This window comes from Melospiza georgiana, chromosome 13 (assembly GCF_028018845.1).
Source record: "Melospiza georgiana isolate bMelGeo1 chromosome 13, bMelGeo1.pri, whole genome shotgun sequence".
NCBI lineage: Eukaryota > Metazoa > Chordata > Aves > Passeriformes > Passerellidae > Melospiza > Melospiza georgiana.
Window position 1 is genome coordinate 12,514,487 of NC_080442.1, and position 57,446 is coordinate 12,571,932.

The 57,446-nt window shown below is 42.7% G+C and overlaps 1 protein-coding gene across 1 annotated transcript; it reads left to right on the forward strand.

Moving 5' to 3' along the window:
* The first annotated feature begins 19,602 nt into the window (after positions 1-19,602).
* On the forward strand, positions 19,603-56,538 carry CTXND1 (cortexin domain containing 1). The gene is made up of 3 exons (XM_058033366.1): positions 19,603-19,905; positions 47,799-47,979; positions 52,941-56,538. The coding sequence occupies exon 3, from the start codon at positions 52,995-52,997 to the stop codon at positions 53,172-53,174; it is 180 nt and encodes a 59-aa protein (XP_057889349.1). The 5' UTR covers positions 19,603-19,905; positions 47,799-47,979; positions 52,941-52,994; the 3' UTR covers positions 53,175-56,538.
* Positions 56,539-57,446: the final 908 nt, after the last annotated feature.

Below are 57,446 nucleotides of genomic sequence, written 5' to 3' on the forward strand. Positions count from 1 at the left end.
GCTTATGTTAAAACCAGTTGCCAAGATATAAAAACTAATCAGACCAAAGATACAGCTGGTTGAGCATTTTGTTTCTGGCAATGTCCACTAACTCTGCAACAATTGAGGAAAGAAGGCAGAGACAAGGCAAATACTGAGCTATACTTCCCTCTGCTGTACTCTTGCAGCTTCCAGCAAACTGCAACTACAAGAATTCATGCAGTAGGGGGTTTCATTTGCAAAATAAATGCACTCTGAGCATTAGCCCAGTGCTCTGAATTTATTGAGAAATGTCACATCGATTAATTTCTATCCATCCAGGCCAGATCGTGTATTGATTCCCCTCAAACAGGAGGCTGAGTGTCAGGATTTTAAACAGTGGAGTGATAGAGTTGGCACACAGATTCCTGTTTGGTAGCTGCATCTTTTGGGGTAGGAAGTAATACTACAGTGCAAATAGCACTGCAAGGCAACTGAGATGAATGTTTATAAAGAAAAGACTGTGGAACAGCAATGCCTGAGATGTATGCTTTGAATTGGACAAAAGAGTGAAAAAATTGTCAATAAATATCCTGGGTATCCAGAGGTTGAAATGCTTTTTTACTGTGTTCATCTCATCTGAATTCACAGTGTCAGTGTTCACAGGCACAATGCAATAAGCCTTATTTTGAGGATAAGGCTCCCAGACAATATTAGTCAAATGAATTTTAGGTGTTTGGAAGCTGGAAAATCAGCATCTTCTTTTCCTACTTATCCTGGTCTAAGAGAACAAGAATAAAAAGTAGAAAAAAAAGAATAAAAAGTGGTAAGCTCTTTCACAGTTGTCTCCATATTTCAAAATGGAATGTGATGAGGGTTGGGGTATTATGTTGGGCTTCTCCTGTTTGGCTCGTGGGACAATTCACACTTCTGGAAGAGCCACTCACTGCTGCTCCAGAGCAACATTTTTCCCTGAGTGCACATGGATTTCACTGCAGGGTTCACAGCTAAATTGGAAAGGACATAGCTTTAAAGGGGTAAGCAGGACACTGTTTCTTCATACTGCCTCTTTCATGGTGTGTTTTATTCTGCCCATTGGTGTGAAGCAGAAAAACAAAGCCAAAAAGACCAGAAGAATGGTGGGCTGGGGCCTGATTCCTCAGAGCCTGAGCTACCCTTTTGTAATGTGAGGTTTCCAGGTTTTGCCAGGGATTTCCCATTCTAAGCACGTTGTGCTTCATCTCAAAGTTCCCATCTATCAATTAGAGTATTGAACGGCGGCGGGAGGCAAAATCAGAGAACAGGATTTTCCAGAAATGCCCTTGGTGCATTGGAGCTGCAGAGGAGCACAGAGATTATGCAAATTCCCAGCCCCCAGGAGGGAGGATGTTGTCTGTCTGTCTGTCTGCCACAGGTTTCCCCCCTTGTTCCAATTACGTGGGCAGAGTCCATGGCAGTGACTGTGCATGATGGAGACAGAGCAGAGCACTGGGCAGGTGCAGGGGGAGCTGTGAAATGTGGTTATTCAGGGCATAAGCAATGATATGGGATCACAACCACATAATTCCCCAGTGCTTCCAGCTGGAATGGTGCTGGTCCTGGTCTAAATTCACCTTTAATCATGCTCAGCATCAGTCTAATGTTTCCTTCTGTTCCTCATGTTGCCTGAAACAGATTATTTCCACAGAGAACAGTGAGACTTCCCACTCATTATCTGACTGCCTGAAAGCTGCTGAATGTACAGAGACACGTGGCTACAGTCACCTCTGGAATGGTCAGGGTCTGGGAATGAGAAAGTTGGTTTAGGCATTTTGCAAGGCCAAAATGTGGATTGGGTAAATTCTTTCCCCCCATTGATCCTCAAACACCTTACTGAATTTATGATCTTCAAAAGGTCTGAGCAAATAAGATCTTTGAGAATCTCCTCTTAAGATGAAAGACAGCCATTAAAAATAGGACTGAATACTCTGTGTCTCATTCCCAATGAACACATTCTTCAGTATGTGTTTGAGATATTTCTTGTACCTCTCACTGCCTTACCCCTGAGCAGAAGTGACTGAATAGCAGGAATGTGTCCAGAAGACCAGAATCTGCAAAATGCATCTTTTCTTACAGTACTTCTCATGGAAAAAATATTGACACAATGTTTTCATACTACCATGACTAATATCAAGTGCTGTTCTCAGACATTTTTCAAATATTTAAAGAAAAAGGAATGAACTTCTATTACTACCATATGGAATCAGATTAGCCCTGCTGTTAAGGTATTCTCAAAGGCGGCAAATCCTTCTATTTTCTCCTGCCCAAAGCAATAGCAAAATATAAATAAGCTGTGTGATTTCCAGTCTGTGGGTGATGGAATTCAAGGTCAAGTTGTGTTACTAATCATGTAAGCATCACTTGTTGCAAATGCAAAGCCAACTCTGCTGAGTTGTGCTATAACACCACGGAGTAACACAGAAGAAAAATAATTTCTTAAAATAGCAATGATTGTTCTGGCACTCACACTATCTGTACCCCACATTTTTATCTATAGAATAAATTTTCTGGGTTTTTGTATTGTATCTTCAGAAACAAAACTCTACCACAGTCAAATGAAATTCTAGGTATCCACAATTTAAAGGCATGATTCAGTGTTTTTAAATTATTAAGTGTGATGCTGTGGGTCATGTCACAGGATTTAAATAGAGGAGAACTCATTAGTAACTGCTCATTTATTCCTGTCTTCACTGCCAGGCAGCAGCAATAATACTCAGAAAATTCCTGTCTTTCCCTCACCACGGGATCACATGGGGTTGGAGCTTTGCTCCCAAATCACCTGACATCCATTGCCAAGCTCATCAGCATCATCATTTTCATCCCCAGGAGCGCAGGAACATGTTCCCTACCCACCTGGGCTTTCTGCTAATGCTTGGGGCTGGTACAGCCTAAGATTAATGAACTCTGAGCTTCTGTTCTACCAGGATTTGGATGTTACACATGTGCCTCTTGCTAGCCAGGTGTGACCATTTATAGGAATGGATTTAAGGGACTCCTTTAGCATCCAGTCCTGCAAAGAGCTGCCCTGGGTCCATCACTTTTCAGGCTTGCATGCCCACATAAAGAATGAGAATTTGAGTGCCAATTAACAGCTAATATCAAGTACTTGGCGTGATGCCACAGGAGTCCTACAGTGATAGAGTTCTAGTGTTTTCCAAAATTAATTTCCCTTAAAAAAATGTATCACTAGTCCTTCTTGATTACAAGTGCTAGCTTTTGTATTCATTAAATTACCTGAATGAGCCCCAAGATAGAGGTTGATGACATTCCTTCAACGCAGCAGCTTTTTCCAGAATCTGCAGTTTCATCACAGTATTCCTTTGGAACACTCTGCCTTTTTTTTTTTTCTTTTTTCCTCCCCCCCAAAAAAAGGTTTTTGCAAAAAGATGGAAGCATTTTTGACTCACAAATTTTACTTCAGTCCTATCAAAATCATTAATTTCAAAAGTCAGCATCCATCCTGTTAAATGTCTATGAAGATTTCTGGACTTGAATGCATTATTGCCAAACCAGCTCCCCACCTAAAAGTTAGGGGTTTTAAATTGATACCAAGGAAAGTCCTGGAACTGGAGTCCTAAGGAACTGCAATTTTATTTTATGATCAGCTTTTTGAAAATAATAATTTGGCTATCTTTCCAAATGCCTGTATTTGGAATTGATAGCATTATTGAATTGTTGACAGTATTGACATTTTTAATTAGTGCCATTAGGTTTCAGAGTAAACAATTAAATTGCTGTTATTTTCAACAAGTTTACCTGGCTGCTCTGCTTGTCCAGTGGTCCCAAGTGCCTCCAAACTCTAATTGCAGAGAAACAGCAGACATTCCTGAGACAACAGACAAAGGATCCACAGAAATTAACAATATGAAGACCTGAACAGTAATGAGATGCTGAGACTGTGGCAATGGCAGTAAAAGATTAAAAAAGTAAAAAGAAAGTAAATACAAGTGCAGTATATGTATTACATCATTCATCTGCATTCAGTGAGATTCTCAGTTTTAAATATATATTAAGCTACTGCACAATTTCCTTTTTACCAGAGCAGATTGTGAAAGAACATCTAAATTCTTCCACAAAATTTATGTTTCATTCTGCTGCAGAGCACAAAGTGCTGTAATGCACAGCACACAAATTGTCATGTTCTTGTCTGGGAACAGCCTTGAACTCATTAGTCAGTTTGCCAGCATAAGGAACATAACACAGAGCCTGTGAGATGCATATGGTAACAACTTAGAGTCCTATGACCAATCTGGGTTTTGTAACAGTTTGTGAATACCTCTAAAGTAAATTAGATCTATTAATCTATCTGATTTTGGATTTTTTTTAAATCTCATGTCAAATGGGTTTTTTTTTTGCAGATTTGGACGTTTTCCATTTTAAACGTATGTGCTGTGATAAGAATACCAGAGTGATAGGGATCATTAAAAAAACATTTATCATCTTAAACTGTTATTGTTGGGTTTGGTGCATATCTGGCCATTTTTATGGGTTCTCCTTAAAGAGAAATGAATTCATTTTCCTGGGATAGTCCAGTCTGGCTTTGAAAAACCCTTGCTTCAAGGTTGCCTATGCTGCCTGCTTGGCTCTCATTGTGCTTGTTCTTGCTGTGTTTGCTGTGGCAGTGTCCATCTCCAGGAAGCAAGGTTTGCCTCTGGAAGAAGTCTGACACGTGGCACACTGCAGGGAAATGTGCACCTTGCCAGGAAGGTCGAGTCCCACAAGGAAAATTGTTTATGTAAAAGTGCGCAGCACAGCTTTCCTTTGCTCTAATTAAAGCATAAATGTCATTGTTCTCAGGTTCTTTAAATTAGGTTTATTGAGGTTTATGCCACATTTTGGAATGCAATTAATGTGTGCCTAAGCTTTCCATTTCCTTTAATGTCACAGGGGATGTATTTGATATAATAATGTTATTTAATATTTTAACAGAAGCTAAAGAAACTGAGATTAGGCTAGTTTGTTATAAATTAAAAGCTAAATAGAACTCAGTGAATCAATCTTTTCTCTGGCAAGAGTAATTTCTTCTGCATGTTATATTCCTTCTATATATAACTTACATTTCAGAATGCTATCCCTGCCATCAAGGATTTATGCACAGTTCACTCGCTTTATGGGCAAGATAATTTTTGTTGGTAATTACATAAACTCTAGCATTCCCACAAGGGTCATGGGAGGTTATTTACATTATACAAGTGCCATACAGATGTTAATGAATGGCCAGATACTGCTTTCATTGTGCAGGCTAGGCTGTGTGTTAGTCCATGAGCACTGGAATGGGGCTTACTCTGAACACAAGGTGTAAATGCTTAAGCAAAGAATCAGGTCTCAGAAAATTGCATAAATTTGTTATTTTAAAGGGCTAACTAAGAAGATTTCATAGACCAGTTGTAAAACAGGTTAGCACGAGTGCCTGCAGGATCCCATGCCATGAAATGCTTTCATTAAAATAAACTGTAAGGATGAAATGCTAAGCTGGACTGTGCTAGGCTGGACTGGGGCTCTCCCAAAGTTCACACTGACCTGTGGGCAGCAGCAGGATGGAATTGGAGTTCATGGGAGCACTGGACAGACCCCAAGCCCCTCACTGGTGTGAACAAGTGAGGCAGGATCAGCTCCTTTGGACCTCCAGGAGTTCTGAGAAAACCAAATTACACAAAGATAACATTACATCAATTTTTGTACCCTCGGTACCAAGGATGGACACAAGGCAAATAAAAGACCTAAGATGCAAAGGTAAATACAGTCCCAGTGCCAAGATTTGTCACTGATCACTAATTCATATTTGCAATGAAAGAGTTTTGGATCCACAAAAGTAAATTCTGGCATGGGTTATGTCACCTCTCATATGCTTCTTGGAGACAAATATCAGCCTGTGAGTAAGAGCTTGCTGAACTAGTGATCCCTAAATATGAGGAATGCACGGACAGTGGTATTGTTTTATCACTGTCTTATCTGGAAGAAGAAAGAAATAATGTCTACTCAGATGTGAATTTGGCTTTGACCCACAACTGCAAAAAGACAAAAAATATTTTTTTCAGTCCAGTGGAATTACATCTGAGCAGCATTTCCAGAAATTCCTCCTAAAAATCCCCTAATAAACTCAGTGGGTTATGAAGTAATGTTGGCTAGTGGACACAGAACAGCAAGAACTAATAATATACATTGTTGGATTTATTTACTTCTCACACGAGATTACTGAAATATGTGCTGGGAGAGGAAAAGGCAGGGACAGATACAGAGACACTGTGTTTCCATCCTGTGGATCATGTTAGAACAATTTGGGGATAAAACAAGGAGCCAGATTGTCAAAATAACGTAAGTGGATGAAAGCAATTGCTTTCTGTGAGTACCTTCTTTGAGAATGACTGTCAGGAGACAGAGCAAATAGAGTTTTACCTTGATATTCAGTGACTGTATTATTAGATAACTGTGTGAAAAGATATTTCAGAATTTCATGGGAGATCCTTCCGTAGGACAGCCTTCCTTCTGTCCTGCAGTAAAATTAGAGATCAAATGAAATTTTTGTTTCATACCTATCAAGGTACTGTGTTTAGTGAGGGAAGAAAACATAAAGGTGGACTGTCCTGGCTATCTCCTGGACAAAATATTGTTCCTTCTGCCAAAATCTAAAATTAATTTTTTGAGTGGAATGAGAGTCTTAAATATCTTCAGCAAGCTGTTTTGAAGTTTCTGATAACTCATCCTACCTATTTAGGCAAATTACCATTATTTTATCTATACAGATAATTATTTAACCTTTATTTATGTCTCACATATTCTATGTCACTTTTCAACAAAGCACAGATGAAAAAAAATATATATTTAACCATAATGCATAATTTTCTGTCCTTTATCCAGCTATAAAGGATACCAGTGTCAATGGGAAGATTCCTAATGTCATCAGTCAGAGATGCTGAGCATTTTTTGTTGATTAAGAATGTTTCATTATTTATTTGTAATTCCTTTTTTACGAAGAAAGAAGGTGGTGAGTTTGAGCAATTCATTGCATTTGAAAATGAAACACAATGCTTGGTCCTGTTATGGAGAATCAGAATCGGAAAAAAAGCAAGAGAATTCATAGGGAAGGGTCAAGAGCTGGAGCCAAAGCAAAATTGCAGCAGAAATCCTGAAAATCACTGTGGATAGAACCCAATGAGCTGCCCTGAAAGCAGATGTGCTGCTCCCAGCTCCCACACCCTTGGGCTGGCACCCACAGGTGCTGCAGAGGACATTGCCCTGTTTGCATTCCCTGCACAAAGGTCTGTCCTCGTGGGTCCCCGAGCCTCAAGGCTGCTTCAGGACATTTGAGAATTTGAGAATTAAGGTACCAAAGCCACAGGTGCGTTCACAGCCCAAACCACTCCCTGCACACACTGGGCACTGTCAGAGAAGGCTCTCTCTGGGTCCATTGCAGAACCACAACCATTAGTACCATCTCCTTTTTTCAGTCACACCTCAAGGATCATTTTTTCCAAGTCCACGTTTCTTCCAGCCAGGATCCTGTTGAGTAAGGAGTCAAAGCAGTAAATCTGTGATGATTTAAGCCTGGCCTTCCCATGGGTTTCAGGAGGCTGTCAGTGCCTCCACTGTGATGGCAGTTTATTGAGAGCAGCCTCTGAGCCTTCCTTTCCCTGCCTTGGGCTGAGAACACGCTTGGCCCTTAGCCAGGGTGCAGAGACTTGCTCAGGTGGATGTTAATTCTGAGGAGGCAGATGAGCAAGGATAGTGCATTGAAAGCCCAGTGGCACAGGATTTCTGATAGACTTCCTAATCCCCTGCTGCACCACTGCATCGTTTTACCTCCAGTGGAAAAACTAAGCTAGCTCTCAACAGAGATGGAAAACTCCAAGCTCCTGCCCTGCTCAATATTCCATGCTGACATAAATCCATGGACATGGAGCCCATAGTGGCACAAACTGGGGCAGGTGTTGGCTCTAACACAACATGAACTCCATGGAAGAGAGGGGAATGGGCTCAGCTACACCATAAGGGCCTGTGGGCAGCTGCACAGCAAACTGGGCTGTTGGCAAGAATAGCCACTGGCACAGTGGAGAATTTGAATCCACTGGCAGAATTTGAAGCACCCATAAAACTACAAATTTTATTCCAATATTCATCAACTATTCAATAGAAAATGCTGATCATTTGAGACAGTTTAGCAGCATAACATGGAAGTCACTATCTGGTAGCTCCCATTCTGCTGTGGGCTATGGGTATTTACTGCAGAGGAATTTCCTCTCAGAAAATTCCTGAAGATCTGAACGAGAAATTCCAAATTCAAAAGCAATAACTCAACACTTAAGTGAATACCACTTGGATGAGCTGTTATTATTGTTTTATAGCAAATATTTTTGTAGCATGTGGTGGGCAGTTTATTGAAACATGAAGATAATGACAATCCATGGAGCCTGGAGCTTGGCTGACAAGCCAGAGCAGACAGACAACACAAATCTGTGGGATTGGGTGGGAGGCAGGCACGATGGGATTTCAAAAAAAATCCCAAACAAACCCCAGTCAGGGAAACAGCTTCCAAAATATTTATTAAGGTTTTCAAGGCTTCAAAGATAAAAGAGTCATTCCAAACATAAACTCTCATCCCACACAGACAGTGCATGTACTCACATGCTGTTGTCTTGACAAGCTTTTGTTTTCAGTAGAAAACCTTATTGCTTCTAAATATAATTGCCAGGAGATGAATTTGGGGATGTGACACTGACTTCAGAGAGGCGCAGCACGTGGATGATCACAATTTACCAAAGGTCTGAGTGTGCCCTGTCTTGCCCTGTATGGCACAGGAGCAGTGTTAGAGGAAGGAAAGAAGGGAAAAGAGGAAAAGGAAGGAGAAAACAAAGTGTGTCACAATCATGTTCAAACAAAATGTGTTATGCAGAGAAGTTCAGCTTAAAGGCATTCACTTCCTAGACAGTTTCAATGAAATGTATTATTTTACTTACTTAATTTAAACATATAATGAAGACTTTAGGTTTTCCAATAATGGACAGAAACACCAGTTATTACTGCACCTCGGCCAACACATGGTGGTTGATGAACATTCCTTGATGAACAGAGATATGAGACTCTACGGATCCTTTTCAGTAGACAAGAAATTTCCCCACCATGTGGAAAGAACAGTCTTGCTTGCTCAGTGAAATATTAGCACAAAAGGGTGAATTCCAAACTACAATGGAATTTCAGCTCCAGTTTTAGTCTGGACTAAACTTCCACTGAAAACCAAACTCCATCAAACCCCAGGTTATCAGTGCAAATCCTCATGGAAATCAGGTATTTCTGGTCACTGTGTGCCCAGGTCTGCTAGGGCTTACTTCCACCTGCAGCTGAGATAATTTCTCTGCAGGAGTGAGGTTTCAGCCCACATTTTCCCTGTCTATTCAGTTATCTGCATCTTTGGGTTCAGCTGCATTCCCTTCCTTTTCCAGACTCTTCCTCTCATCCCCAGGCAGATGCTCACTCCTCCCTTCCTTGTTCCAACACAATCCTTTTGAGATTCATATTCTTTTTGATCTCCAGGCTCTCAGACTTGGCAAGCCAGCTGTGTAACTGCCTGGGGCCTGGAAAACAGCATTTTCCCAACTGATTGCTGGATTATTGTTATTTTAACTCCCTTGAAGTTGTTTACCCCAGGTATCATGTCTTGATCACTGTTTTGTTGCCCATTGGTTTCCATCTTCTCCCAGACTAAACAGCTTTCTTGGCCTTAACTCCATAAATAATCTTCACATGCACAGACTGAAGCACATAAACTCCTCATGAAAGCAGTACACTTAATTCCCCTGGTTCTCCAAACCTCAGGAGTTAGGATTAGCTATCTAGAACTTTATACTAACAATTCCCAGGTTAGGTCAGCAGTGGAAAAGGTTTCTGTGCTGCAGTCTCTGACTGCTGAATTTGCTCTCCTTTGTAGGTTTTCTCATCTATTCACATGAATAGTGAGGTGAGGGAGTAGGTGAGTTGCCACCTGAGGTATTGTATGAACAAGTATCTCCCTTCCAAAAATTCCTAGCAACCACATCTTTCATGCTTTGTACATTCACTTGCTAAAATTGTCCCTTTGTTTAATATTTTCTAGTTTTTCAACACATCTGTTTCCTTATCTTTTTTTTCTCCTCCCCTCTAACTCATATTTTCATACCACTTCTTTTTATAAACCATTTTATACAAAGACTGTTTTTTGCAATATAGCCTGAGGTTTCTTAATCTGTTTGTATTCCTTTTAAAAACTGGTGGGAACTCCTGAGAGAAAATGGAAACTATTTTTCAAGACTTCCTAAAATAACTGTTTGTGGATAGAGCAATGCACTGAAAACAGAAAACACTGCATCTTATTTGTTTGCCTAATTCCCCATTGCTGCTAGTTACAATTAAGACCTAAAACCTAAGGAAATGAGCATAAATTGCTGGAAGAAGAAAAATAACTTACAAATCTATTTCCAATTTTCTGGAAAAAGTTTAGCTTCTATCAGTGTGCATGTTGTATTTATCAGCCAGCCTGTATGGTGAACACATCTGACATGATGCTACAGAAAGCTGCAGAGTGAATGAAAGAGGAGATAAGGCTGCACCAACTGTCTTTGATTCCACCTGTCCAGGTCCACACAACACTGAATTAAAATTTTTTTGGTTTTTGGAACCCCTGGCTCTGTCTGTGCCCCCAGCCACTGCTAACAGGGTGACACTGGGAGAAAACCTTCCTTGAGCAGCCTGGATCCATCTGGAGTCTGCTTCTACTAATGCCTGGGGCTCTCTTCATTCTTGGTGCAAGGGTAACACTTTTCTCCAAATTTAGCACTGAGGTGGAATTGCAACAGCAGGAGTTTTTGGCACTTTGTAAGAAACTTTTGGAGCCACTACAAAATCCACCCAGACAAAGCATCCCACTGCAAGACAAAATGCAGTATCCCATTGCAGGGCTAGGAAATGTTCCTTTACAATGCAGCAAAAGCACTCAGCGTGCTGGCATTTGTAACCAGCCACACATCCCAGTCATGAACTCCTGGAGAACACGTTGTTTCCAAGAGGAATGGCAGTGTTAATCCACTGGGGAGCGAGAGGGTGAGTGTGAGGTGTGGATGTGTGAGCACAGCAGCCTTTGGAGGGATGGAGCCTGACTCTCCTGTTGGAGAAGGGATGGAGCTGCCAGGGCTTGCTCATCCTCTGGCCCCCAGGAGGTGCAGCAGTGACCCCTGGCTCTGATACAGCTGAAGCCTCAAGTGTTTGATGAACTGGGCTGTCATGGTACAAAAGAGATGGATGAGAACTGCAGCACTTACAGAGCTTCAGGACCATTTCTGTGCACGGATGCTCTGGCAGGGGAAAGTCCTCTTGCAGCCTTTGAAGGCTTTCTCTTGGAAAACATTTGGGATAGGATGTGGAAACAGGTTTTGGGATGCCTTTAAATCAGTGCTATGTCTTCAGATTATCCTAGACAATAGGACTCATTGACAGAAATTAATTCTCATTTCCCTGGCAGATGATGAAAAAAATCCATCAGTGTGGATGCTACTCATTGTAGCAAAAAGAAAAGTTGTCATTATCAATGGGAAAGACTCCTCCAGAAAGGTCAGAACAAGCTCTGATTCCCTTTTTAGCTGAGTAGTGAATGGGAAAGTCTGTGGAGGGATTCCCATGAAGATTTCCATCAATCACATTGGAATGTCTACTATGGTCAGACAGACTCACACTAACTGAGATAGGACTCAGATTTTCTGGACTTTGTCTTTTCATTATACTGAAATATTTAGCAACCTTAAATAGGTAACAAACATCACTTATATTTCCAAATGTGGAAAAAAGTAGCAGATCACTAAAAAACTAAAAGTTCAAAAGCCTAAAAAAAATTGTGTTACAATAACAAGGCTGAGATCTAGGTTTGCTTTCTGGTCTTTCAACTTGAGGCAGAGATCTAAAAGCTATTTTAGTAAAGGACAGATAATTCCAATGTAAGCAAAAATTAAAAGAAATTTGTTCAGTACTGAGCCATTCACAGACACTTGGTCATAAAACAGCAAACAACTCGTCATCCTTAATGTTATTTTTCTCTGGGGAACTGAGTTTTTTGTTTGCTGTAATGAACTGTTATAATTTGGCTCAGTTTTACTGGAGTAGAGCTTTTTGCTAAAGCAAAAAAGAGAGATGGAGATTTATTTTGATTTAAAAAGATGGTTGCAACAAAATAAATATACAGGCAATATAACCAGGACTTTCTAAGTATGTAAAAAATCCTACATTCAGTAATTTTATTTTCTGTTTCATTTTTCAAGGGAAGGCATTTAATTTTCATTGCTGATATATGCTGGCATAGAAGATCAGCTGGCAGATATTATAAGGAAGTGTTCTTTGTTTACAGAAAAAAATTGTGTTCATGATTTTTTAATAATGTTTGACAGTCTCGTCAGAAAGAAATGGAGGTCTCAACTGGAATTGTTGTTTGTCATATGCCTGAGGCCTGAGGTTGATTTATTTTGTTCCCAAGCTGAGCTGAGTTTATTTGAACTAATAACTGAAACTTTTCCTGCAACTTTTGCTATGACAGTGCAATGAACGAAGTCGTAATGAGTGAGCTGCATTTCTCAGAAAACTCCTCATTACCTTCATGCAGCTTTCCCCTGCACTGCCTGGTAATTTTTAGGGCTGTGATGTTTTATAAGGAGATACAGGGAGTAGGTAAATCAAGATACAGATGTAACTTTGCTCTTCCTTCTGCAGCTCTAATCAGAGCTGATCATTTGTGCCAAATCAAGCACTGACTAACACATAATGGGTACAGGAGTGAAATATAAATCCTATTCATGCAGCTTCATCTCAGGCCCACAGTGGGGTTTGTGGTGTGGCTGGATAATAAGCCCACAGGTGCAATTTAAGTATCTTACCAAGCACATCAGCTAGAAAACCTCAGAGATAATAGTTCTTATCTAAATTGGGCTTGTTTTACTGCATCCCTTGGAAATCGCAGAGGATGAGCCTGGAAAACTATTTTGCTTAATGAAAAAAAGCTGGGAGCATTAAGTGCAGCCTTTTAGAGGACAAAAAAATGCTTTGCAGAAGAAACAGGACTGTGACAGCAAAGCAGAGACATGTCCCACCCAAAGCCCACTAACTCAAGGCCAGTTCCTGGACTCATTCCCCTTCCAGCATCCCATCCACTGAAGGGCATTCCAGAACAACCAGTCAGTTTTAAGTTTTCTTCATTTGGATCCTAGGTTTTTAGGTATTCCCTTTGACAAAGGACATACTGGAAGGTTTCTGTTTGAAGATATTTTCCCTGCAGTTCTCTGAACTGCATCGAGATGCCTGCTTCCTGCACAGAAACCCCAAAGCATCCATGGCAGGAATTTGCTGTCCAGAAAAAAATCCAAAAAACAAACAGCTTGCATTTGGCATGATGAACTGTTTTGTGTTCCAAGTCCATATTTTCATTTTGATTCTCCTGGTCATAAATGTCTTGTGATGCTGAGTAACAACAACATAATCTGAAAATTATGCCCAGCTGAATGAGGTTGTTCATAGCTGTTATTCCTCATCTATGACTTACACATTCCAGATATGATGCATTTTTTACCTGCATGCTGTTCCAAGGGATATGTGCCATGGACAATGGCAAACTCTTGAAGGGAGACACATAATGTATGAGCCCATTGCCCTCAGTCCTGTGATCCAGCCTTTAATAACCTAGGTTTGCTTTGAGATTCTTCCCATCTCCTAAGAAGGTCTAACTTGCTGTAATTATTTTTTGATTTAGTTTTGCTCCCTAGACATCTTAATTCACAAGTTTTAAGTTGTTGCTTAATACAAAGCATTAAAAACAGATTCACACCCAATCATTAACTACTTTATGCATTCAGACATTAGCTAATAAGCTAAAATTCTTGTGTTGAAACAAACTCTAATAGCCAGTGTCTGCCCACAGACACCATCTGAGATGACAGATGAGTCCTTCCCATCACTGTAACATCAAGTCCAGGTCACCAACCTCCCAGAGCAGGAACCACACTCATTTGGGCTGTTCCACTGAGAGACTGAGCACATTTTTTTGCAAAGCAGCAGGAGCTCTCTGCTTTCAGGAGGGCTCATTAACTCTCTGCTCAGAGCTCCCAGCCCCATCACACAGACTGTAAAAACAGGAGCAGTCCTGCCCTGGATCAACGCTGGCCATTTATGTAACTCACATATCATATATATAAAAATTATAATATTGTAATTACATAATATTGTAATTATAGGTGTGTTTATATAATATACACATATAGAAATATTTCTTAGTAGATTCTCCAAAGCATTACTGGCACAAGACAACCATCAGCCATCAACCATCAGCTTCAGAGAGCATTATGGACCCTCAGACCTGAACTCCTCTCTCATCCCAGATCCTGACTAAATGAAGTCAGCTGAACATTAATGGGGCAGCACAGGCACTGCACTTGCCTTTCTCTTTTTAGAGGCTGGCTGCATAAAAACCCCATTTTACTAAGTCCTTCATTTTCAGCCAGATTGCTTTCTCTGCTATTGCAATTCTTTTGACCCAGGCTTTTGAATGTTTGACTTCAGCTCTAAGGAGAATAAGAATAAAGATGCACAGATAAGGAGCTCATCAGATCATACATTTCCCTAATGACACAGGAGAAAGAGAAAAAAAATATTTTCCCCATGATCCCATTCAATTTTTATTCTCTTGGAGGCTCTTGGGAACTGGCTACATAAAATAATTTTATTCCTCAGAATATTCAACACCAAAGGAAGCTTGATAGGTAGAATTAATACTGTTGAAATGGGAAAGAATCTTCATTTTCTCTCCCTGCTGTGCAGTGAATAACTATCACAGAAGAGCAGGAAGAGGCCAGTGGTCTGTCCTGGCTCCATCCCATGACCTGAATCAGAGTTTCCAGCCTCTGTCCTGCCATAGTCTGGGCTAGCTGGGGTTTGTTCACACACTCCAGGTCTGACTTTGCTTTTCATTTCAGCATATCCAAGGGCTGAACTGCCCTCCTCCACACCCCCTGCCCTCTCCTCAGCTGCTCTTCAGGGCTCTCAGTAGCTCCAATCTCTTGCCTCAAGTGCCTCAAGTTCTCCTCCCCATGGTGGCAAAATCCAACCTGCACCACGTGGCCCCTTCAGCCGGTCACTGTGTCTTTTCCAGTCAAAACAACCTCCAGAATGAGCACATGAGCCTGCAGAGGCGGCTCCCCAAGAATTGCAAATGCAGAATGTGTTTGGAGAAAGGACATTCTCTGATCTCATGGGCAGCCTGCATAACTCTCTGCTCACATCATCTGCTGTGCTCAGTAACATTCTGCTCTTTTCCCTCTCGTCCTGAAATACAAAACCACAGCTTCCCATGGCTCCAGAGCACATCCTCTCAGAGCACATATCTTCACCAAACTGAAGGGTTTTTTCCCCTCTCATCAACTGTGAGGGATCTATTGCAATTTTGGGCCCAGAGACTACAATTTATGTAAATAGACCTTAAATATTCCATTAGATCAGGTTCAGATTCCATGATCCCACTTTCAGTTTTATTGGAGACATATCTGGATTTGTCTGCCAGGAAGATTTCTCCTAATTCTTGGCTTCAGAGAGAACAATTGTATAGAAAGTGTAAGGAGAGTAAAGTTGAATTCATGGGTTTAACTGAAAAATATTAGGAATGAAAAGTTCTGAATTAAATAATACCTTTTATTTGTACAGTAGGAGTACAAGCACCCAGAGAAACTAAAGAAGAAAAGCTGAAACAGATTATAGAAGAGTATGGAATCTGCTAATTTAAGAGAAAGATATAAGCTAATTAAGATATTGATGCCCACAGTTAAGTGTCCCATTAAATTAGAAAGCATGTCTCTAATTCAAATGAGATGCTTTGCTGGCTAAACACTCAGTTCCTTTTTCTCCTCATCTTTAAGAACTGTAATATCTCAAATGGAATACAATGAAATCATTTTAAGAAAGACTTGGGAATGTCCTGCTAGAGGAGGCAAACATAAATCACCTGCATTCACTTTTTCAGGGTCTGACTATGTAGACATATTCAGGACAATTCATCTGAAATAAGTAGATTCCTAAATTATTTGTTTGTAGCTCTATGCCTATGTTGAAAATTAAGTTGTTTGTCATTCATCTTAGGTTAAATTATTCTGCAATAATAAAATACAGATCATCAGCACTAAAGGTAGGAAATGGTGTCCTTCTCACACATTAAACACAGTTTAACTGTGACAAGTTAATTCAGTGTGGATGCAAATCTGGTTTCACACATAAAAGAAATTAGTATTTTCCTAACCCTTAATGTGCAAATGTCTATTTTTTGTGACTATTTTTCTTCTAGGACACAATATCAGGCAGACTTCCCTCTGATTACTGTCATGAGATGTGCAGTAAGAAATCCTTAGTCTAGTCCTTTATTTCTATAGGTTGCAGTGAGCAGCTGACCATGGAGCCAGCTGAAAGATGATGAAACAAGAGAATAACTCAAATTTGAATTACAGTTCATTTAAATATCTGAGAAAAAAGGATGATGTTTTGCCTAACTTTGGAAGGAGGCACAGAACACCCTTGGCTTTTTGTAACCTGAAGTTTTGCTCTCTGAGTCCTCTGAAGGCTCAAGTGACTTGACCAGCCTTTGCTCAGTGTCTTTTCCCTATTTTTCTCTTGCCCAGCAGCAAGAAGAGTGGCAGGGTGATATTCCTGCAGGCTTTGGTCTACAGCTCATCTTCCCTGTCTGCAGGCCATGCTCTTCACCCTGCTGTACAGCAACTACCACAAGTTATCCCAGGATATTCCTTGGGCTATTCCATGCACCCACGATTATCCTGTAACACTAATCCAGACTGCTCCCAAATTTTTTAAGTGCGCAGAGCCTGTTCTTGACACAGCTATACTGGTACTATACAAATATTTCTATGTTTATGACAAATAAATAAATAAATAAATTTACAACCAACATAAATTTGTACCCGAACTTATTTTTCTCACGGACAAGCACTCTGCACTATATGGCTCTCTTCAATATTACATGTCCAGAATCAATTATAAACCTTTATATTTCTCTAGCAGCAAGGTTAAAATTCAATTCTCCTTTATTGCAGCTTGCAAATACAATATACTCTCCAGCTGGCTTGCAGAAGCTCCTCAGTTAAATCATCTTGTGCAACACTGCTTCTTAGTCACTGGTACCTCCCTACACAACAACCACCTGACAGCCCCACACTTCCCGGCTATTTATTGGTCTGTCCTTAAATGGGAGAGTTATTTTACAGCATATTTGCTTTTTTATTGAAAAAAGTGGACTGCAAAGATGGTTTTGTGTTTCTTTTTTGTTTTGAGGGGTTTCTGTGTGAGGGCACAATGGTGTTTTTAGGTTTTCAATTTCTCCTGGAGGCTTTGAGTCCATGCTGTCATGCTTTGTGCCTCTACCCAGTAAATCAGCTGCCTGGTTCTTTGTTATCAGGGTTTAAAATACTGTTACCAACAGAAAGTGAAGTGATGTGTTAGCCTAGCAGAGTTCCTGCATTACTGAACTGAGGCAGAAAACCAAAGGGAAATGATCCACTGGAATCTATATTCCTTCCCCCAACAGCTCCAGAACATGAGATTATTATGCTTATTAGAATAACTGCTTATCTGCCCATGGCCAGGGCTGGTGTTTCCTGGAATGTTGAGAAGGTCCACACCTAATTACAGGGCTGACTTGATTATTTTTGTCCAACTCATACTTTAAAGAAATCCATCTCAGCTTATCCCCAACCAAGGAAAGTAAATGAACTTACTGGAAGGATCAATATACTCCAAAAGGGCGAGGCAGGAATAAAAAGGGAAATTGGAGCACCTTTCTACAGGGTCCTATAAATGCTGAGAACTTTCAGTGTGGGTTAATTGTTTCTGCTACCAATACTGCAGCTCCCAGATCCATCCAGGTTTTCCTGCTTTGTTTACAAGGCTGTCACCTGGCAATCCTGGCTGTTACATCTGCATCATTTTGTCTGACTTGACTGGATATTCCCAGGGACGGGGACTGTGCCTTGTCTGCATTTTAAAAGTAAAGATGCTCACATAATGCATAATTACTATACAAAACAAACTTAACATTCAAGGCAGCTTTGCTGGGTTTTCCTTTCTATGACTCAACAAATTTGTTACCTTGAGGTGCTGAACACAGTTGCGAGAACAAGAGTGAGAAAAAAAAGTCAGTTTTGCTACTATAGAATTATGTTCTCATTTCATAGGAATCCACTGGTGCTGACACTGTTATATGCTGGTTTCCCCTCTCCTCCTAGGTGTTATTTTTGTGAAAGTGCAAAGCAGCACCTTCCCAGCAACATCTGTCAGCCAGGAAGACTGAGTATTTTTGGCATTTTCACAGACAGAAATTATAGCACAGAAAACAATAGGTACAGGACCAATGATGCTGACAGGTACCATAGAAAGCTGCATTTATATAGGAATTCCTAAAGAAGAAACTCAAGAAAAAGAAGTAGTAAAACATTTTTCAAAGGGGAAATAGGCTCATTCTAGATGCCTGTCCTTGACTGCCCTTTTTCTAAAGAATCCAATTAATAATCCTGAAAAATTTATTAGCCACACTGTTTTGGTTGCTGGGATTTCCCTGTGCTATCTGAAAGGATAATCAGCCCCTGGGGATGCTCAAAGCCTTTGCTAAGGGGGTCAAAACCTTCCCTCACCAACAAAGAGCTGCTGCTCTTCTCCTGATATCTTAATGCCCCCATCAGTGGCAGAGAAAATCTGTGAATCAACACCTTACAGAGCACCTGGTCTTGGGAAATGTTTATTAATGATTGCTGTGTTATCTGTTGGGGGTGACTATGTGGAAAAAACATCCCCATTTTTGCCCGCAGGACTGCAATGCATTTGTTTTCCTGGATTTGCCACACATGGTTAGGCACAATTAGCATTTGCAGGAGGCCTGGGTAACAGGTAAGCACGGCCCCAAAATGGGGCTTTTCTCCTGAGAGCCCCTTTGAAGGTCAGGTTGGAGCAGGCAGGGGTTCAGCGTCACAAATCCGCTCACTCCAGCTGCTTATGGGGAGAGCCATTGCAACTCCCCCACGGCTTCCCAAAGGCACTGAGTCAAACATCTCAGTACAGCACAGAAAAAATTAGGGTCCCTAAAGAGGAATTAGTGGCACTGTGGCTCTTGGTCATTCTGCCTTTTTATTATTACTGCTCATTAATTCTGCCCCATCTGCATGCAGGAGCCCCCATAAGTGACACTGCAAAGGACAAGGGTGACAATCCCTCTTCAAGACTAGAGCAATGCCTGGAGCCTGTTAAATCTGAGATGTTAATCCATGAAGTTTTAGGCTTTACTTTTTGACTGTATCCAGCAGGGCTGGTACAGTGCATTTCAGAGCTGGGAAACCCCTCCCCTTCACTTGTACTTCTGAAAACCAGAAGATTTACTTCAATTGACAGAGTGCATTCCTCAACATTTAAAAATTCATTGGCTTGAATTTCTATTGTTAACTCGAGCTCTCTCTTGAAACATATAAATTAGTGTTTGGCTGAGAATTCCACTGTAAGTTACAGAATACGACAACTTGCACGCTCCAGAACCGTAAAGCAAGATGAAGCATCCCCAGCCCCTTTGCCTTTAAAATGCCATGGAAGCACCGAGGCTCTCGGCAGAACACTTTATCTGCTCTCCAAAGCTGTGACTCTTCATCCTTCCCCGATGAAGACCCAGGGGATTGCTCACTTAGCATACACCAGAGGCAATGGGTAGGGTGAGCAGGCGCTGCAGCCAGAAACCCCCAGCGCCGAGCGCGGGCGATTCCCCGCACATGCAGAGACTTCGGAGCTGAATTGTGCTGAGCAGAGAGCCCCAGCTGGGGCTGAGCGAGCCATGTGTGCCCGGCAGGAGCAGCTCCGCTGAAAAGCAATGCAGTAAGTGCTGGGCTATTGCAGCAGGCAGCGCTGCCCGGGCTTTGCAGCTTGTGCTGCGAGAGGCACAGCCTCCATCCAGCCCGGAGCAGGGGCGGATTTCTGTGGTTGTTTCTAAGCCAAGTGCAGGGATGGAGTGGGTTTGCAGCGCCGGGGGCTGTGGGGTTTGTTTGCTTTGTATGCCTGTGTGGGTGTTGCAGGGCAGCGCTTGCTCCATGTCCTGTGCTTGCTCTATGTCCTGTGCTGAACTAGGGCTGCTGGCTTTGGGGAGGATTTCTCTGCTTGTGCTCAATAACTTCATGTCAGCAGGCATTTGTGTTCTCCTTCATCATGCAGCACGGGTGCAAACTATTCTCTGTGCTAGTACTAGGTAGTCTGGTGCTGGGTTTACAGGGGCTGTGCCTTTGGGTGATGATGAATTGTAGATTGAAACTATGTGAGTGAGTGCCCTGATGGTGGGTAATACTTTTATTTCACTTCAGCAGGTATGGCTAATTCCTAGTTTGTGGTAAATTCTGCACTGTGCTCTGGAATTGCTCTTTTGGTAGATAAATGTTTGTAAGCAGTACTTTATCCTAGCAGAGCTGTGGCTTTCTTCAGATCCTGATGTTCTGTTACTGTACTCTGCAGCAGCAGCTTTCTGTTTGTACTGAGTGGGAGAGGGAAAGCATGAGTTAAAGTTTGCTTTATATGATGAAGGATTTTTACATAGTTTGAAAGTGTTTGCAAAATTCAGCATTTGGGCATTAATTGCAGGCCTTTGGAAAGATCTGTGCAGCATTTAAAGGAAATTTAACCATACAGTTTTTCTTCTGTTACTTAGAAACTAATACCAAGCTTCATTCCTCTGGTTTCTTGGTACAGCTTCCTCAGTGACTTATGAGCTGTGGCTTTAGGATAACTGCCTGCCTTCAGCCTCTCTGCCATTTTGGGCTTCAGGCATTTTTAATTCTTTAAGGCAATGTTTGCGAAATTTTTGTAAGAGAGCAACTGCCAAAAGTTAGGGATTCTCTTTTTACTGCTCAGTCAAATGTCATTAATAAATAGCCATTGTAAAGGAACTCTAATGAAACCATTCCTTGGTTTTCCCACTCAATATTTGTTTGTAAGTTGGGGTTTATTTAGTTCTTGTAAAATAATGAAGAAAGAAATATTCCTCTGATATATGTCATTTTAGTTTTAAACAAAATTTGTAGCATCAGGAATTTGAAGGGATAATTCTCAAAAATTAGACAAATAAAGTTCAGCTTCTTCTAAAAGAGGTTTTGCAAGAGATGCTGCTGAAGATGGGTGTAATGTTTAGTCCCAGGCACAGCTGATCAGACCAAAAAATACCCTGGAAGTTCCGGCACCTTTTCACTCCCGTGCAACATGCGTGTCTTGGAGTTTTTTCTGTGAGATTAATGCTCAGGTGCTGAAAAGAGATATTTCCTCTGACACTGCAGTCAAAAGAATTTTCTCCTTTTCATCTCAGAGAAGATTTATGACATATGCTGTTATTGAGTTGCAATTGCTAAGATAATGCAAAATTAATAAGTCCTAATTATTCTTCATTAGCTGTACAACTTGAAGATGAACAAATCTACAAGGAGGGTGGACCACATCTGAATCTGATCTGCTCCCCCCTCCTTTTCTCTCCAACCCCTACTTCTCCCCTTCTTTTTATGAGCCTTTGATAGGTGCTGTAGTTACTCTCATTTAAGGACCTGAACCTAAGATCAGTGCAATTTTTCCAGTCACTGGTTCACAATCCGTGTCTGCCTCATCTGCCCATTTTCTCCATCTAGATTTCCAGCAAAGCCAGTAGCAAACTTGGAAGATATGAGAATTTATTATAAGATATCTCTGACTGAGCATTAAAAACTGGTGTTGGTATATCTGTCATGAGGAAAGAGCAGGGATTTTACCTGTAACTAAAACGTGCTGAGAGCACACAGTTTTGATGATATTATCATCAGATATTTTCAGGTAAACTAACTCCAGTAATTTAACAAGCTATTGTTTTCAAATTATTTCCTCTGAGGTACAAAGCAGGGGAGAGAAATAAATGCAAAGAAAGAGTTGGATGTTGGAAAGTCACTGGATTCATAATGAGAATCACAAGACAAAAAGGGAGATTATGTCTGGTTTTATGCTTTCATGCAATTCTGAGTCTTTAATCAAAATGTGTTTCCTGAACTGGAACCTCAGAATTATTTGCCAAATATTATTGTTCATGTCAAATGTAAAATGGAGAACATTGGGTATAAAATCTAATTTCTCAGCCTAGAATAAGCATATTAGTAAACATTATGTTTTCACCTCACCTTGTCTGTAAGTAACCCTGGCAGGAGCCTTGCCTCAGAAGTCAAGTTCACTTTATTGCATTGCAACCTGAGACACAAACACGCAAAGGGAAGTTTACTGATTTTGTCCTACATTGCCAGTAATGAGCTGCAGGTCAATTTAATTGATGAAGAGTAGCTGCTCAACATTTGTAGTCACCTGAACTACTTTAATTTGCATCACTGTATCTCTACCAGCTTTTGACGTGTAGAGGCACGGACAGATTTACAAGAGAGTGAGAAATACCACTGTCATTTAAGTACCAGAGGCAAAAATTCCAGTACAAAACTGGATAAAAGAATATACAGTGGGTGGATAAACATGCTGCATAATTCCAGAGGCCAGTGGAAGTGTGTGTCATTGCTGCACCAGGAAGCAATGGTGCAGACGGTGACACGTTAACAGACACGACATTCAGTTCTCAAAGAGATAAGTTAGCTCTGTTTGTACAAAAGTGGGGAATTTTTTGTACCATGCTTAGTAGAACTGTCATGTTTGTAAAGAAATACATCTTACAGCTAGTGACATCCAAAATGTGCCACATACATAGTCAATAGTTTCTTTGTGGTTACAAAAGAAAGGACATTTTCTTCCTTTTTTGTTTTTCAAGGGTAGGCTTTCTGATGGCATCAACTACTTAGATATGCTGCATAGTAATTATTTTATTCATATGTATGAAAGAAAATCTCTTAGAATCTTCATTATACTTATCTGCTGCGAGCATCAAGATTGAATTTAACTGGGATTTTCAGATATATGCTTAGACAGTCCATTTTCAACAACAAAATGAATATGCTATTATTTTCTACTATCACTTCTTCCCAAGGGCAATTACTTAATACTCTGTAATAGCTACAATTTAGGATACTTCATTTGCCACAGTGACTCTCCTCACTTTCCACACCCACACAAACCCCAGAACCTACTGTGAGTAAAGCAGCAGTGCAGTAGCATTCAAGGAGGATTAAAGGACTAAGATTGAGTACTTCCTAAAGCCTGCAGCCTGAGCTGTCATTTAAAACAGGAGCAAAAGTGATGTTCCTGCCTCTCCCAAGTGCTATCCAAAAGGTGTAGATACGCACACAAAACCCATGCAGAATTAGAAGGATCACACGCTATGTTTGGCAAAGTATCTTCAAAGTGCACCTGGCAAGGCAGGGTGACCTTCAGAAAGTGCAGAAGAGCTGGCCCACAATTCTGTCACCTTCTGCATCTATTCCTTAAAGCTTTAGGCAAGAATTCTGGCATCTGGCTTTTTGGAGGGTAATTCAGGACATTGAACTTTAAAAGGAGGCTGTGGAAGTCTATATTCTAACAAACTTAGCCACGAGCAACAAACTGCAAATCAGCAGCTGATTTTCACTGAAACATCTGGAAGAAACTCCAAATGCCACGTGCTCTGAACCTTCATGAGTTCATGGCACCTTTAATGATCTTTTCTTTCCTCTTGGACAGAAATGCAAAGGAAACAGCGTGAACTAAACAAGGGTTTGTTTGAATGATGGCTGCAGAGACACATACCTCTTCTCAGCATTATTTTAGCATTTGTGTTTCAAATCTATTTCATCCAGCCCTGGGGAGACCAAGCCTCTGGGGATCCTACTCATGATACTCAGAATTCACAGTATCAGGCAGAGAGATTCCTAGACAGGAGAAGCATTGTATCCCCCAGTGTCAGTCAGGACTTTGTTCAGAGGGAAAGATGAGGAAATGAGACAGAAGGTGGCTGAAAACACAGATGCTCACATTTCTTCTGCTAGAAACAGGGAATGATTTATTTCTTTTTATCATAAATCACGGGTTTTCCTTCAAGGCTTTGCTTTAGACTTTCAATCAGTGCTGATGGCTGTGAAGAATCACATGCCCAAGCAAATCTAAACTATCTGGTGGAAAAGCCTTCCATTTCTCTCCCTGCCCCATCTGATTGATTTCATGATTACTGCAGAATTTGCTGCTTCACACATTTATTTTTTCTTATAAACCAGTCCAAGGCCGCTGATGTCACCCGTCCAATTTTGTTTCCACATTCACACTCAAGCTCCCATTCTCTCTGTCAGCCTGACCAATATATCTATGACTTCTTACCAAATAACCATATCACACCATGTGCTGCGGAATTGTTTTGGTTTTCACCAGTTTAGTTTAGAATTCAGCCCTCAGTCTGAGCATAATTCAGCTGGGAGGAGATCAATTCTAGAATCACAGAGGGGTTTGGGTTGGAAGGGGCCTTCAAGCTCATCCCATTCCAGCTCCCTGCCATGGGCAAGGAATCTTCACTAGACCAGGATGCTCAGAGATCCACCAGCCTCTCCTAGAACACCTCCAGGGAAGTGATTTTTAAAAAGCTTGATGAGAGCCATGAGCCAAAAGCCACATCAGATATAATGAAAAATAGTGGGAATGAAAAGAAGAGGAAACCTCAGCTACCAACACAGAGAGAGCCAATTTTTGTCAGTAAGATCTTGTCAGGACAATGTCTCCCATTGTTAGAAGTCCAAATAATTATACGTCATAATTGCTCAAAATCAAGAAACTCAAAGTAACCAAACCACAAAGACTGAACTCTGAAAAAATAAACATTGCATTCATTTTGTCTTTCATTTTGGGGTGTTCTTAAGGATTTATACTTCAAAGCTTTCATCTTTAAGGATATGAGAGCATTTTAGAATAAAGACTTTTATATCCTTGCACAGTAACCTCAGCAGAGCTTCAAAAGTGTCTCCTCATATGAAAATCACACAAGGTTAAAATTTAGATAATCCCCATATTGAGAACCACAACTTTACAAAACATTACTTGCTTCTGGTTTGTTTTCACTTTTTACAACATTACATGACCATCTTTGTGTCTTACAGCCAGCAGAAATGTTTCCCAGGAAAAGAAATTGAGAGATTTTCTACCATCTGCATCAGCAAACCACCAGAAAATGATGTTTTCTGGATTATATTCTGCCTCTGAGTTCACTGTATCATCACTGCAGTTTTGCAAGTTGCAAGCAAAAGGCAGTCAGAAAGAAAATACCCAAGTAAAGCTGATCCAATTCTTGTTCAGCTGCAGAAGTATTCAGAATTATCTCTCCTTACTCTTTTCATGTGCTATATTTGCTCAGCACACTGAAGTTGGCTTGTATTGTATTCTCTCCCATTCAGACCCTGTCACACCATTGCAGCACTGACAGCTCTCATCTCCATGCTCACTGTGGGTATTTTGTGGGAAGAAGCAGATTTGGGAACACCTGCTTTCCCTTCTTATCATTTTCCTTCTGCCACATCTCAGTAATGAGCTCTTTTAAGAATTGCCTGGAGAATGAGAACAGGTTGGTAATAGCAAGGGAAAAAAAACCAAACCAAAACAAACTCAGAATTGCATCTGTGAAGGAGGTTTTCCCCAGCTGCCTTCTGCTTTGGGTGTTGATCCCATATCCATGGAAGGCAGTGAGGAGACTCCCACTGACTCTGCAGCAGAACCCAAAAGAATTCTATGGGAAGTACACTGGGAGTTCTTTTGGTGATGTTTATGATGCAGAAAAGAAGAAGTTCAGGAGCTCATGACCTTGCAAACCCTGGCCATGGTGAGCAGCCCCTCCTGGGCAAACACCCAGCTCCCCTCAGGGCCTTTATTTGCCCAAGTCCCACACGCATTAAACATTTATAGCTGGCCTGTTATAGACAATGAGATTTTGTTCCTTCCTCTTGTTTTCTAATATTGTCTTGATTTAAATTATGTGCAGAGCAAAGGAAATAATATTTTAGAAGAGGAATGAAAGGATAATACAGGGACAAATAAAATTTGGTTACAGACAGAATCAAGGTAGATGGAGAACTTCTCTAATGAAGAAATACTGCACCTGGGGAAGGTGTTATGTATTATACTCCATAGCTTGGGATTTGATTTAAAAAGCCTTTTGGACACACTTAGATCTCAAAATGTGGAGAAAACCAGCAAGGGAATGTGTCTCCTTTTTTTATATTTAAAGCGTTTCCTTCACATAATCCTTGTAAAACCAAGATTTTGGTGAGCAATAATAAGTGCATACAAATGAAGCAGATTCTCTGGAAGAAGCAAAACCCCAAAAAAACCAAGTAAATCAAGACCTGGAAATGAAATGCAGGCAGCATATATTCCACAGTAAGTTTCCTTCAGCAATATTTAGTGCTAAGGCATTTTCTGTTTAATGTGAGAGCAAAAGCAGCAGGTCCCAGCTGGATCCACCTGTCTCTCTTGACGAAGCAGCTGAGTGTTTCAGCAAGCAGCCAAGGAAGGGCTATGTTCATGTGCTGCTTCATTTCAAGCTCAGACTTGTACAGCAACCTGTCAGGGTTGCTGACATGAGTATTTGTCTCCAAAGCTACCCTGTGACACTGAGATTGACTTTAAAGGACACTATTGGGCTGTTAGGAAGCACTGTCTGCACAGAAACCATCCCTGTCTGAAAGAGGAAGAGGTTGAGTAGGAGGAAAATACAGAGAGGATATTTAATTTATAATTGTGTACAAAAACACACAGATGCAAACCTGAGGGCTCATTTTGGGGTTTCCACCAGAAAAGAAGGACTTGGGAGCCACTGGAGCCCACAAACACAAGGTTTTTGTACCATTTGTTTACATTATGAAGACAACATACTAAGTTATTCATGAAACAAAAGAAGCCCAGAGCTTTTCTATGCCTCTCTTTTGTTTTTAGCACTCTGAGTTTCCTTCCCTGAGCCTGTAGAGCTGAAGGAATGGCACCTTACAAGCTCTGCTCCCTATCCCTGCCCCTGGGCACAGATTAAACACAGCAGAGATGGAGCTAAATGTGCTGCCTGACTCTACAGAACAGATTTCTGGTTCCCCTGCACCTGGGGTCATGGCATAAAAGTCATGTTATGCTTTCAGGTGGTATTTAATCACTCACCATCCATAAGAAAACACCTCAGCTGACTGCTAGGCTTTTTCTCCCTGGTGTTTAGCATTTAAGTGTCCTTCTACTGATTGTGGAACAAATTCTTCTGTGATGCTTGCCTGGGTTTCAAATGCCTGGACATGCTGCATGTGTGGTAGGTGAAACTTCTCAGCCTACTCACTGCAAACACAAGGGATCAGTCTCACCCTTCACCCTGCAGTTACCATTGCTGTCATAGCAACTTGGCCCCATATATTCAAAGTTTAAATGTGTTTGCAAACCTGCTGCCCTCCAAACCAATTCTATGTGCTCCAGTGACTCCACTGGGCAGTTTGGCAGCAGAGGGCCACATTGAATTCTTCTCAGTTTAAATTCACAGGAGTTATAGTTTAACACTGAAAGGGGCTGTGTAAGGGAACCACAGGAGCAACCAAGCTAGGCTGAGGTTTTTTATGAACTCTGATTTAGTGATTTAAATTTATTTGGTTTTCTGAGATGGTCTAGAGCTCATAGGCAGTGTATTACTCTGTCTTGGCTGACAAGAGGTAACTTCTAAAGATGCATGACCTTAGTTTCTTGCTGCCTTGGAAACATAATGATATCTCTACCACATTGGAAATAATACTTTAATAAAAAGTTCCCTACCCCATCTGCAGTTATGGCCACGTTATGTGCTCTGCCACAGTAATAACAGAAACACATCAACATGAACCTTGCTGGAAATAGCTCCAGCACAGCTTTGAAAGCCATTTCTTCAGGTGAATGGAGTAAAGAGAAACTTTTCATCTCCAGGAACATATGAGCCTTTCCAGTGCACTCCAAAGCTTGGCCAGCTGGAAGCAGGAGCTGTAGCAAAGGGCTCTGGAGCCTGTTTGGAAGCTGACTCCAGCACAGGAATTGAAATAAATGAATTTGGCACCTAAGAGGAGGTTTTGTGGAGTCAACGCTTTCTAAGCAGAGGACAGAGAGAGATTTGGCAAGGTTGGTGCATACATTATTGACATTTTAATGTCACAAAGGGGTAATCCCAGGTCTAACTCTGAGCCAGCTGAATTTGTCATGGTCTTGAAGCCCACCCTTCTCAGGTGTGGGGCTGAAGGGATGCTGAAGTGACAGCCTGGGTGGGCAGGGGAATGCTAGACACTGTCAGAAAACACAACAGGCAGAATAAACACCCCACCCTGTTTGTACTAACCTGTGATTTTCTGCATTCCCTACTACCCCCTCCCACCAAAGATAAAGCTTCTTATGTTGACAGTTATCACAGAATGAGCATGAGAATGTTGAGAAAATAAATAATTTATGCCTGCTTTTGGTTGTTCAAACCAAAACACTTGTTTAAAGGAATCTATCCGAAATGGAAATCAATGATGGTTGGCATCATTCTCAGAACATTGCCTTGGGACACTGAAGTGCACAAATCCTTTGCTGATATTTTGGACACAGTGCAGAAGAATTTTCCAAGTGATTTTCCACCTCCCAGGAAAAAAAACATTGTGTTTTCCTATTTGCATTTGGACAACTATTTGTATCTTAAAGCAAGTATCTGCAAAACATTCATGCCTTGCAGCATTTTTAAAATTAATAGCACAGAAGGAAATAACACTGGAAATAACACTGTCTAGCAGAATTTTTTTCTGTTGGATTTGGTAAGAATGGGATATTCTGTGTAAAGAAAATCTTGCTTCCTTATTTGCTTAGGGATCAGAACCGTTGTCTTTAGCTTTCTTTTCTCCTGACAATTTGTTCCTGTAATCTCCTTATGTTCCTCCATTAAAACCTTTGGCTAAATTGAGAGGTGGCTTAACTGAGAATTTAAGCTACACATTAGTAAACATAACAGGAGGCAATGGAACAAGTCACCCCACAAGGAGAGAAAAACAGTGAACATCAGGAATCTGTGCTGCCTCACCTAGTTTTTATTAACTCTTAAAAAAAAAACCAAACAAAAACAAACAGTTTCCTGCAACAGCATCTTCTAAATTTTCAAGTTACATCAAAGGTCATGACAAGCAGAATGGTTTGCACTATGGTTAGGTCTGTTCTAAGGAGATAATAATGTATTTTAATCAGTAGCAAGCACAGGAACTGAATGTCTCTCACTGAGAGTCTGAGCACATCCAGGGGAGCCAAGGGGCAAGAGATGGCCTTGTCTGGGGGCACACAGAGCTCCTCAAAGTGGCTCAGCACCAGCCTAAAGCCTCTTCTCCAAGTGCAAGGCGTGTGGTGTTACCAAACCCTTCCAAAAAACCACCCAGGAGGGGATTCCAGGTCATCCTGCTCAGGGATGGGGGAGAGGAGGCAGAGGAGCTCTGGAACCTCTCGAAGAGAGAGGAGCTCTGGAACCTCTCAAAGGCACAAGGAGCTCTGTAACCTCTCAAAGGGAGAGGAGCTCTGGAACCTCTCAAAGGCAGAGGAGCTCTGGAACCTCTCAAAGGCAGAGGAGCTCGGGAACCTCTCAAAGGCACAAGGAGCTCTGGAACCTCTCAAAGGCAGAGGAGCTCGGGAACCTCTCAAAGGCAGAGGAGCTCTGGAACCTCTCAAAGGCAGAGGAGCTCGGGAACCTCTCAAAGGCAGAGGAGCTCTGTAACCTCTCAAAGGCAGAGGAGCTCGGGAACCTCTCAAGGAGAGAGGAGCTCTGGAACATCTCAAAGAGAGAGGAGCTCTGGAACCTCTCAAGGAGAGAGGAGCTCTGGAACCTCTCAAAGAGAGAGGAGCTCTGAAACATCTCAAAGAGAGAGGAGCTCTGGAACATCTCAAAGAGAGAGGAGTTCTGGAACATCTCAAAGAAAGAGGAGCTCTGGAACCTCTCAAAGGCACAAGGAGCTCTGGAACCTCTCAAAGAGAGAGGAGCTCTGGAACATCTCAAAGGCACAAGGAGCTCTGGGAACCTCTCAAGGAGCGTTGCCATCACTGTTTCTCTGAGAAAGGATCATGCTCCATAACCAGCACAGCAGATACAGTACTGCAAACCTGTTTTCTGCAAGAACACCATGACTGCCTCACCCAGAGCCAGAGCAGCACCACCAAGGTGCTCAGTGCTTCAGGGAGCAAGGGGCTTGTGGAAGGAATAATTCTAAAGCACCAAGCCAGCATCAAACTATCAAACAAACCTCTTTGGTTGGGACATTTTCCTCGCTTTTCCCCTTCTTCACCACATGATCCAACAAAGTGTCTGACCCCTTGACTGTCTGGGAAATGTGATAAGTTTGATCAGGAAAAGAAAAATCCCAGCTCTATTAAATTCTGTGGGTGTCCTGAGAGGAGATGATCTCTGGACAGCAGCAGAATGTATGATTGCAAGCAGACAGTAATTTCATTACACAACTGCCCAATGGCACTTCTCTGAAATATTTTGAAGTTCTGTGGCATAGAGAAAGTCAGCATTTCTTAAAGCAGTTTAAACCATAAAACAGAGTAGTAACCAGCAGGGGAAAATAAGAATAGCTGTTCCTTCAGAATTTTTGAGTGATTAGACTAATTTTCAACCTTTCTTGTACATGATCTATTATTTAATCTCCCACCTTACTTCATGGCAGCAAACAACAGTCTATTTTAAACCTCTGTTTTTCCTCCATTACGAAAGCATTACTCTCTAAAAGAATGGATTTTTGCAAAATGCTAAGAGGGAGGAGAAAGCAGAAGCAGCTCCAAAAAAGGTTCAGATGGCTGTGCCAGTCCTGCTGCTGTACCATGTCACTGCTGCTGTCAAGAATATTCCTCACCTTGAAATCAAAGGGAATTTTAAAATAAGCAATAAAATTAGAACATCAAACATGTGAGGTGAGGAAAGTGGGATCTGGTCCAGTACTTACTATATTCTTTCCCGTATTTGTGTTATCATGAATAAAAATCAGTAAATGCTCTAACTGCAGTTTAAGTCAGAGTAAAAAGGAGAGGAACAATCAAGTTTCTACAATATTTTACTTTTACCACATAACATGGGCTAACTACTGCATTTTTTTCCCCATTTGATCTCTTTGTAAGGTTATCTTAAAAAGTTTCTTCCCTCTTTATTTGAAAGGATGAATTCTATTTCTAAGCAGATTTGCTCAGCAAAATTTTCTGATTTCTGTTCTTACAGTTTCTTCTCATTGTGTTAGCACTTTCTTTTTTTTCCCCACACAGCTCTTGCTAATACAAACTTGCATTAGCATGTTGCTTATTTGGCCCATAAACAAATTAACATGCAGGGTGTTAAATAACTACTAAAGCTCTTGTAAAAATACATTTAGCAGGCAAGAATGTGTTTGAATGAATAATAATCATATCAAAAGAGAAAAGATGATTCTATATACCTCTTTCTTTTAGATATTTTTTTAGATCTCCATAACTTTCTGAGAAACTGTGCTTAAAACACTGGTGTGAATACAGAGCAGGAAATCTGAAGTAATTTTCTTTCAATCCTTCTCAAAAATGCTCTGCATCTGCTGGTGCAGCAGAACAGCTCTGGGAACGCTGAAAGGGTGCTGTGAAAATCACTGCCCCGTAAAGTCCTCGCTGGCTGCTGTTTAGAAAAGGAATTTGTGAAGGAATAAAGGCACTTTTTCACCAGGTTACAAAAAAGGAGAAGGAAGAAATAGTTTCCAGTTGCTGGAACTAAAAACGGCGAGGAAGTGCAAGTGCATGCAAAGAGGGAAAACCACAATTCTCCTTTGCAAAAAGGAAGGAATGATGTGTAAAAGGCATTCAAGAAAACACTTCTACCCCAGCCACAGGAAAGATTTGTGTATAATCAACTTCTGTGTGCTGCAGAGCAGTTGCCGACGTATTTTCATGCAAGCTGATCTTGTTTTCCCTGCTTGAGTGGCATAGCAATAATAAATACATTTATTATTCATTAAATGCCTTCAAAATATTTTAATATGCCTCAGCATTTCCAAGGTGTTCAAATCACAGCAGTAAAACACCCTGCTCACATAATTTGCCGCCTTAACAACTGAATATTGGAGTTTGTAGTTGAAGTTTCTGAGTGCGCATTTTCAGACAGAGTGGAGAATCACTTTAGGTATCTGGAGTCAAACCCTTAAAAGAAGCTTTCCTCTTAAAAACCATCCCCCCTCAAAAGAAAGCTGGCATTATACACAGTTTGATTCTCCTATAGTTTATAAAATAAAATTTCATAAAATAAAGTTTCATAAAATTCACCAAATTCAGAGGTTGTCAAATTGGGAAAAGGATGTTCTTAAGGTAAAGGCAGCCCAATAGATAGGTGCTGTAGTATGTACATGTGTGATTTGTGTAATTTGGTTTGGTTGTTTCTTTTCTATACACAAAAACACTCCAACAAACCAAAAAAAAACCCATCCAAAAAACCACAAAAAAACTAAAACAAACAAACAAATTTAAAAAAAAAATAAAAAAAAAACCCCAAGCCCTGCCTCGCCCCCCCAAAAACAAACAAACAACAAAAAAAAAACCAACAAAAAACCCCCAAACAAACAAACAAAACAACAACCACAACAACAACAAAAAAAAAACAAAACAGGAAAGGAATGAGGAATTGAGGAATCAAGATTTAGTCTTATGGTTTTCTTTACTTGCTATTTGGAGGTAAGACTTCACTGGCCACAGGGTCCCAGCCTAGATTTGCATGATGGAGAGCTCTGCATAGCATTTCCTGAGTGCCAAAGCAGATGGAAGGTGATTTATGGCCTTCATTGTTTATGGGGATAAAGGAGGAGAGAATTATGCCCAGATCACTGTGTCCCAAATAATTCCTTAAGGTTATCAAGTTTGCACAGCTCTGTCTTATGTTAAGTTTATGCCGGAAAAAGAAAAATAAATCAAAAGAAGAGGAAGTGAAAACCACTGAAGCAGGGAATGTACCAAAGCACACAGAGCTTATTTATCTACAGCTGAACCACATCAACCAGGGGGAAGTTTTATTCCCAGTCACTGCTCAGAGCTTCCAGTGAAACCTTCCCTGATTATATTATTGTCACCAAATCCAGCATTTGGTGAACTTTATCTACAATTAGAGTCTGGCAACTTGTAGGCCATAAGCAAATAAATCTGAAAGCTAAATAAAGTTTTTCTTCTTAAAAGATTAGCACTTGAAATATCTAACTGCAGTTACCAGTGTTGTGTCCTGTGAGATGCAAAGAGAGAAATCCTCCGGAGGATTTCTAAGAGCAGCCTGTGGTCCAATGAGCAATGCTGTGAGATGCTCAGCCCTTCTAGCAGCCTGGAAAGGGTTCAGAGACACTGCAGGCATGATCACAACATGACTGGAACCGGCAGAAACCTCTCACCAAGATACAAAATAAGGCTAAAAATGAGTATGTGTTATTTCCTGCATGTCCCCCAGGTAAGAATGCAGAATTCCAGGTACCCAGGGGATGTTTCCCAGAGTTCTGGCAGTGACAGAGCTGCCACTCATGGACTTCAGCACACCCCAGGAACCAAGGCTGGTTTTGTCATTTGCTAACATCACTGCACTTTGAAACTTAAAATGAAACTTGTTACAAAGACTTGTCACATGGAGTTCTCTTTTTGCTACAGGAACTCTTGCTTTCACATTGATGAAGCCAGGCATTGACAAATTTGCTGTTGTTTAGGGCAAATGCTGCTGCAGGGGTTATATGAGGCTGTGGTCTCAGTCAATGTGGTATAGGATTTACCATTCAGCTCCAAAATGAAAAAAGTGCAATTAAATGCTCTTGAAAATGTCCTGTGCTAGGAAGAAAAGCCTTCCAAAATAGATTTCTATCTACTTGGTCCTAGTCCATGGTTCTTTAATGTTTCTGTAAGCAGTAATGGTTTTGTCCTGCAAGACAAATACCCATTGATTTCAGTTTCTAATGACTGCTGGGTCAGGCTTCCTATATATTTGTTTAATTAATTTTTCTGACCTTCCTGCCGTTTAGTACTTGGGATGACAAACCTTCATTTTAGCAGCTGTGTGGATGTTAGTCTGAAGCACCCATGATGTCAAAGGCTTTGTATTCATTTACTAACCAAGTTATTTTGGGCCTTTTTAAAAATCATGTGCATGGTCAGCACAGATTTATGATTTGGTTTTTTTCAGCTCAACCTCATATCACTTATCAGATGGATTAAATTTAATTCATGCACATTAACCTAGAGGAAAGAGATGGTTACTGTTTCCTGAGATATGAGGAAAACATCTGAATTCCAGGGAGGATTCCAGATAAATGCATTAATTTTTAAAGTTGAAAGGTTCCTTCCTACTTTAATTAGCAAGGCTTCAATTTTCTGCCTCAACATTCAATAATAAAGGTGGAGACTGGGAGAAATGCCATGTCCAGTACAGAGACTGCAATGTAGAGGCAATTCCAGGTGCCATCCAGCAAACCAAGCACATGCCTTAAATCTGACAGTATTGGCTGGACTTAGGTTAAAAGCCAAAGGCAGAGGAATAAATTGGCTCTTGAATCCCTCCTAGAAACCCCTTTTCTCATTCAAATCTTAGCTCAGCTGGTTTGAGCAGGGTGCTGATAACACCAGGGCTGTTGTGGACCCTTCACTCAAGAGCCAAACTCAATAACCCTCCAGCTCAGAACAATCTGTGAATCTGAAGTGTTAAACAAGTCTACACGAAATTAGTAACCTAAATGCAATATATATCTTGTCCTCACTGCTTTATTCTCAATCTGCCCTTAGTACCTATTTAAAGCCAGGCATGTGCCTAAACCCTTGCATGAAAACTGCATTCAGATAAGTGATCTAAAATTAAAGCATCACCCAGCTCTTGTATATTTGCAAATCAAATTTGTCTGGACAACAGGTTAACATAAGACACAGATGAGACGCAGAGCCTAGAGCAAGACTGATTGGGCTGTGTGATTTAAGGCTCTGCAATTAAAGACAATGCCCAGGGATGGGATGCTGCCTCTCAAATGTGAGTGCTCAGGTTCTGCCAGGACTCTGCTGCCTGCACACCTGCCAGTGAACTGGAGCAGGTGCCATCCTACTTCATGGAAAACATTTATTAACTCAGTGATTTATTTAGTCTATTTAAAGAAGGTGGAATAAAACACTGGGCTGGCCATAATGATTATGCTGTTGTTATTTCTTTTTTAATTAATATTGAGCAACCTGTACTGCAGCCAACTTCAAGACACTTCAGACTTGCACTCCTCATTGTCTGGCTGGAGAACAAAAACCTTGGTTGAATAAATAATGTTTTCATTCTAGGATCCTACAGAAGAATACTTTTCCTAGTATCTTCCTTGCACAAAGAAAAAGGACTCTTGATTTTTTTCCTACCTCATCTTACAGGGAAAATACTCCCCTTTTCCCTTCATCTCTGAGATATGAAATCTAAAACTCAGAAACATGGGCAGTCCCAGGTCTGAGGGTCCCACAGAGGAGAAAACCAGTTCCTGTCTCACCATGTTTTTTAACTCAGTGCAATATTTACCAGGACAGAGCCAGCCATGGTCCCCTCACCCTGCTGGCCTGGAATAAATGATTTTTTGCACTTTTCCATCCCAAACCCTCTGTTCCTCCCCTCCCTGCAGTTTACTGTGCTTGCTCCCAGGCCTGCTCTGGGTTATTGAGTGGGAATTTTATCAACACATTCAAACTGAAACACCACAGAGTTTGATATCAGAGATTTGCCATTGGGGTAGAGGGAAAGAAATAAAGAGAAGAACACCAGGGCACAATGCCCCAGCTCAGCATGTCTGACCACCATAATAAACAGAGATCTCTGCTTGTTTCTAGAAGCTGAACATTATATTAACCCCTGGGAAAGACTCTTCCAGCTTGCATGGGAGACAGCAGGGTTTTGCTGCTGCCCCTCTGTTGAGGCCAGTGGGACAGAGGCAGAGACTCTCAGTGCCCAGTGATGCTCTCTGAACCCTCTGACCCACAGAAGAGACATAAAGCTGACCACAAACTCCTCCTGGTGCAATGGTATAACACCACGTTGAGCTAAATCCACAACAGAACAGCCTTCAGAAGCTATTTTAATCAATTAAGAACAGTTGGGCCCTTTAGCACATAGTTACCATCATCTACTTATTATGCACTTAAAATGCAATTATAGACAGGAAAATAATGTTCCTTTTCTATTGGCCTCGTTTTCCTTGAGTGAATTAAGTCTGCTTCTCATCTGCATTCCCAGTCCCAGCTGCTTCCTGACTGAGACAGATCCTGGAGGCTTTTTATATCCAGGAGCAATGCAGCAAGGCCATATGTAAGGCCAGGGTGTGTGTGGGAGCTGGGCTGGCTCCTGATTTATTAGGCTGCTCCAAGTTCCAGTGAGGAATCATTCCCTGGGTGGTGATTCATGAGGTAGCAAACAACCCAGATCCAGTTCCCAGGCTGTCTGTTTAGGGTTAGAAAAGCAATAAAAAATAAATAAAAAAAAAAAAAACATAACAGAAGGGAAGATAGTTTTTGGAGTGCCTGCCTGTGACAGAGCAGGTCTCTGAGGCTATTAATTACCCAAGACTGGTGGTAAAGTAGAAAAGGTGAATGTATAGCAAAGGAGTTTTCCTAAACATATATAAATAGCAAACCATTACACTTGCACTGGAAGAAGAAAAATTTGCAGACAGGGCAAAGCTCAAGAGCTCCCAAGCCCACAAATGCTTGTGTTCCCTGAATGTCATTGATGCAAGTCACTTGCTGCCATAATTAGCTTTGTCAGAAGACCTGAAATAAATAGAAGGGGGAGGAGAGGAGTCCCTGCAGTATAAACTGATGGGGCTCTGCACCAGGGTGGGGTGTGGAGAGGATATGCCCAATTTCTTAAATCTGCTTTCCTTCCTGACCAGGGTCATTTGATGGACAGATAGGCATAGGCTGGCCACATTTCACCAGGAGATTGCTCCACAGCTTCAAGGTTATATTTATGAGAAAGCTGCCAAATGCTTTAATTGGTGTCCACTGCAGTAGGTCACCAAGAAAAATAAATAAAAAAATCAAAAACCCACCCCAGGGCAGCATTCAGGAAACCACTTCATAGGAGAAGCTTTAAGTTGTGACAAGACAGCCTGTCAGACTTCTGGAAGACTTACTTTAACCTATACCTTCAGTAGATTCCAAAGGAATAATTTGGACACTGTTCTTTTTGGTCAAGTGCAGGTTTTTTATGCTACTATAATATTTAAACACTTCCTATTAAATATTGCATATCAATAGAACTGGCTATATCAAAGAGCAGATAATTGCTGGCACTTATTTTTCAAAGTCAAAACTCTGCTTGAACTTCCCTTTGAGAAAATTAGGGTTTTATTAGCTGGCAGAGAGGGAGAAGTGATTCCAAGGGCAATTTGGCTTGGGAATGCAGTGTTCCCATCTTTTTCCTGAGAGAGAAAGTTCAGCAGGGTTTCCTGAGCCTGTTTAGCTCTCACACCTGATTTTATGGAGGCTTTGGAAGATGCTGAGATGGTGCCTTCAGCCTCATGAACCCAGCAATGCACAAACCCCCATCCTTCTCACTGCAAAGTCAGTAGTGAGTCAGTGCATGGAATAAAAAAGGCTGAGGAGGAGGAGGAGGAAGTCTAAAGTTTGTGTTTGTCACCAATGCCAAGGGTAGGCTGCCAGCCCATACCTCCCACTGACTGCATGGAGGTGTCTTGGCAGCGCCAAATTTACTCACTGTCACACTGTCCTCAGCCCCGAAGCCCCAGACATGCTGCCCTTGATTTTCCTGCTCGTGGGGGACATTTTCCACCACCATTGATGGCATTTGTGCTTTGCTTAGCCCCAAAGCACTGGGTTAAAGTGGAGCACTCAGAAGTTTCCAGCTGCCCACGGTCTGCCTGCCTGAAGTCAACGCAGTTTTTATGAGGCGTTTTATTATTAAAAGAATTTCTCTAGAAATCAGCCCTCCCACTGCCTGTCCAACATTTACAAAACGAATTTAGTTCAAGGGTGCTCTCAGTCATGTAAATAGAAGCCAGACATTTTTCTGTGCCGGGGGAAAGTCATTCAAAGAGAGGTACCCAGCCATGTGCAGGCCCTATTTTACCATGCCCACAAAGAGCAATTTCCTAGCTCAGTGCTGAATATCTCAGTGCTTTTGAAGGGTTTGCAGTTGCAGTGTTCCCTCAGCCCCATTATTTCCTCTGTGTCACTCCAGGGCTGCTGACCTTGGTGGCAGGACATGCCCCAGGCTGTGTGTCAGAGCATCCCCAGCCCCAAATACCTCACCCACCAGCCTGTGCAGGACTTCCCTCCTTGAGGCTTGGCATATTCACAGAAACTGAATTTTACAGCACTCTCAGCTGCTTTCCATTGCTGCCCCTCAGAGCTGAGGGTGCAGCTAGGGCAGTCAGTGCATGGACAGAGGTGCTGGAGGAAATCTCCATTTCACTGTCTCCATTTGCAAAGTTCACTTTGCAGAGCAGACAGAGCTCAGACTTACAGACTGGGGGCAATGTTGGAGGTTTCTGCTGGTAAAAGAGCTCCCTTGTATCTTTGCTTAACATCTTCTCAGCTAATCATTACTTTCAGTAATTCAAAAAAATAGAAGTAATGAGATTTTATTTGCCTTCCTGTGGAAGTGTTGACTCCTAAACTCAGCTAGAATTGAGGTCTGTGCTTTGCTTTTACAGGTGGCTTGAACAATCCTGCCCTAAACAGAACAAAACATGGTCCCTTGCCTTGTCCTGCCATAGATGATCCCTGTGAATGTGTTAGCTGCTCTGCACAAACCCTGAGCATCACATCTCACACACCTCAGGCTGTACCTACACAGAGGCTTCACCCAAAAACAATGTGCATTTTAGTATAGAGGGAACCATTTTCCCCCAGCGACAGCATCCAGATAACTCTTTGTGTTAATCTGCAGTGACGTGGGACAAGATCTGAGGCTTTTTTCTGTGAATCAGAAACAGAGCAGAACTGGGCAAAACCAGTTGTCCTTGTTTGCCTTCTATGCTGAACCACGATGGAGTTATAAATCTCCTTCTGCCACTTCACTCTCCCCTTCTCAATCAAACCCCTGCCTTGAGAACCCTGACTGCTGCTGGCACACGAGCAGGAGCAGCTTCTGAGCACAGCCCTGGTGGAACAGCACCAGCAGCTGAAAAGCAAGGGCTGCTTTTGAGCTCAGTGTCCTGCCCTTCCAGATGCTCCAGGCTCAGCTGCAGCACATTGAGCCTGTGGGGGATCTGGAGCCATTCCCTGCCATGAGGCTCAGCACCAGAATCATCTAGAAGACCTTGCAGGGAAAACAGTCCAAGGAGAAACAAAGAATACTTAGTTAAAAAAAAAAATCAAAAACAAATGGTTTCAGATCTGCATTTGCACATATATAAAAATTTTGCCTTAGAAATTCTGTATTGAGTCATCACTGCAGTCCTGTTAACTCCTGTCCTAACATAAATATTCACACAGAGTACACTAAATGAAGTAGGGAAATGCATTTAACCCTGCTGGTGACATCGTGTCATGCTCCCTGCACAGTTTTTAGGGATCATGGGCTGGATGTTCTGTGTGTGTCTGGTGAGAGGTGCTCAGGGGTAATTGTCTCTTCCTCAGCACTCACAGATGTGGGATGGAATTTCTGTGTGTTAGATGTATTCTTGCTTCTGGCCCAAAGTCACCTGCACTGCAAAGCAACTCTCCATTGCCTGCATTTGCAATTAATTTAACTTCCAAGAGCATGGGCATAAAACAAGCCCGTGACAAGAAATAGCAGCCATGGACAGGCAGAGACCCACTGGGACACATCTCACCTTATTATTCATAGGACTGAGCTGTTTGAGTTTAGTTTCTTTTCATGCATGAAGAGCTTTTGAGGAATCTCATTATTGCACTGAATATAAATATATTCAGTAAATATGAAGAGACAGAGTTAAACTAGAAGCAAAGATCAGTGCTTGTCTTTAAAAGTATTAGAGCTGTATTACTTACAGATACAAATAGAGATTGAAGCTGAAATTGGATCAGATCTTAAATATCTTCTCTTCTCTTAAAGGGGCTTTCCAGAGGCAGCCCAAAAGCATTGGTAACCCAAGAAATAAGAACATAAGAAACTTGTTATGGGGCAGCCCAGAGGTCTGAGGGGAGGTGCTGTTTGGGGACCCTGTGTCACATTTGGCAGCACATCCTCCAGCACCCACAACTGCTCCTTTAGGAAGTCACAGGGAACATCCCTGATTAGTGATTTTAAGGTTTGTTTCTGGACCTGCTGTCTGTAATTCATCCAGTTCAAAAAGCCTGCTGGTGTTGTCTGCAGCTCTCTGTGTAGCAAGTTTTGGGAAGTCACTACCTGCTGAATAAAGAATCCTTTTTTTCTATAACAAGCTGGTTGTCTACCAGTCCATTGAATGCCCCCAATTACCTGCTTTGAAAACTGGTGATTTTTTTATTTTTTAATGGGAGGAAACAATTTTCCCACTCACCTGATCTGTGATTTTTGTATAGCTCAAACATGATTCCTCAGCCACCTTTCCCCCATCTTCTTTAGACACTTATAAAGGAACTGATCATCCCTTTGATCATTTTAGTTGTCCTAAAGAGAACTCCCTTGGGGCAGGTATCCATTCCTCTGTCCACTTCTCTCTTTTCAAACCACACTGATCCCAGTCCATAAAACACAAAATAAAAAATGACAACAAGGGGTAAAGGAAGGTTTAAGTTTGGGACATCTGGGCACATTGAGAAGTCAGTGTGATCCCTGCAAGGGAGAAAAGACTTTCCAAACTGCTGAGTCAGTCCAGGCAAGCCCTCCTGGCTCCCTGTACATTAAGTTCACTTGAAAATGTTCCTTGTGGCTAATGGTGCATTAATAAGGTGTTGGCTGTCTGGGGCTGCTGGGGGCTGTGCCAAAGCCAGTCCTTTATAAATTGAACATGTGCAAAGGTTCTGGCAGTCTGACCCACTGACAAGCTACTGATCCAGCAGAAGATGTGGAGATGGGCTGTAATTGCCCACAATCTTTTTAATCAAGGACTACACTGCCAGTAATCTGCTGCAGTGACAGAGGAAACAACATCAGGCTGTAACACACGTCTGGAATCAAAGCTCTTTTCTGTACAGTCTTAATTAAAGAGTGTTTCTCACTACAAGTTTTATAGAAAAGTCAATGAGCTTCCAGCTGAGGAAAGGACCTTTCTTGATGTGATGAAAAGGCTGCACATATACTGAGAAAGTGTACATGAGTACATGATCAGAAAAAACCATGGAGAAACACAGGTAGCACTCAGGCCATGGGTTGTGCTTGGGAATACCTTCAATACAGATTGGGATGAGAGGGAAGGAGGGAATGAAAAAGCACCAGTCACCCTCCAAACCCTGAGCACAAAGAAAGCTATGGCCAAAGTCCTCACTAGCGTGGATCAGCTCTGCTGCAGAGAAGGTGAATTAAAGCCTGGCCTGGAGCAGCCCCCCAGGGCATGGGTACCTGAGGAGTCACCTAAAGGTAATCCAGGGAAATGCCCCAGAAATGAGAATGACAACCAGGTGATAATCATGGGGTGGCTTTTCACTGCTCGGACAGCCTTCAGTGTCAGGCTGTGCTGGTGATCACTACATTGGTGTTCTGCCACCTCCTGCCACCAAGGCCCAGTCAGAAACAGGCCCAGGGTTTCACCTGAGAGATCATTTTTGACTGTTCCCTGTCTTTGATTAAACAGAAATTTTATACATGTGGCACTTCTAATAAATACGTTCTGCAACCAAGAGATACTCAAAGTTTACAAGTTTGTCATCCCTCTGAAAACACATTGTAACATAACCTGTCACAGAGGCCAAGTTTAACAGGATTTCATAGAATCACAGAATGGTTTAGGTTGGAAGGGACCTTTATAGGTCATCCAGCTCCAAGGCCACTGGAATGAGTTGGGAGATCTGTAATTAGATCAAGTTGCTCAGAGCTCTGTTCAACCTTACCTTGAATATTTCCAGAGATGGGGCATCCACTGCCCTGCAGTGTTTTACCACATTCCCTATTAAAATGTTCTTCCTTACATCAGATCTAAATAGATCCTGGTTTAGTTTAAAACCACTGCCCCTTATCCTAACACAACAGCCACTGATAAAAATTTTGTTCCCATTTGCACAGGCAGCTCTACCAGCCAGCCTTGATGCTAAAACCCAGCCTTGGACAGATCTGATTTACTGCAGGAGAAATTGCCCACATGTCCTGGGAAGGACAAGAGACAGAGACCATGAACAGCTGGGCTAAGATCCTGCCTGATCCTCACTCATCTCAGCAATGGGCCATTTATCCTTTCACCCAGCCTCCCTGGTGACATGCCAAATTTGGAGGCTGCTATATTTGTTACCTACCTACAGAGCTATAGACCAGAGCTCAATTATCCTTAAATTCTCATCAGGATCCTTCACTCCAGCCTGGGCTGTCATGGAAAATGTAATGCATGTCCTGACTCAAGGTTTTGGTTCATTTCTAATAAAAAATCATCTGGCCTCTCTCTGAAGGAAGATGCAATCCATCCCTACTGGGAGACAGTGGAAAACACAGTTTATGTGGGTGCCAACTGGATCCTCCTCAGAAAGAATCTTTTGTGCAGTGTTCATGTGCAGAGCTGTGCAGAAAGGGAGGGGGATCTGAGAACAGGAAGATTTTCTGTGCTGTTGAGCTGTTTGGCTGCTCACACTGGTTCCAGATGGTGCTGGAGGCACTCAGTGCCTCTGAAAACAGGCCAACTTTCACTCTCCCTGTTCTTATAGTAGCAGGAGAAAAACTGTCCCCTTGAGAAAAGGAAACAGGGAAAAACTAGTAATGATACTCCTGCTTCTCCTGTTGGCAAATTAGAGCTGGAATTAGATAACATGCTGCAACAATTCTGGTTTTCCAGCTGGAGAGGGAGAGAAGCTGCTGTGGGTGTCTCATGCAGCACAAGGCTCTGCTCCCTGGAACAGCCCTAACCCAAACTCATCTGGATCACCTGGGGCCCCCAAATTTTCATTTCAGATCTTCAGTTATTCTTTCCTCCTATTCCTCAAGTCTATGTAAGCAGGGCTGGTTTTGCCATTGTTTTCTGAGGGTTTCTCACCAGGTAAGGACCCAGCACCATTTCTGGGCTCTGGGGCTGCTCCTGGGGGCTCCGTTTCTGCCCAGGGCCCTGGCAAGGGAGGCTGGCAGTGTTAATCCCCATGTCCTGCTTTGCAGTCAGGTCCATATTTCTACTGCATCTCAGGCTGATTCATCCAGTCTTTAAGACTCCTTTGCAATTTGTCACAGACATATTTTATGAAAAATCATCTCCTTAGGATTTTTTCTCCTGAGAAGCTGAGAGGCCCCAGAAATGAAATATAAACAATGATTATCTGCTGCTGTGGAATGCAAAAAGTGCATCTGTGATTGGTCTCATGTGGTTGTTTTCAATTAATGGCCAATCACAGTCAGCTGGCTCAGACTCTCTGGTCAGCTACAAGATTTTATTATCATTCCATTCCTTTCTATTCTTTGCCAGCCCTCTGATGAAATCCTTTCTTCTATTCTTTTAGTATAGTTTCAATATATAATTTTCTTCTAATATAATATATATATATCTCATAAAATAATAAACCAGCCTTCTGAAACATGGGGTCAAGAGTCTCATCTCCTCTGTCATCCTGGGACCCCTGCAAACACCGTCACAGCAAGATTATTTTTTTCCAGTTTAAGATAGGATGTGGTTCAGCTGGCATCCCAGCCCTGGTTGATCACCACAAAGAGCCAGAGCAGCAGCACAGGAGGTTTTGTGCATGAGCACGAGCTGCCAACATCCATCCTCACCATCCCCTGCAGACCAAACAGAAAAGGAGCAGACAGCAGCAGTGCCTCTGATGGGAGCCCTGTGTAGAACCTGTGTCAGTTTGATTTGTTTTGAGCCAAAGCACACTCTGGACTTTAAGCTTTATTTTTGCTCATGTTTAATTGATCAAATCCCTCTCCCCACAAATTTCTGAGGTATCTGAGAAAGGTCTGCGCTAAAAAAAAAGTGTATGAATCAGTTATCAGTATGGATTAAAGAGTACCTGCAACTATTGCAATGGCAAAGTTACCTGTAACTATTTTGGATGTTTTTGCTGCTCATTTGTTAAAACTTTCTTGACTAGGAGTTACCTTCATTAGCAAGAATTTAACTTTTGATTTGATAAGTGATTCAGAGATGAAGCAGAGCTATACTATTCCTTTCTGCCTATATTTGTGACAGTTCTACAGACATAACTCAGCTATTTTTTGAGAATTCATGCACAATACTGTTCCTCAACTGGAAAAATATTGATACAGCCTCAATCTGATCTGTATGTAACCTTTCAAGATGAAAGGGCAAAAGATGCGTTTCTTAAAGGTATCCTCTCCTCCAGTATTAGAGAATACTGGACATCACCACCACAGGGTAATATTTATGTAAAAAGGAGTTGCTGCTCTGCCTTGAAGTGAGCCTTTTGTTTTTGTAAAAAAAAAAATAAAAAAAAATAAATTCAGAGTAACACAGAAAAATATGGGTCATTTTTCCTCCTTGTCAGCTTTACTGCAGTGAAAAATTTCTCCATAGTTTTGCTTACAATTCTCCTGGCTAACAGTCATTGTTTAATTTATAAAATAGCTGCCAGGACCAACAGGCATGTTTGTCTCCTTTCAGAGGACTTAAACAGCAGAGAGTTTAAAAAGCAGATACTCCATTAAAATGAGTTTATATCATATCTATTCAGACTTTACAAGACTTGGCTTGAAAGCCTAATCCATTTGTTTCTCTCAGACTCCTTTACATTTGCCTCTTGCCTTGATGAAAGGGGATGCACTGAGTGCATCACAGCAGTGATAAGAAAAGCAGCTTCAGTCCCCTTATCAAAACACACAGGGAGTGAAGGATGGTCCTGCCCAGACAGATGTTCCTTCTCAAGCTCATCTAAACTTCTCATATCCCAGGTATTGCTTTGCATTTTCTGGGCATTATCTCCTAAAGGACGAATCAATGATCCCAACAGCCCAGGGTGGAAGCCAGCACTGCAAGGATGGGCTGGACCACGCTGGGCAATCCCTGCAGCTCTCCCACCACAGCACAAACACAAACTGGGCACCAAAGGTGTTGGGGAAGGTGAAACAGGAAAGCCTTATAAATATGAATGCCTGGCAAAAGATTGTGAGAATATAGAAACTGTAAGCGAGATTGAAATGAAAGCAAGCTTTGAGATACCTCAGTTACTGAACAACGGGAAAACAATGGTGTGGCTGGCTAAAGGTAATCCCCTTTTGATGGAACAACATCCTCTGCTTGCAGGCAGCTCCAAGGGTCAGAGCAGACCCTAAAGCTTGGCAGAAGGGGCCCAAAGAGGAGTTTTTAGGGTTTAAAATGTAACAAGTATGGTAATGTAGGGATTCTTATAGCCGTATGGAAATGCTATAGGATTTGTATCTTGTACTAGATTGGTTAGTGAGAATCAGAATATTCAGCACGGAAGAAGATTTATTGTATTGTAACAGGAAGCTCACTCTCTGATCCTCTTCACCATGATCTTGCCTTCTCTCTCTTTACCCCTCTCTCCCTCTTTGGTGCCTGCTCCGAGCTGTGGCTGCAGCTCCCAGCAGGGCCCTGCACCCAGGCCCTTTGCAATAAACCCCAAATCCCAGCAGGGCCCTGCACCCAGACCCTTTGCAATGAACCCCAAATCCCAGCAGGGCCCTGCACCCAGGCCCTTGGCAATGAACCCCAAATCCCAGCAGGGCCCTGCACCCAGGCCCTTTGCAATGAACCCCAAATCCCAGCAGGGCCCTGCACCCAGGCCCTTGGCAATAAACCCCAAATTCCACAACCTGGCTGCAGAGATCTCTGGTCTCTGTCCATCCCTATCACTCCTGTCCCCATCACTCCTACCCAAAGGAATGTCCCTGCAGCTCTCACAGCAGCCCCAGAGCTCCCTTCCCCAGGGGTCAGTGCCAGGGAGGGGAGGCACAATCCCTGGCCTGAGGTCTGAGGGAGCACTGGATTTTCTTTCTCCTCCTGCTCCCCTGTGGGTCACAAAGCAACTGATACAGAGACAACATCACCAAATCCTCCTGCATTGCCTGCCCTTGATAATGGCACTTGAATCCTATCACCTCCCACTCTTGTGTCCAGCCAGAGAACCATAGAGAGCATCACTGATCCTATCCCTCTTTTTCACCTCTGAATGACCACTTCCAGCCTTTGAGAAAGTTTCACAGATGTCCTCACCTCAGCAAAGTTTAATCAAGGATTTCTCACAACAGCTGAACTTTAGGAGGCTGGAAACACTTTTTACTCCAGATCCCATCTGTCCCTCAGTTCACTCAACAGTTCTGAACAGTGACTTCTTCCCAAGCACAGCCCTCCATTTTTCAATCTTTTGTTAATGAGCAATTCCACATGCTCCTTGAAATGATTATTTGATTTAGGATGCCCTCAAATTATAAGCAGCCCACAGTTATTTTAAGTGTATGCTGCATCTTTTTCTTAATGAAGATTAATGTTATACTTGCCCTGGGGCTATGTAGGAAGGAAACATTTGCGCAATAGCAACTTTTAAAACTTTCTCCAGATTGATTTATGTGTTTATTTGTTTTCAACTTTGGGGCCTTTGCAAATGATGTCTTTAGTCTTCTGATGGAATACTGGCATCCAGTGATTTACAGCTGGCTAAAAGCAAGTGTGTGGAGGGAAGATTATTTGTCTCTTGATCCTCACTGAGGGCTAGATTGAATAAAAGAGTTTGTATAAACTAAGCTAACCATAAAGATTTAAAGTCATTATGTAGAGCAAGAAATAAAATAGTCCAACAACCAAAACAAAATGCCAAACAGTGAGCTAAAACAAAGATTAAACCTGCCTTCAGCTACACAGGAAAAATCATGCTCATAGGAAGGCAGAGTTCCTGAAATGAAGTATTGATTTTCTGCTGAAAGAATTGTAAGTATAAAAGGACAATTAATTTTTGGACTAAGCTAACAGTCACATTATTGCTCTCTGGGTGAAGCAAGAAGCTCATCTGTCTGTATCTATCCACAGCATTTGACTCCTATGCTCAGAGGCAGTGAGCTTTTAATCAAAACTAGATTGTTAAGAATATTAGAGTATGATCAAGTGTCCAGGCTATTCCTGTAGAGGTTTGAGCTTCAAATTGAAGGTGACTTTGTTTGACAAACACACACGGTACCCCTCTGGAGCAGCATCTCACCTTCCCTCCTGGCCACTCACCTCCAGTCCCTGCCTGAGCACCCCTGTCCTGCTGAGTCCCCTCTCAAGGGTTTGGGGCTCATCTTTTGCCTTGTTCTCCTCAGCCTTCCCATCCTACACCTTGGAACTCCTGTCCACAACCATGTGCAAAAAGCCAGGTTTGTCACCCAGCAAGCATTGCTGGCTGAAACTATTTTGTGTGCCAAAAAGAGAGTATTATCCCAAACCAGACAGACCAAAAAAAAAAAAAAAAAAAGGCAAATAATTAACAGCTTTTAAGTCTTGCTGTATCAGTTCAGATAAATCAGGCAGTTTTCTTTAAACAAACCATCCAAGCCCTAAATAAATATGCAGACTCCCGAGCAGGATCAATTCAAACCTGGCTGATCTTTCACTATGATTTAAAAATAAGATTTTCTGCTTGTTTAAGAAGAAATATCGATATGACCTCAGGCTTGAGCATTGCTTTTCCTCTCACAAACGTTCTTGCAGGGAATGCGTGACAGTGAATCCACGCTGGGCACGAGTGGCTCTGGAGCTGCTCCCAAGCTCTGACCGAGTGTGTCCCGCCCCATCCCGTGAGGAGCAATTGTCAATTATTCTTTTTTTTTGCAGAGCACCCCGGTGAGAGCAGCTTCTGCTTCCAGGTCTGGCTGGAGGTGAAGCCGAGCAGAGCCCGGACGCCGCTCAAGCGCCACCGACCGAGGAAACTTTTGAAATATGACTGCAGGGAGGATTTCATCTGCACAATGCTGCTCTGCTGGGATGTGACAGGCTTCCTACCCGGGTCTAGAAGGTACGGATCTGCTTCATACATGAAATCTCATGAAATTCGCTTCATACATGAAATCATTTCTCTTCCCTCCCTTTGCCTCTGCTGTTTTGGGAAAGGAGTATAGAAAGAAAAAAAACCAAAACCCCCCCAGAGAAACAACAAACCAGAACCAGACAGGGTTTTGTAATAAATCCTAAGGGTTGACATGAGTTGAAACATGATTAACCAGCTCTCTGCAATGTATGTGGTTCATTATTAGTTTATATTTAAAGTGACAGTGCCATGAATGTCAGCTCAGGAAAAAAAACCCCAAAAACATGTATTTTAAAGTATCTTGCATAGGTAGGGCTGATTGCAAAACTCAGGCACACTGATGAGCACAAATGTTACAGAGAGCCTGTAACAGAGCTGGAACACTAAGGAGGGTGCCAGCACCCTGCATTAGGTCATAAAAATTAAATATAATCTCTCTTCTGTGGCAATCCCTCATGTAAAAGGCACTGGGAAACAAAACGACCAGCAAAGACCAAATGCTCAGGATGGAGTCCTCAGTGAGGTAAAGGGTTCCTGATCCCTGACCCAGCTCCAGGGACTGTCAGAACAGAAACAGAAAAAGCCTGGGAGCAAGGCACCAAACCTTGAGGATGCCAACCCCTCTGAAGGGACACAGCTGCTGCCTGCTGGTGGGCACAGAGCCACTCTTGGTGCTGAACTCCTCACCCAGCACAGCTCCATCCCTGGCTGAGCCTGCCTGGGGCACACACCAGCTCCCAGAGAGGTCACAGGGGAGAGACTGCACTGAAACACCCCGGGGGTTTGCAGGAAGACAGATTCAGGATGGCTAAATTGCCAAATTGGAACCAGGGATTGTTTCTTTGTTTAGACCTAATCACATTTTCAACAAATCTGAAGAATATTAAAAAACCACAATTCTACAGCTTATTGCTGTCAAGCTGGGGGAAAAAAATGTAATTTTCTACAATTCAGCTATTCAGAGAAAATTTGATCAATCAAGTGTGAAACTTTATAATTGTTTCTCCTGATATTTTCCCCCCAACACACACACAATACTGTCAACATTAACCCTGCTAGCAAACAAGAGCCAAACATCCAGCCAAGCAGTCTGCAGCTGGAGAGAGAGCTGATTTCAACAGCACTGATGGATTTCACACGCCAGACCAAGGAAAACCAACTGCAAAACCCCTCTGCTCACCTGCACAGCACATCCCAGGGCTGGGATGGAGGGCAGGGGGTGCAGGCACAGCATCCAGCATGGAATTAGTTTGTTTCCTCCTGGGATTCACTTCCACAGCCTCTCCAGAGCTGGATGTGCTGCTGGGCACCAGGGGAGTGAGGGAGGGCAGTGCAAGCCCTGGCCAAGGAAATGGGAATTAAACAGGAAAAGTTGTGCAGCTGTTACAGGGATGGAGGAGCACAAGGAGATGGCAGACAGCAGGACACAGCAAGTCCATGGGACATTTGGGAGCTGGACTTCCCCAAGAGGAAACAGTCCCGGTGAACACATTCTTTTGGATTTGGGGATTATTTTTGCATTTTTTGCAAAATTTGTGATCACATCTACTTTGCATTTGGGGACTGTCTCTTGCCCGATGTAGAACAGCAGTGAGTTCCAGCCACAATAAATTAATCTGTCCCAGGCACAGCCCCATTCCAGCACCCAGCTCTGCTCAGCACCAAGGGCTCCTGCCCTGCCAGACCTGCAGGAGTGCAGGAACAGCATGAACAGCACCAAAGCCTGCTGGCACCAACCTCCCACAGCTCACATGAGCCCTTTGATGAGCCAGAGCTGCAAAGGAGGCTCCACTCTGACACAGGCAGGTGAGCAGCCAAAGCCAGCCCCAAGCAACACACTGGCCATCAGCAGTGACTGCGTGCAGAACAGTGCTCAGCATCAAAACATTACTGAGTTTGTGGGGGAACCAAAAGGAGAGACCAAAAACATGATTTATACACCTCAAGAATTCAGCTTTCTTGGAAAAAAAATATTTCTAGTCCTACTGAAAATGTCTACTTTTGTCAAAACAGATCAATATAAACCTGAAATCATTAGGTTCAAGCTGTCACTGTAATTTACTGTGCAAGCCAGAGCTCAGGTGCCACAGCCTTTCACTCTGCTCTCTGGGTAAAGCCTGCTAAAGCCTGGCTATCCTTCCCAAAATGTGCTTTCCCCTTCCAGCAGAAGAGAAACGTCCTCCAGGCACAGTCCTGAAGCCGAGGGATGCAGCACTTAAACCAGACTTATATGAGATTGAGCGATGCCATTTCGAAGAGAAAAATCTCCAAGGGAATAGATCTCTACTTGAAACCTCTGATCATTTTCTGACTAAATTATTCATCTTTCCAAAGGGAAAATGAAGTTTTCCCTCCAAGATCAGTACTGATGGAAATTACCAGGTAGTTCTGCTATTCTGCAGGAGGTCACTTAGGGTGAAATGATCCCACATGGTACAACAGCCAGAGTGTCAGGAGGGGAAAAAAAAAAATTAAAACTCACACCCATCCTTGTTGGACCTTCACAAGAGCACTGCAGGGAAAGACTGGGATACATTTGCAGTTTTGATAGCATATTTTTTTCTTTTGTATTCATAAAGTATTCACACTTAATACTCAGCTTTGCTGACAAACCTTTTTCTCATCAAATGAAGTTATAAACTGCAATGTAAGATCTCTTGGCTGGGGAAATAGAGTGGTAGCAGAGTCTCTGGGGAATATTAGACCCCTGACCAGGCAAGGTGAGCATTACAAGCCTGACCTCACTCCTCAGAGGTTTCTTCATGAGCTCCTAAGGATGTGACTGGTAAATACATGAGATCATGAGATGTTTGCTTGGTTTCATTCACTTTGTGTCATCAGCTTCTTTTCATTTCCCTGGCTGTCGCAGTAATTTCTGTGCTTTCAGGAAATTAAAAAAAACCTGACATCCTTCTGCTTAAAATAGACTCAAGAGCCCAGCTGATTTGTACTTGCCTTGTGGGATCTAGGAGGTTGTGAGGCTGGAAAACCACCTGAAAAGGAGCTAATTATGAGACAGGGAAGAAACTGTGAGCTTGTAAAATAAAAGGTCTTCAGCTGACCCTGAGGAAGATTGGCAGGGCTCAGGAGATCAGGAGTGCCTGGGACACCCAGGGCAGCTGCAGGAGCAGAACTGCAGCCAGATGTGAGGCACCACTGCAGCAGCAGCTCACTGCAAACACAACCAGGCAAACCTGGCTGTGGAATAAAGCTGGGATTTCCTCACTGTGTTAATGTAGTAACAGAGAGCAGCTGGGCTGTTTGATACCCCAAATCCTCTCAATATCTTTTTGTTCCCATCTCTCCTCTCCAGTAAAGCAGGGGCTGCTCTTAGGTTGATTATTGTATTTGATGTGAATGACTTTGTTGTTTTGTTTGCTGTAAGAGGCATTCCACATTCCTGATCCTCTACACTGTAATCCCCAGCACTTGTCCCTCCCACCTTGGCCAAACATGGATGTCAGGAGAAGTTTCCCCATCCCTGGGCAGTGACTCAGTTCTGTGTAAGGTCAGCTCCTCTCCTTCAGCTCAACTGTGCAAAGCAGGCTGTGTTATCAGCTGGTGAGCTGGCCAGAATCAAACTTTCAGAGGGATTCCATCCCTGCTGAAGTCATTTTGGTTTTGGATTCAGGTGAGGAGGCCAGAGAGACCTTCAGCTATGCAGACATCTGCAGTGAATAAGATAATTCTTGTTCTAATCACATAATCACCTGTACCTCTCTGGTTGATAAAACATCCACTTAAAAATTATATTGCTCTTAAAAAAAATATTCTACTGCCTGGAGAACCTTGAGTAGCAGAGATTAAAAGATTATGGAAAATAAGTATGCATAATTTTCACTTTGCTTTGTGCCAGTGAGAGACAGAGAATGTTTGGACAGAGAGGAAAATTGGAATAGAAACAGTCTGCTCTGCCATTTGTCTGATCTTTCACACTAGCAGAGGAATGGAAATATTTTTATGATTAGGAAATGCTGAGACAAGAACAGTGTCTGTGCCTCTTTTAGGAGATGATATTTCAAGCAAATAGTGCTCATTCACTGTTGCCTCTCTTTTCTTTGTTAACATCTCTTTTTAGTGTCTAATATTTCAGCAAGAAGCATTTGTGGGCCAAATTAAGGTGGAGATGAGGTTTCTTCTTCTTTCAGCTCTCATTCAGCTGAGCTACAACATTTCCACTGGGTTTAATTCCCTGCAAGAATTTAGTAGACCTGTAACAAGTACCTGTGTCTGGTACTGTCAGAACCCAGGACATTGCTCTGACTACCCTGGAGGACTCAGGACCCTGGCAGGGGGCTCAGAGACCTTGGCATGGAGTCAAAGACACCCATGCCTTTGATTTTGACCCATAGAAACAATTACCAGCTTTGTGTGAGGAGTTACAAGTCACAAGAGTTTGAATAGAATGATGGTGAATTTATCACAGGGTGAAAAAGTAGAATTTTGGGGTTTTAGCATGGGGGTTCAAGAGGCAAGATGGAGGAATCTGGGCATGTCCTGTTCTTCTCTTTCTTCTTCTTAGCCTGCATTTTCTGCTGTGATGGTGGCACTTTTGGATTGGTTTAGAGTAGAGACAAACTGTCTAACGTAGGTGATAGGTACTGGAAAATTGTCAATAAAGTACACGTAGCTTTTAGTATAAAAAGATAACACTGCCCTGAGGGCGGTCAGTGTGCCACGAACCAACGTGCTGGAGAGATCTCAGCAGGTCAGAGACAGAATTGTAGATAAAAAGTAATAAATGTTACTAATTAATATTATAGATAAAAAATAATAAACAAGCTTGAGAACCAAAGCCAAGGAATTCTGTCTTCTTCTTCAGTCTTGGGGCTAGGAAAAGGAGACTTTCCAACGCCTCGGCATCACCTCGACACCAGATACCCCATCATGGTCCAACCCCTGATTTTCCCCAGCAGTCCCTCGTGCCTGACACCCTGTTTGTTTCGCAGGAGCTCGATGATGTTAGGAGCAAACTCCAGCTGGGCTGAGGAGCGGTCCCAGCCATGGAGGTGCCCACCCCAGAGCCCGTGTACGTCGACGTGGACAAGGGGCTGACGCTGGCCTGCTTCGTGTTCCTCTGCCTCTTCCTGATTGTCATGATCATCCGCTGCGCCAAGGTCATCATGGACCCCTACAGCGCCATCCCCACGTCCACGTGGGAGGAGCAGCACCTCGATGACTGACGGGGCTCCCGGGCAGAGCCAGGGGTGCTCTGCTCCTTGTGCCACCCACAGCCATCCCCAGGTGTGCAGGGCAAAGGCAATGTCTCCCAGAGCACGTCGTGGGAAGTTATTTCTGCTCGGCGGGTCAAGGTATCAGCAAGCCATTCCGGCAGCGGAGTTTACTACTATGCAGCAATTGTTATTTTACAGTTGTCTCTTATTTTACGTTTTAACTCAAGTAGCACAAGATTCTCCAGATTTTCCCAATATAACTCTTGGTCTAGCACAGTTTGTCCCACCCTCAATATCACCCACAAACCCAGGGTAATGCCATAAAAAAAAGCAACCCATCAATGCCATGAAAAAGCAACAAGAGTATTCTGTCTTTCCTGGAAACTGATTGTTTCAAATATTGATTGCTTCCTCAGTCACTGTGGGTGCATTTTAGGAAAGGCCCAGGTTTCATACACCAGAGCATCACTAAGTAGAAGTGCTGCAGTACCTCTGGCTAAGGAGAATTATACAAGCAGGTTTATTCTTGCCTCTGATCCTGCACTTGCACTCCCCACCCCACTGCAGCCATAATTCCAGTGACCAGGATACTGAGGCACTCAGATTTGGGGGTCCTGGGCTGCTGTAGACCCCACAGCACCACCTTGCTCTGCCCTAGTCATGCAAAAAAAGCCATTTCCTCTGTCATGGGGCCTTGGATTAGTCAGGCCACTGATTTTGAGCTTGGTAGGCACCAAAAATCCCTGGAGCAGAGCCTGGACACCGCTGGTGTGAACTACATAAAACCTGCTGTGGTTTTCAAAGAGTGATTCCACATGCAATTTCGCCCTTCTTTTGCTCCAGGTGTACTTCAGTGGGATGAGACAGGACTAGAATGACAAGGACAATGAGCAGAGAGACTTTTCCTCCAGCTTTGTCATTCAGACTCCTCAGCATAACATTTACAGGCACACACAATAGTAAGCATTCTACCTCGGAGAAATTCAGCTTCTTCAAAGGAAGATTTTTTTCCCCACAAATTTGTAAGGTACATTTCCTTCTCTCAACTCATTAAGACAGTCATTATGCAAGAAAGCAGGACATGGGAGCTCTGAAAATTTATTTTTTACCTTTGAAGAGTGGGACTGCAGCATTCCAAAGTTCTCAATTCCTCAAATTCTAAGGTTTGATCATGCCTGTCTTTCCTTTCATGACTACATGTTCAACTTATGGGATTGAAGGGAAACAATTCAGAGCAGGTGCTGCTAGCACCATGAGCAAAAAAGGCTTGAAAGCACAAAACTTCAAGAAAGGCATTTCTCCATTTCCCCTCCTCACCATCCCACCTGACCCCCAGGTTTGTGCCATGAGACCCCTCACAGTGGGTGGGAAAGGTGGAAGCAAAGGCTGTGGCAAAAAAATTGGGACACAGCCTTTGTAAGGCACTGTTCTAGCCTGACAGATTTGTTTGATAATCACACAAGTCAACTTTTATGTGCCTCAGTCTACTCATCAGTGAAATGGGTGTAACAACTTCATCTTGTCACACCTCATTTTGTCTGTCTAACAATACCAGAAAGCACCTGGAGAGGCTCAGATGGAGACACAGAAATGAGGTTCTCACTCACAGCTCCTCCTGCTAAAACCAACAGGGAAGGTCTGGGTCTTGTTACCCAGGCAGAGCACTTGTCCAGACCCCCATTTGCTCTCTCATTACAGAATTTTGGGCCAAGCCAAATGGCACCTGGCTTTTTTACATAGCCCACTGGTTTCTGAGGATGTAAGGTGCTCAACACTGCAAATCCAGAGATCCCAAAACAGCAGGCTATCAGGCATATGGAGACCCCTGCATGGATCTTTTGAACCACACAATTTCTGCTGATCTCCGTTGTAGGAGATCCCTTTCCTGAGGCAGGGAATGCAAAGATTATCTTTCCTCCTGGTGTCCTCTACAAGAGACCTCCACTGCTTCCATCACCCACTGCAGATTGCTCCTCAGGCTCCTATTTAGCCTCAGCTTCTGCTAGCCAGGTAATCACCAGTAACTGAGCACTTTTTCAGGCTTAAATGTTAAACGTTCATCATTCTTGGAGCAAACCCACTGTTCTCTCTTATTGGTGGGCAAGTCTATCTGTGCCACAGGAATGGATGTCCCAGCCCAAAGAACAACTTCTGTTCCTTGGGCTAAAGTTTGGAACCTGTTTTTTTGTCATTAAATCTTGTATCCCTCTAGTGGGGCTATTCACAAAATAAGCAAAATAACAAAATTAGATCCAGGCTAGAGACACTTTCAGTGTGCAGATCACCTGGCTGAGCTCACAGCTGGTGCAGAGCAAGGACAGAGCTTGTCCTCACACCTCTCAGTGCCAATACTCCCCTTGGTGTTGATCTGCATGCAGGACTCTTTGGCAGTGGCACACATCACTGACGAGCCCCAGTTCAGCTAAGGACTTATTCAGGTGCTCAAGTTTAATCCTCTGAGCAGGCTGCCCACCTACAGAGCCCAGGGTCAGTGCTGTGGCATGTTCCTGGCAGGGCAGGGACAGGAGCACACAGCCCTTGGAGCAGCAAAGCCTGCCTGAGAATGGAGGGTTACAAATGCTGGGGAAGCAAATTGACAAATTTGCTTTGCAGGGATGGTTGCCACTGTTTTCTCTCTCTGTCCAGCTGAACAAACCATTCTATGGATCTTCCTGAAAATCCTCATGAAAAGACCCCTCTGGGTAGCTTTGTTTTCTAATAAAAAGGCACTTGTCCTCCTGGCATAGCCTGTCCAGTCCATCCTTCTGTTGACAGAAAATGTCTTTATAAAAATCTGGATATTCACATACATGACCACACAAAAGTCAACGAGATTGTTTTTATAGAGAAAATGTAAATGTATTGATCTCCTCACTCTTGTGACCAGTGACAAGACTTGAGCCCGAGTTCAAGGAGCCTTTGGACAACACTGAGGCACATGGTGACATTTCTGGGATGTCCTGTGCCAGGCCAGGAGTTGGACTCCATGATCCTGATGGATCCCAACTCAGCATATTCTAGGATTCATTCTAATTTCTGCCTTTCCCCACTGGTTACAATCACACAGCCTCACTCCTCTTTAACCAAAAGCAATACTGAACATCATGCCTAAGCCAGACATTTCCAGCTCCTTCCCCTGGAGCCAGGGCTCTCCCAGCCCAGGTGAGTCCGTGCAGCTCTGGCTGGAGCCAGGGAAGGGCTCTGCCAGCAGGAGCTGCACCACTGGGCTTGGCAGGAATTCCAGCTGCATGCAACAAGTGCCTCTGCTAGTTTTGGCTCTTTTTTTAATCATCGTGCCATACTACCAGCAACTGCACTCAGAGGATGCAAGTCAAACTTGTTGCAAGTGTATTTATCTAACATAATAAACAGCTTCGACATGGAAACCTCCTTGCTGTCTCTGTTGTGGTTTTCTTACAGTTGCCAGGACATCTTTAGAAATACTCACAACACAACATGATGTACAAGAAGGGCACACATTCCTGACAGCCCTCCTTGGGCAGTGAGAGCAGAGATCAACTCCCTGCACCACTACAGATTCTTGGAGCTGAGGGCAGAGCTGATGGAGCCCCAGGTGTCCCTTTGGCTCTGCAGAAGCTCAGCCATTCCAGCCTTTCCAGAGGGGCTATTCCAGGTTACTCCCTTGGCCAGGAAGAGCACTCAGCTCCAGCTCAGTGGGGGATTCCAGCATCTGTATTTCAGCAATTCATTATCAGTAAGAAATAGCATACCAAAGGAAATAGGGCCACTGAGACTGGAATCCCTCCTGCCAGCAGCTGAAAATGAGGAGCATGGAGCATCTGTGGGGGTCTCTTTGAAGGAGCTCCAGAGCATGGGATATGCAGGGTAAAAATCACCCAGGGAACTCCTCCTCTCAAAAAAGATGAAGAGATGAATTGCTAATTCTTTCATCTTGCAAAAAAGAGCTCTGTTGCCTGAAAGCTGGGTGCTTTATAGATCTGCCTGTCCCTGCAGCAAGTCCTCTGGCAGCAGGATCTCTGTGCCTGGAACCCAGTTTGCTACAAAGACTGAGCCCCACTGATAAATCATTACTGCTCTCCTGGTCAGAAGCAGGGACTGGAGCCTTTACTCTCTTTTCTGTACAGCTGCCCTGGCTAAGGTAAGAGCAGACCTGAACTGAGGCCAGCAGCAGCTGAATTTGAGCAGACACCCTGGAAATGTTTTTCTGGAAGGAGCAGGGACTGATGGCAAGGCAGAGACCCACATGATGCTGCTGCAGCCTGGTGTCCCCAGCCCGCTCTGGGTCATTTCAGTCTCAGC

What these genes read in the sequence shown, in the direction of transcription:
- CTXND1 (XM_058033366.1), top strand. Translation starts at nt 52,995, where the DNA reads ATGGAGGTGCCCACCCCAGAGCCCGTGTACGTCGACGTGGACAAGGGG.